This window comes from Gossypium raimondii, chromosome 8 (assembly GCF_025698545.1).
Source record: "Gossypium raimondii isolate GPD5lz chromosome 8, ASM2569854v1, whole genome shotgun sequence".
NCBI lineage: Eukaryota > Viridiplantae > Streptophyta > Magnoliopsida > Malvales > Malvaceae > Gossypium > Gossypium raimondii.
The window spans coordinates 27,657,914-27,730,002 of record NC_068572.1 but is presented as its reverse complement, the minus strand read 5'-3'; the positions used below and the strand labels follow the sequence as shown (position 1 = coordinate 27,730,002).

At 31.2% G+C, this 72,089-nt stretch overlaps 1 protein-coding gene and 1 long non-coding RNA gene across 8 annotated transcripts; both read right to left on the bottom strand.

Annotated features, from left to right (window-relative positions):
• Positions 1 to 19,943: 19,943 nt before the first annotated feature.
• Positions 19,944 to 25,082, bottom strand: LOC105791123 (spermine synthase). 3 transcript variants are annotated; one of them, XM_012619038.2, is made up of 11 exons: positions 24,823 to 25,080; positions 23,643 to 23,863; positions 23,511 to 23,555; positions 23,116 to 23,192; positions 22,853 to 22,975; positions 22,333 to 22,437; positions 22,165 to 22,237; positions 21,984 to 22,055; positions 21,477 to 21,672; positions 21,195 to 21,324; positions 19,944 to 20,290 (listed from the first exon to the last, which is right to left on the bottom strand). In XM_012619038.2, the coding sequence occupies exons 2-11, from the start codon at positions 23,830 to 23,832 to the stop codon at positions 20,225 to 20,227; spliced, it is 1,077 nt and encodes a 358-aa protein (XP_012474492.1). In that variant the 5' UTR covers positions 23,833 to 23,863; positions 24,823 to 25,080; the 3' UTR covers positions 19,944 to 20,224. The 3 variants fall into 3 exon arrangements, with proteins under 3 accessions (XP_012474492.1, XP_012474493.1, XP_052491100.1); XM_012619039.2 differs by lacking the exon at positions 24,823 to 25,080 and adding an exon at positions 24,459 to 24,481; XM_052635140.1 differs by lacking the exon at positions 21,984 to 22,055 and having other exon boundaries at positions 24,823 to 25,082.
• A 2,097-nt stretch (positions 25,083 to 27,179) lies between these two features.
• Positions 27,180 to 31,103, bottom strand: LOC105791122 (uncharacterized). Of its 5 annotated transcripts, XR_008198379.1 has the most exons (10): positions 30,690 to 31,103; positions 30,381 to 30,483; positions 29,856 to 29,971; positions 29,713 to 29,777; positions 29,445 to 29,535; positions 29,097 to 29,194; positions 28,804 to 28,873; positions 28,197 to 28,254; positions 27,802 to 27,916; positions 27,180 to 27,407 (listed from the first exon to the last, which is right to left on the bottom strand). It is a non-coding gene; the product is annotated as an uncharacterized LOC105791122 (long non-coding RNA). The 5 variants fall into 5 exon arrangements; XR_008198378.1 differs by lacking the exon at positions 29,445 to 29,535 and having other exon boundaries at positions 29,713 to 29,786; XR_008198375.1 differs by lacking the exon at positions 29,445 to 29,535.
• Between the last annotated feature and the right edge of the window lie 40,986 nt (positions 31,104 to 72,089).

The window sequence follows — 72,089 nt, the reverse complement described above, 5'->3', positions numbered from 1 at the left end:
TGAGCTTCCTGATATGGCTCGCTTGAACTTCCTAATATATGGCTATCTGGAGCTTCCCGCTAATGGCTCTTCGGAGCTACCCGTTATTGGCTCGCTTGAGCTACCTGAATATGGCTCTTATGAGCTTCCTGTGTCAGCCCAGATAAGCTTCCCGTTTATGTGCTTTTATAAGCACTTCCGAATATGAGTTGACGGATTTACCGTATTGTACACTTTGTGTGTAGTGCCTATGTATCCATTGATATTTTAAATAATTCAACGGGTAACATTCCTGTAAGGGATAATATGAATTCAAGATTAATACTATGAGAATACTTGTTATGCAAAAATATGATATGCATATGTTCCTTGGAAACTTGAAATGATAAATACATGTATGTGGAAATGAGACTTTGATGAGCTCATCTATATTTCTTGGTATTAATATAAATTGTGTAACTAACATGCTTGATGAGGATGTTTGTGTGTCTAGGTTATTGATTACATTTAATTGAATGTATTATCTATGTTACTTTAAATGAATATGAATGGTAAGTTATATTTTGTTATACGAACTTACTAAGCATTAAAAGCTTACTCGATTTTTCTTTCCTCTGTTTTATAGTAAACGGAAGCTCGTGAAGGTTGGAACTTGGTCGGAGACACATCACACTATCCCTCAGACTTCTCAGTATATAAAGCAAACTAACTTTGGTATAATGGCATGTATAAGCTAAGTTAGGCATAATGATGAAATATTTTTGTTGTAACTAGCCATTGGGATAGCTAGTGTAAGGCATATTTTGATGTAATTAAATAAGGTTCTATCAAGTTTGATGTGTGATAAAATGGTGATATGATGGGAAGTATACCAACCTATTGTTGAATGGTTTTCAATTAGTATAATTGATAAAGTATACCTATAAGCATAAATGTGTTTTTGATAAGTTTAAACACTTGCACTTATGAGATAATATGTCATGCATAAAACTTGGTATTGTCATTAATTTGAGGGTTATGAATTGACTTGTGAATGTGTTTGGATGATGTTGTAGGTGAAAGGCAAATTGGGTGAGATAAGTGGCCTGAAAATTGCCTATTTTTCGTCCACACTGGCAGAGACACGAGCGTGTGTCTCAGTCGTGTGTGACACACAGCCATGCGCATAGCCGTGTGGTTTGGCCGTGTGTCCCCTGCACTTAATTTTCAAAAATTAAATTGTCCACACGGGCATGTGGTTGGCCGTGTGACCTAAGTCAAAGAATTACAAGGGTATGGACACGGGCTAAGACATGGCCTGGCCCTCACATCGAATGCCTACACGGCTAGGACACGGGTGTGTCACTTGACCGTGTCAGTCACACGAGCTGACCACACGGGCGTGTGTCCCCTGCACATAAGAAAATTTTTGAAATTTCGCAAAAAATTCTCTGAGTTCCCGATCTAGTCTCGACTTGTTTCTAATGCATAAATTGGGTCTCGAGGGCCCATATAAGGGATATTATGATTGAATAGATTAGATTTTGGATATGAATAGTAAATGATACGATTTAATTATATTTGATGTGTAAACTCCGGTAATACTCTGTAACTCTGTTCTGGCGACATATATGGGTTAGGGGTGTTACATTTGTTTGTATCAGAGCTACGGTGTAATACCCCAAAAATTTACTACAGTAAGAAAGTAGGTATCCTTGATATAGTAAAATAAGGAAATAAAGTGACAAAAAAGGAAATTTTGAGTTATGGCAACATTGGAAGTATATTATGACATATTAATTCAAGAAAGGATTAAATCGTAAAAGTGAGAAAAGTTTTGTTGACCAAGAGTAAATACTCAAAAATTGAGGGGGTAGAGTGTAAATATGAAAAAGTCAAAGGACCGATAGTGCAAATATTTTAAGGGTGGAATAATCTAGAAACTAAGGAAAATGGATGAATTAGGACCAAATTGAAAATGTGAAGAATTTTGAGGGACTAAATTATAATTTTACAAAATTAAGTGATGACTCAAGGATGGAATTTTAAAAGATTATAAAGGGAAAAATAGTCAATTAGAGAGAGAATTCTAGAAGGTAATGATGATGTTGGTGATATTTTTAATTAATTAATTAGATAAATGTTATTTAATTAATATTTTATTAAGATTTTTACTATTATTTTATTATTAAATGATTAATATAAAAGGGAGGAAAGATGAAGAGAATTCATCATCTTTCCATGCATTTCACGTTAGAAGAGAAGACAAGAAAGAAAGTTTTGCTTTCTTTACAATTTGGTCCTTTTACCAAAAATTCACTATTTTCACTTAGAAATCAAAAGACTTTCCATAGCTTCCAAGAGAGAAAAATAATAAGGAGACTATGGGGAGCTAGAATATCAAGTTCGATTTAAGAAATAGAAGCTGGAGGAGAGAGAAAACCAAGTTAAAGATTTGAAATCAATGGCACAAGGTAAGAACATCAAGATTTCAATATATTTTTGAGTTTGATATTATTGAAAAAGTATGAAATTGATGTTAATGTAGGGTTTTATTATATAAGGTTCTATGTTCTTGATATGTTAGTGAAGGAAATAAGAGGAAGTGATGGAAAATATTGAAGAGAAAGAAAATGAAGGTGTTATAAATTTAGTTATCAACATTTACACTAAAATAGTTTTGAGACAAAGAAGAAGAGTCTGAATTTGAAAATTCACCAAAAATCGTAGAAATTGAATTATAGGATGAAAAAATATGGAATTAAATATTATTGAGTCTAGTTTCTCATAGAATAAACAGTGTAAGTAATGGAATTGTAAATAATGAGATATAATAAATTTTGTGAGACAAAGCCAGAATAAATTCAGGTTCCCTATTCTGAATTTGGAAAATCATTAAAATTGTATAAAAATAATTGTGGGTTATAATTTATATGTTTAAAATTATTAATAAGTCTATTTTCAATAGAAACAAATAGAAATATCATCCGAATCCTGTACGAGGAGATAATTAATTTTAGTGAAGAAGGGTCAAAACTGTCAGACGGAAGAACAGGATGACTTTAAAGAATAAAATGTATTTATTGGATAAACCATAAATTCTAAAAATTTTATGGTAAGAAGATATGTGAGTCTAGTTTCATTGGAATTTATCTGATCTTAATTCATAGTTTCGTATCTCAAGATATAAATAACTTAGTGACTATGACTCAAGTGGATGACTTTGAATAAATTTATAAGTAAATAGTGAAATCATAGATAATGTTATTTATAAGCATGTTATATAAATTAATGATGTGGAATGGAGAGAAGGAGGAGGAAAATAAATATATAAATATTCTGTTAGCATGGATTTGCATTAAAAATGCTTAATTTGCATGATTTGGGCTCAAGGACTAAATTGAATAAAAACTAAAACTTTAGGGGCAATTTTGTAAAAATTTCAAAAATGATCAAATAGCTTGAAATGAGTTGTTTTATTATTTAAATTAATAAATTGAATGAAATATTAATTTAGATCAAGATTGGGTGAAAATTTGAGGAAAATAGAAAATTACCAAAATGTCCCTGAATTATGGTATTTCGCAATTTAGCCTCGTAAGTTCGTATAAACTATATTCTATACAATTTTGATTAAAGTTAATGTTATTTGGTGATGAATAATATATATGTATATGTGTTAGTATTGAACTGAACTTAGTAAATTGAATTGAATAAGAAATATATGTTCAAGAAATGAAAATTTATGATTGGGTATTGAAATTGAGACTGATACTGAACTAAATTATGGAATATTGAATATTTTTATGTGTACTGCATTGAACTGTGAAATTACTGAAGTAATGAATTATTGTAATACTGTGAAACTAATCAAAATAAGGAATTAAATACCCTATTAACTAGTCGGGCTAGTTATATATAGTTGGCATGTCATAAGATATGGAAGAGTACGGGTTTTTGCCGGCTTACTAATCAGGCATTTATATGCCGACTCATCGTTATCGTTATTATTATCGATTCGCACTCTGTGTCGAATCATCGTTATCGTTATTATTATCGATTCGACACTTTGTGTGTCGAATACTGTTACTGTTACCGATTCGGCACTTTGTGTGTCGAATACTGTTACCATTATTGTTACAGATTCATCACTTTGTGTGTTGAATATCATTCTATCTTTATCGCTATTCTATCGATTCATGTTTAGGTACTATGTACCGTTTTAGGCATAATGTGCCGTATTGGTGTGTTTGGTTGGATCCGTGTATCCCCAAAGCCCGAGTCTGTTAATAGGGGTAATTAAATGAAAAGTTAAATCAAAAATGAAACAGTTGAGCCATTGAAAAGAAACGTGATTGTAGAATTGAATATGAAAATGTGAATAGAAAGCATGAACTAATTGTTCATGAGATAAATAAAGGCTCAACGTAATAGTATATGTTGTTAACAAATGAAAACCAAATTGAATTATAAATATTGAGAAATGAATTAATATTGGAAATATATTATCGAATTTAATACTCAATTTGGATTAAACGCGGGATTGAGTACAATCGTTCTGTGGTCGAGGATGAATTGACAGATAAGTCCATAACTGGGTTATGGCACTATGAACGTAAGACCATGGTCGGACCATGGCAGTGTTTACTGTTTATATGTGCAAGACCATAGTTGGACTATGGCACCAAAGAACGATGTACTCATATCCGTAAGTCGTTCTTCGATTCAAAAAGAAATGGTAAAAGACTTATATGATTGAATTGAAAGATTTATAGATTATTATTGGTATTGATCTAAACTAAATGTAACCATTGATATTTAAATAATATAACGGGTAAAGTTCTGAAGTGAGAAAATATGAGTTTGAAATGAACTATTACTGGTATGTACGTAAAATTCATGAAAATGATGGTACATGAAATATCGAAATAATGAAATGAATGATATATGCCTATGAAGAAACGGAAAGAGAACAATGACATGTAAATGAATGGTTATCTTTAATATGTTGATACAAGAAAATTATGCATGATGAGTTTATATGTAATGTGTGCAAGTACACTAACTAGTGTTGTTGCTTGATGCTTAGGCAAGTGCCAAGCTATTGGTTGAATGGTATTATGATTATTTATATAATACATTGAATTGGAAAGTATTTAAGTCAAAACATGTTAGTGCTCACTAAAAAGTGGTAAAGTTTAGATTATGCAATTTCTTATGAAATGACTTATCATGTGATCAATTCAAAAAAGACTTTGGTTAAATGCATTAGCTTGTAACTGTGGTTGAATGATATTTTAGGACTTGTGTATATGGAATAAGCATGGAAAGTAAAGAAATGCAAATGAAAATAAAGAAACTATGAAGAGTTAAAGTTACATAAAATCCTACTAAGCTTGGGATAATATGTTTAAGTGATAGTGTGGATTTATTCACCTTGTGAGTTGATGAATATAGCTTCATGAGTATTATGGTATTAATATTGGATTATTCTTGATATGTATAGATTTCATATTTTAAATGAACTAATATGATTAAAGACTACACGAGCTTACTAAGCATTCATTTCTTACGTATTTGTTTATTTTTATTTACCCTATAGATTATCGGAACCTTGATTGGGTTGGAAGCTTGTTAGAGATATATCACACTATCCATTGGTTCTATCGGTAATTTTGGATGATTTGATTCTGGTTATATTGGCATGTATAAATTAATTTGGCCAACATTGGCTCATTAATGTTTTAATTTTGATTGGTTTTAAATATGAATGCTAGATGAAATGAAATGTCTGATAATTAATTTGAAAACTCTGGTAATGCTCTGTAACCCTGTTTCGGTGACGGATTCGGGTTAGGAGTGTTACATACGGTTTAGCTGATTCTCAGACTAATGTAGCAAGTACGAGTTTAGCTATACATGCCATTATATAAATTTGTGATAGTGTGATATCTCCTAACCAAGTTTAACATGTTTTTCAAATAGTAATGTCGTCCAACCAAGCAAAATCTGAGGAAGCTGAGAGCAATGCTCAAGTTTTAGTTCAAAGAGCTGCATCAAGTAGTAGAAGGCCCATATCTGAGGGTCAAGGTGAGGAGGCTAAAGAAGTCTTCTTTCAAATGATGAATGAATAGTTTACTGAATATTTGAGAACAAATCCCGCTGTACAACAACCTTCCCCTCCTGCTCCTCAACCGGTTCCTTATATGCCACATGGTGCTGAATCTGTTAGAATTGGTAAGCCTCCAGTAGATAAAATTCAAAAATATGGCGCAAAAGAATTTAGGGCTACTGCCAAAGATGATCTAGAAAGGGTTGAATTTTGGTTAGAAAATACTATTAGGGTTCTGGATGAATTGTCTTGCACACTTGACGAATGTTTGAAATGTGTTGTATCTTTGCTAAAAGACTCAACCTACTAGTGGTGGAATACCCTAACTTCTGTTGTATCGAGGGAGAATGTTGCATGGGGATTTTTCCAAACAGAATTTAAAAAGAAATATATTAACTAGAGATTCCTTGATCTGAAAAGGAATGGATTTTTAGAGCTCAAACATGAGAATATAACTGTATCTGAGTACGAACGAGAATTTGTTTGGTTAAGTAAATATGTCAGAGAATGTATTACGACTGAAGTTGCTATGTGTAAACGTTTTGAAGAGGGATTGAATGAAGACATCAAGCTATTGGTTGGGATTTTGGAACTAAAAGAATTTATGGTACTAGTTGGTCAGGCACATAAAGCCGAAGAATTAAGTAAAGAAAAGAGACAGGAAAAGATAGAAGCCCGGATTCCTAGTAAAATATTTATGGGAAACTCACAATCGTCAGCTTCAAAGAAATCAAAGAAATATCATGATCGTTCTACCACATCTGTGGGGTATTCTGGGAGAGACCGAGGCACTCAACGTTCTAATTCGAAATCTTTAGCCCCATCCGTAGCAAGTGCAGAAAGTGTTAGAAACCCCAAACCTAGATGTAAACATTGTAATAATTAAATTGCATTTCGGGGAGTGTCGTATGAGAAGTGGAGCCTGCTTTAAATGTGGTTCTCTTGACCATTATCTCAGAGACTGCCTAGAAAAGCCTGAAAAGGAAATTGTTCAGACTTTAAAGCCGAGTAATCCTGCCTCGAGAGGTAGACCACCCCTTCATCCTGACAATGTCAGTAGTAGCCGAGGTATGACAAAAGATTCAACTATTAAATCTAAAGCACGAGCACCGAAAAAGGAGATATGCTATTCGTGCACATGAAGATGCCTCTGCACCCGACGTAATTACTGGTACTTTTTTTCTTCTTGATACTGATATTACTACTTTGATTGATCTTGGTTCAACACATTCATATATATGCACGAATTTAGTATCTATTAAAAATTTACCTATCAAATCCACTAAATTCGTGGTTAAATTTTTGAACCCCTTGGGCCAGTATGTGATGGTAAATAAAATTTGTAAAAATTTTCTATTAATGGTATGGCATTATTGCTTCTCGGCTGATTTGATGTTACTGCCATTTGATGAATTTGATGTGATTCTGGGTATGGAATAGCTAACTCATCATGATGCAGTGGTAAATTGTAAACATAAATATATTGTGTTAAAATGTCAGAATGGTGAATTGCTCCGTATTGAATCTGATAAACTGGATGGGTTGTCTAATGTGATATCAGTCGTGTCAGCACAGAAATATATCAGGAAAGGGTATGATGCTTATCTTACATAATTATTGGACAATAAAGTATCTGAATCGAAGATTAAGTCAGTGCCAGTTGTTTGTGAATTTCCTGACATGTTTCCAGAGGAATTACCCAGGTTACCACCGGTTAAAGAGGTGGAATTTTCCATAGATCTTGTCCCGGGGACAACACCAATATTTATAGCACCCTACAAAATAGCTCCGACGGAATTAAAAGAATTGAAAGTACAGTTACAAGAATTGACTGATAGAGGTTTTGCTCGACCTAGTTCTTCACCTTGGGGTGCTGGTTCTGTTTGTTAAAAAGAAAGATGGATCTTTGAGACTATGTATTGATAACTCAACAAAGTTACAATAAAGAACAAGTACCCATTGCCTTGTCTTGATGACTTGTTTGATCAGTTAAAAGGTGTCACTGTATTTTCAAATATTGATCTCCATTCATGTTACTATTAGCCACGGGTGAAAGAGTCAGATGTTCCAAAGATAGCCTTCAGAACCAGGTATGGGCACTATGAGTTTCTTGTGATGTCGTTCAGTTTGACGAATGCACCTACGGTATTTATGGATTTAATGAATATAATTTTTAGACCATATCTGGATAGATTTGTTGTGGTGTTTACTGATAATATTCTGGTATACTCCCAAGATGAAAATGAACATGTTGATCATTTGAGAATTGTGATGTAAACTCTACGTGAGAAACAACTGTATGCCAAATTCAGTAAATGTGAATTTTGGCTTCAGGAAGTTGGATTCCTTGGACATATAGTATATCTGGATAGATTTGTTGTGGTGTTTACTGATAATATTCTGGTATACTCCCAAGATGAAAATGAACATGTTGATCATTTGAGAATTGTGATGTAAACTCTACGTGAGAAACAACTGTATGCCAAATTCAGTAAATGTGAATTTTGGCTTCAGGAAGTTGGATTCCTTGGACATATAGTATATGCTGAAGGCATCAAATTGAACCCGAATAAAATTTCAGCAATTGTTAACTGGAAACCACCGAAAAATGTGTCTGTAGTTAGAAGTTTTTTGGGACTAGCTAGATGTTATCAGAGATTTATAAAAGGATTTTCTATGATAGCTTCTTCGATGACTCATTTGTTGCAGAAAGATGTGAACTTTGAATGGACAGATAAATGTCAGCAGAGTTTTGACAGATTGAAAGCTTTATTGACTAAAGCACCCATACTAGTTCAGCCTGAATCAGGTAAAGAATATGTAATTTACAATGATACATCATTGAATGGTTTGGGCTGTGTTTTGATGCAAGAAGGTAAAGTAATAGTCTATGCTTCTAGACAGCTAAAACCACATGAAAGGAATTACCCAATACATGATTTAGAATTGGCAGCGATTGTGTTTGCGTTAAAAATTTGGTGACATTACTTGTTCGATGAAAGGTGTCATATATTCACTGATCATAAGAGTTTAAAGTATCTGATATCACAAAAATATTTGAACTTGAGACAATACAGGTGGCTTGAATTATTGAAAGATTATGATCTGGTTATCAATTATCATCCGGGAAAAGCCAATGTGGTTGTAGACGCTCTGAGTAGAAAGTCTCTGTTTGTTTTGCGAGCAATGAATACCTAATTGTTGCTGTCTGATGATGGTTCAATTCTAGCTGAGTTAAAAGTCAAACTGACATTTCTGCAGCAGATTTGTGAAACTCAAAAAATGATGATGAATTACAAGCTAAACAGGTACAATGTGAGTCAAATTCCAAATCAAAATTTCAGGATGGTTGTCGTTATTCAGAGGAAAAATATGTGTATCGAAGAATTCAGAACTTGTACGAAAGATTTTAAACAAAGCTCATTATGGTACTATGACTGTTCATCCGAGGAGTAACAAAATGTACAATAATTTGAAAAAAAATGTACTGGTGGCTGGGAATGAAAGGGGATATTTTTGAATTTGTATCTAAATGCTTCATATGTCAGCAAGTTAAAGCTGAACATTAGGTGCCTTCGGGATTATTGCAGTCGGTTACGATACCGGAATGGAAATGGGCAAGAATTACTATGGACTTTGTGTCAGGGTTACCTCTATCTTCGAAGAAGAAAGATGTCATTTGGGTAATCGTTGACTGTTTAACAAAGTTCGCACACTTTATTCCAGTACGTATAGATTTCTCCCTGGACTGATTGGTTGAATTATATGTTTCTAAGATTGTCAGACTGCATGAGTGCCGGTATGCATTATTTCAGACAGAGATCCTCAGTTTATATATCGATTCTGGAATAAGTTGCAAGAAACTTTAGGTACACAATTACATTTCAGTACCGCATGCCATCCTCAGACTGATGGTCAATCTGAAAGTGTAATACAGATTTTAGAAGATATGCTTCGGTGTTGTATTTTGGAATTTGAAGGTAACTGGGAAAAGCATCTGCCTTTAGTGGTAAGATTTTTGAGGAAACAATGAGAAAGCAATATCCAAACCTCTTTACTGGTAAGATTTTCGAGGATGAAAATTCTTTAAGGGGGAGTTGTAATAGCCCGTTTTCAGTGAAATCAGAATAGTGGTTTCAGGATCACAAATCCGAGTTAGAAATAAAATTTATTTTAATATTATTTCATGGTCTGCATTAGGATAGGAAAGTCATATGAAAATTTTGATAAGAAAATTTTACCAATTTCATGTTTAATTGTTAATAAGAATTGCATGAAATGCAAATGTTGAATTCTAGTAGCTAGATGGATTAAATAGCTATGGAATTCAAATTTTGAGGTCCTTATAAGGCAAATAGACCATTAAGAGAAGTTAGTAGATATTTATGATTATTCATCCATAGAAATTTAAGAAAAGAAAAGCACTAAATTGGAAAGTGGAAAAATAAAAGATGATAATTAAATTAAAAGACAATATCATTTTACATCATCATCTCCCCCAAAATTTTCTATGGAAACCCTAGCTAAGAGAGAGAACTTCAAGCAAGCTTAATTGGGTAAGTAATCATGTCCCGTTTTTAGTAATTTTTACATTTTCGAGCTCGTAAAAACCTAATTTATCTATTTTGGGGATCAATTTGCAAATTTATCAAAGTATTAAAATTTTGCCATGGATATGTATGCTGAAATTTTGAAATTTATGGTAGAAAATGAAAGGTTGTTGATAGATAAACAACTTTTGTAAAAGAAATTTTCATGAAATTGTGATTTAAGCACTAAATTGAAAAGATGTAAAATTCATGAAAATTTTTATTTTTTGAAATACATGGACTGTTATTGTTATATGAAAATTTTAGCTAGGCTTGGAATAAGGATTAAATTGCATAAATTTCATTTTTCCGAGCATAAAGATGAAATTGGAATTAATTAGAAGTATAGGGGCAAAATGGTACTTTAGCCTAAAGTGTGAATTTGATTGAATTGAATATGAATTTCATTAAATTGAGATAAATTTACTTGTATAAATTCGAATAGGCCTAGTACGGAATTGGATTGAGAAAAACAAAAAGTATCGGTTTAGTAGATTCTTGTATACGAACAAGTGTCGAGGTAAGTTCATGTAACTAAATTGTGTAAATTTACATGCTTGAATGAAATGTTGTATATGTGAGTTGTACGATTGATATGTTATGAAATTAATTATAAATCCAATAATGTCTGGTAAATATGAAATCCCGTTGGAATACATGAAAATCGATTGGATACAGGGCTCCCATATTGATTGTGGTCTTACATATGTGTCAGACACACCATAACTCGAAAGAGAGTCCCGTTATTAGATCTTGTGAGCTTCCCGTTATATGGTTCTTGTGAGCTTCCTGTTAAAACTTTTTAGAGCATCCGATAGGTTATGATCCTACATGTGTTGTGGACACACCTTAGCTCTTATTAGCTTCCTGATCATAGGCTCTGTGTGAGCTTCTCGTTAATTGACTCTTTGTGAGCTTCCCGATATGGCTCGTTTGAACTTCCCGATATATGGCTATCCGGAGCTTCCTGTTAATGGCTCTTCGGAGCTACCCGTTATTGTCTCGCTTGAGCTTCCTGAATATGGCTCTTCTGAGCTTTTTGTTTCAGCCCAGATAAGCTTCTCATTTATGTGCTTTTATAAGCACTCCTGAGTATGAGTTGACGAATTTACTATATTGTACACTTTGTGTGTTGTGCCCATGTATCCATCGATATTTTAAATAATTCAACGAGTAACGTTCCGGTAATGGATAATATGAATTCAAGATTAAATACTATGAGAATACTTGTTATGCAAAAATATGATATGTACATGTTCCTTGGAAAATTGAAATGATAAATACATGTATGTGGAAATGAGACTTTGATAAGCTCATCTATATTTCTTGGTACTAATATGAATTATGTAACTAACATGTTTGATGAGGATGTTTGTGTGTCTAGGTTATTGATTACATTGAATTGGATGTATTATCTATGTTACTTTAAAAGAATATGAATGGTAAGTTAAATTTCGTTATATGAACTTACAAAGCATTAAATGCTTACTCGATTTTTCTTTCTTTTTTTTTATAGTACACAGAAGCTTATGATGGTTGGCACTTGGTCAGAGATACATCTCATTATCCCTCAGACTTCTCGGTATATAAAGCAAACTACATTATCCCTCAAACTTCTCGGTATATAAAGCAAACTAACTTTTGGTATAATGGCATGTATAAGCTAAGTTAGGCATAATGATGAAATATTTTGGTTGTAACTAGCCATTGGAATGGCTAATGTAAGGCATATTTTGATGTAATTATATAAGGTTCTATCAAGTTTGATGTGTGATAAAATGATGATATGATGGGAAGTATACCAACCTATTGATGAATGGTTTTCAATTAGCATAATTGATAAAGTATGCATATAAGCATAAATGTGTTTTTGATAAGTTTAAACACTTGCACATATTAGATAACATGTCATGCATAAAACTTGGAATTAACATTGAATTGAGGGTTTTGAATTGGATTGTGAAAGTGTTTGGATGATGTTGTAGGTGAAAGGAAAATTGGGTGAGGTAAGTGGCCTGAAAATAACTTATTTTTCATCCACACGGGCAAAGACACGGGCATGTGTCTCAGCCGTGTATGACACACGGCCATGCACATAGGCGTGTGGTTTGGTCGTGTGGCCTAGCACACCGGCATGTGGCTGGCCATATGACCCAATTCAGAGAGTTACACGGGTATGGACACGGGCTGGGACACGGTCGTGTGCCTCACATCGAATGCCCACACAGCCTAGGACATGGGTGTGTCACTTAGCCGTGTGAGCCACATGAGCTGACCATACAGGAATGTGTCCCCTGCACATAAGAAAAATTTTGAAATTTCGCGAAAAATTCTCTTAGTTTTTGATCTAGTCTCGACTTGTTTCTAATGCATAAATTGGGGCTCGAGGGCCCATATAATGCATATATGTGCAAGATTGTGTATAGTCCAAATGTGAAATCTCCTATTCTCAAGTCATTTGTATTAGATTCAATGCAGTCGAACAAGATGACTTGTTCTCCAAGATGCACAAGTAGATATGCAATGGTGTCATTAAAGATAATGTACCAAATACAAGTTGAGGCAATTTATGCGATGTCAATACTGCGCAAATAAGATTGGTAATCCATGAAGTATAAGCTTACCGGCATTATGCTAATATAAGATATGGATAACTCACTAGGTTCATTCAAACTTACCTGTGTTTTATTATGAATTGTAGGTAAAAAGGGCAATTTAAGGATTCGAGGAGGGACCAGGCCAGAATTTTCCATTTTCAAGCATACCTACTTTTCAGTTGTAATATGCATACAGTGGGGCAACTTATAGGCAAAGCCTTAGGGTCAGAGTTGAATTTTAATTAAGTATGGTCACAGAATATTATTTCCAAGACTAAGTGAATATGTTAATATAGTAACCTTGTAAAATTTTTATAGCTTAAATTAAGGGTATATATAATTGTATTAAATTCATTGGAGAAGTCAATTAGCTAACGATGTTATAAATAATATATGTATTACGCTATTTTGATATGCGAAATGTATTAATGGATGTTTTAGTTAAATTTGATCATGGAACGTAGCAGCTTGTAGTTCAGATTTAGCGATGGGGACAGGTATGGGGTGTTACAAAACCCTAGAATTAACAACTCTAGGTAATAATTTAGGTAGATGAGACCGAAAGGGTTTTCTACTTAGAATCAATTCGATTTAACCCAGTTTAGATCCATTCCGTTGAAAAATAAGTGGAATAAGTTGATTAGTTGAGGTAATTATAGGCGAAAGGTATTAATTAGGTCAATTAATAGTTAATCAGTAAAATCCCTAATTCAAGGTTAGTTACAACCATGGATATTAATCAAGCTCTTGTTTTTCATTTTCGACTGTTAATATGTTAGTTTTCATATTTAAGCAATTTATTCCTCTTTGTACTTAAATTCACATTCATAATTAATAGTTAGTCGTACTATATTTAGTAGACTAGTAACTATTTAGACTTAGACTATCATGTCTGTTATTACTGTTTAACTCAATTTAGTCATACCTCCCTTACGTACCGATCCTCGAAATACCCCCAATATTTCATTGTAAATCATTCTATATTACAATTTGATGTGTTCATTTGCAGACTATAGCGCCCCGAAATTAGGGTCAAAATTATTCAGGTTAGTTGGTCGGGTCAGTGGTTCGGTGGGACTATTAAGTTGATTTTCGCGTTTTAATGTCAGAATGTGCCTTTTGGTTTTGTGGCTAAGTCTGTGGTAGCATAGCCTTTGGTTTGGAGTTCGAGTCCACACGTGTGCAATGTGGGAATCATTCTTTTTAAGCATTATTATTTGTTTTTAATTCTTAAAATATGTTTGTTAAAAGATTGAAGGGTTTTTGATAAATTGGTTATTAATTAATTTGTGTTGGAATTTATTTTTATTTTATAAGATAATAAGAATAATAAAATAAATAAAAACTTCCTAAAATTTCTCTCATGTTGGTTAGTTTTGGTTTTTACCCTAATTTTAGATTTAACCTCTTTTGGCTTCCATACTCCTCTGTTTCAACATTTTTTTTCTTTGTGTTTTACTTCTAATCTTTCCTTTCTCTTTTGTTCCTTAATTTTTGTTTTTTTTTATTTCAAAATTGTCGTCATTAGTTATTTTTTTCCAAATTCATTCCTTGTTCAATTGCTAAGTGTGGAAACGGGTAAGTATTAGTATTGTTTTATTACTTCCTATTAGTTATGGTTAATTGTTTTAGGTCTTTTGTTAGTACCAATTTAGGTGAATGCTTATAGGTTGTTATGTTGGTTAATGAGTTTTTAGAAACAGTGGAATTGAGACGTTTTGATTGTTCGTTGGTGCTTGGAACCGCAATTTTAGGTGTGTTTCTGAAATTAAAATGGTTATGGGGTTGATTTGATGGTGAAATTCACGATTTTCATTAATTTTGGTGTGGTTTTGTGACCACACGAGTAGCCACACGGGCGTGTGCCGCACACGAGCAGTCCACACGACCGTGTACCGCTGTGGAATTAGGGTATTCTTAAGTCACACAGCCTGGGGTGTGCCACACGGGTTGGCCACACGGCCGTGTGATCACTATTTGGGGATTTTGTCATTTTTCACACGAGCATGTGCCTTAGACACGCGATCGTGTTTCTCAACCACACGAGTGTGTGAGTTTGCCACATGGCCGTGTCTACTCTGCTTCTTAATTTTGCTAATTTTTGAACATTTGCACAGTGAGTTACACGGGCTACTCACACGGCCATGTAACTCTATCACACGGGCATGTGTCTCCGCCACATGGTCGTGTGCCTCTTTCACATAGGCGTGCCCCTCTTTCACACGGTCATGTAGACTCTTCACATGGCCTAGACTCTCCCCACAGCCGTGTGGGCTCGATTTCGCAGATTTTTTGTTCTATGCTGTAAACTGACTCGTTTTAATTCCTGTGTAGTCCAACGTTCGTTGAGGCCTCTATAAATGTGTTTGGGACTCTGTTTTAGCCTAGACTCGTGTGTGTATTTGCAATTATAGGATTAAAGCTAATTGTTTGTTTAAGCGTTTATGTGACGTGATAAATGAATTTGTGATATTACCTAGTAATGTAGTACAAGTAAAATTGATTCTAAAATTGACCGACTGAATATGAGTTATTGTTTCTATGAGCCTGTTAGCGAATGGTGTGCATTCATACATTTGCATAAAATCGGGGTTTTTGGTTGCAAAGAGAAGGAAGACTAGTTTGGTAGTTTAACTGCAATATTTCTGTACAGCGGATTACCGTATAATTTAAACATATGACAACTCAACTGCATATTATTATTCGAGTGGCTTAGTTCCACATTTGTGGTGTGTAGGGTGGATGGACTATAGCCCAATTGTGGTGTGTAGGGTGGTCGGAGTGGCGTTTTGTTGGTTGGGCGGGATTTTAACTTGTTGCATTTGGTTTACATTAATGATTATGTGTTTGATTAAGTAATTTTCAAATTGGTTGCGAATTGAACAATATTTTGGTGTGTAAGTGCTTCTGTGTGTATGGAATGATGTATGTGTTACTTTGAATGGCTTATGGTAACGTATTCGTACTTTTGATTGTTGGTTCAAGATTTTCTTGCATTAATTGTGTACTCTTATTTGGGATATTTTCTTTGAAACCTCGTCATTTGATATCATTTTTTATTTCGGACTCACACTGAGCTCGCGTAGCTCACCCTCTCTTAGTTTCTTTTCTTTCAGGTAATGGTCATGGTTAAGCTCTGGATTCAGCACATCGGAAGTCTCAGGAAGTTTTGATGATAGTCGGGTTAATTAAAATTTTCATAAGTTTAATATGGTTGGTTTAAAAATTATTTGTAAGGGGATTATACAAATTGTGGTATGGGTTTGGGTTTGGACTTTTTGTTAAACTACGTGTTTCTGATTTTAAACAAGTTTTCTGAAAAATTTCGCACATTGTTTTTAACTAGTCTTTTTGTAACTATTTTAAAGTTCACACGATTTTTGAGAAATGACATGTAGTCTTATATTAAAAGGTAAACAACATATTTTTTGTTGTATTACTAGTTTTGAATTTTGGGTTAAGATTGTCGAATTTCACGCATTTTGAAACTGTTCAAACAACACCAAATTGGTTTATTCTTGACTTAATTATTAACGTCAATCAAACATTTTTACAAAGCATAGGTTTAGTTTTGTTAAACAAACAAAGAGGTTGACTTTTGAAGAGAAATTTGGAATTCAATGATGTGACCTCTGAAATTCGGTCAAGACTTCTGGGTCGGGTTTTGGGGTGTTAAATAAACACCACACTTTATATATATAATTACATTATATTAACCCTCTGTGCACGTACACCTAGGCGTGGTCACCATCATAGGATATCCTTAATCTCTTTGGGATAAATTCGTTCTCCCAGTATGATCCTATTTATCTCATGGTAACCATTACATCTTCCTTTATAAAAAGTCAATTATTATCAAATAGTAATCAAGTCATTTATCACAAAGGCAAACGACCCCTGACCACGTTTACTTTTCATCTATCATGTAATATCGATGAGAGGATATTATTTACCCTTTAGTCGAGCAATGAATTCCACTATTGTGAATAATGCTACATATTGTAGAAGTTGTATACCCAATGCACCAGCTTACGGTTCCTTATTCATTTGAACTCAGGTTTTTACTTACATCAAAGTATACAAGTCATGCATACATAGTCCATCATCTACTCAGGATTTAGGTATGCCACACTATGAACATCAAAAGTGAATAAATTCATAAACGAATCTAGGATATATTCTAATTGGGTCTTATCTGATGTACTGTCAGTCCAGTCAGTCACATTTATGTCTCTATCTTCTGGGAGTCATCCGCTCCAATGCTCAAGCATCTTTCCAATTAGACTTGATAGACGGCATATTAGTCTTTCAATCGATTTGCTCATTTCCAATTACACTAAGGACATGTCTAAGTTCATCTACTAATACAAGTTGTGTTTCCATATTACAATCTAACCACGTAATACCACTTAGTATTAGTTAAACGTTAGATAACCAGTGAACAAATATTTGCTTCCATTTTGCTTTGTGTGCAAAAACATTAAGGAAAATATACAAAGGATATTAATGTAATTAATGGATGTTTTATTAAACAAATTTGTTCGAAAAATATAAATATACAAAACAAATATATTACACTTAGGGCACCAAATCCAACAGTTCAAAGTTCAAACCAAGGTGGGTCCTATGAGTGAGCAACCCTTAGCCACCAGGCCAATCAAATAAGTTCAACCTTTAACAATTAAAACTATGCTTTAACCATCAAGGATAGTCTTCAACTTTAATTAAAGTTTACATAAACTAATAAATAACATATAAATATCAATATTTTTCTAAAATTAAATATTTTAATTAATGTTAAAATTAAATATAATATATTTAAATATATTTTAAAATTATCATAAAATATATCTTATTTAACATCTTATTCTCTTAAATCTCTTGTAGCGTCTCTTAGACATTATTCTTTTGTATCCGTAAACCTAATCGAAAAATAAAATGAAATCTTTGAATTTCTAGATGTGTGATTATCCCTTTTATTATTTGATCCGGTCAACTATATTTATATAGTTAAAATAAATATTATAATATAAATTTATTTTATAATGTGACATAATTATCTTTAGTACATATTATATTATAAAAATTGTATACATACACATTTAAGGACATATAATATATCAATTGTTATATAAATAATTGTGAATGTATAATAACTATTGTAATATTATTATATTACAATGTGCATTCTTCTATTAATGATGTGCAACCTAAACCTTGAACATGTAACTAGTTTTATCATATACTATAATATATATACAATTAGTACATATTATAATAACATAATTATATATAGGGTTACATATCAAATTTCATTTGGCATGTTGGTTGGAAATAACATCGTCATACGTTGAATTTTACCGGATTGGCCAAAAAGCTTTTTCGAGGATCCACTTCACTAATAAAGAAGGCAATAAAAGAGAAACAAACGAGGAAGAGTGATTTGTTTGACATTAAGATTGGTCGGTAAAAGAGCTCTTTTCTTTGAGAGTGAGTCTAGTTAATGTAACAGAGGAGCCTAACCTATATACAATTAATTACATATTTAAGATTTAGGTTGCATATCATTAATATATTAATTATATAACAATTAATATATTATGCCATTAAACATGTATGTATACTATTTTATTTAATATAATATAATATAATATGCACTAAATATAATTATGTCACATTATAAATTAAATTGATATTGTTAAGATATCACAACCAAAACATATCTATACTGAATTAATCTTTCATTCATCAAAACTTATCAGTACAATCTTCTATTTACTTATTTATAGAATCAAATAAGTAAATTGATCTAACAGCTTTCAACTAACACATTAACTGCTTTCAACTGATACGTTTAACAGTTAGCTAACCAGCTAAATAACTAACTGCCTATCAATTACTTTAACACATATCATAATATTTATTTTAATTATATAAATATTAACTAGTTTTTGGTTTAAAAAATTAACTAGTTGATTTATCAAATCTGTCTAGAAATCAGCTGCCATTCCTAATTAAGAGTAAGGGAAATTAAGCCTAACTCCTCTCCAAAATCGCTTGTTCCAACCCAAATGCGTAAATTAACAACCATAAGCCTATGCAAACAGAGGAGAAAATTAATTTTTGAAAACTGAATATCAACCATCTTTGAATGATTTTACATAAATATTTTCTATTATTTGACCATTTTAAAATCATTGTTTAAAACTATTTTAATGAAATAAACACATAATAATCAATGCCTAATTAAATCGAAAATAAAAAATACAACACATTATATATTGTTTTCGATGACAAATTAGGGCTAAAATGAAGCTAGATAGAATTTAAACTCGTACTATTACTGATAAAAATATTTATATTATTATAATATTCATATTTGTATTATAACTTTTATTATTAAATATTTACAAAAATAATATATTTATTAAAATATTTTAATAAAATATTATGAATACTATTTGATATTAATATTGTAATTAGATCAATATTGTAATATTTTAAAATAACAAAGTATTATTAATATAATAATATTTAACTCAATTCAAATTAATTTTTTTAACAAAAATCATGTAAGTCATTTTTCCCAAAATTATCTCAATAACTATGGCAAGGAAAACAATTTCCAAAAGTAAAATATTTTGGCTGCTCAATAAATCATTTTACATAAAACAAAACACAATAAAATACTAAAAAGCATTTCCCATAAACAAACAAAACTACATCAAGAAAACAAACCACACTGTAATATCATTTTTATGCTACCAATAATATGAGCTGAAGACATGAAACACATGTATGTCATCAAGCAAACACACTGCTGCATATCAATAACAGAATACAACAAAGCCCTGCACTAAGTTTTCATTGTAATAAAACAAATCGCAGGCAAAACATTTTATTTACTCTACTGCCAAATGGGAGTTATCACTACATATTTTCTTAGGACTAGGAGACGCAGATTCCTGCTAGTCGCAAAGTAGCCTCACCTCCCTCTTCAGGAATGAAGGCAACGAAAAAGCAGCCTTATGCATCTGTCAGTACAACACAATAATTACATTTCTACATCATAATTCATAACGCTATCACACTACTAAAGTACTAATACATATCTCCATCTCACAACATAACTACATCATGTGCATTTATAGAAGAAACATTCACGCATTATCCCTACATCTGTTCTAATTTGTTAATAAATGAAAAACAATACATGAAGCTTCAATAAAAAGGCCTACTCTAAACCAGCAGAAGTAGGAATAGTAGTTGCAACTTTGGTTTTCAGAGAAAAGAATCATTGAAAAAACAATCCAGCAGACCAAGATGTTAATTCATCAAGAAATGAAGCAACGCCTAATCAGTATACCTGTCAATTGTGTGGATCGAATTGGTTTTGGATCAAATCAATTCAGATCATGTTCGGGTTTTAAAATTTTTGAATTATTTCAGGTTCAAATCATTTGAGTTTTCATCTGTTGCAGGATTAGGCTGTTTTGGGTTCGGGCCATTTCAGGTTCAAGTCATTTTGGGTTCAAATAATTCGAGTTTTCCTGTTGGGTTTTTCGAATTTGATCATCTCAAGTTCAGATCACCCCGGGTTGCTTGTTCAATTTATTTTGAGTTCAAGTCATTTCGGGTTCAAGTCTGCCACGTTTGGACAATTTCAAGTTTGAGTGATTTTGGGTCTGGGTCATTTCCGGTTTGGATCATTTTCAGGTTTGGGCTTGTTGCCTTTTTATGATCATATCAGATTTGGATTTGAGTTAATCAGGTTGCATTTTCGGGTTCAGGTCAAAATTGACAGTCTACTCATTAGTTTAGGTTCATTTGAGCACAACGAGCAGATTATATTGTTTAAGGATTTAATGTCCCAGAACAAACATAACTTAGCACCCTGCTAAAATGAATGAAAATGGGAACTTTAAGATGAGTTCTCACCTGAGAGTTGTAATATCTAAGTTCTCTCTTATGCTGATGAGCTCCTTCTAACTTTTCAATAGGGTTAATGGGATTCAGAAAATCAACTGCTGGCCCCTCTGTCGAGCATATCAGAAAACCAATCACACCACTGCATTAAAAAAAGAAACCAGAAGTCAGAAATGAGATACATTTGACGCCTTACCAATTGGTAAATCATAACAGATAAATTTGCCACCAAAAAATGCATCATATAATTATCTAAAAGAGAAATAAGGTGAAAACATAGCATAATTAAAATACCTTGGATATGTTGGAACACTCGCCCATGCATAATGAACAGAACCTTTGAATATTTCGCGGCAAATAGAGATCATATCATCAATTAGATGTGTATGAAGCCACATACTCTCTGCCATGTTACATAGGACACCACCAGGCCTTAAAGCTCTAGCTAACGTATCAAAAAATGGTTTCTCTACAAGCTCTTGAGCAGGACCTACATTGCAGGAAAAAAAGAAAATTTAAAGCTCGAATATTGTCCAGCCTTGAAACAAAAATCAATTTGCAAATACCATTGTTGTAAAATCCCCTAGAGCCCTTGAAAACTAAAAGAGATCCATAACAAAGCATCTAAGCAAAGAGCACCACAAATATTCTTTAAGACACGGTGAAAGCATTTTCAAACTTCTAACTCTAATGTTCCATTTTTTTTCTCATGTTGGAAGAAACGATAGATTTTTCTACTGGTATATGCAGACCTCGTCAAATTAGAAAATAAAATTATAATGGACCAAAATTACAACATACCTACAGGATCTGATGAATCAACAATGATTACATCATACTTCCCTTCTGGAACATTACGAAGAAACTCAACAGCTGTTAAGATTATGCAAGAAAAATTATCGGCTCGGGAATTATAGCTATGCTGACCACCCACAGTAAAAAATTAATATAAATAAAATGAATAAATATTGTTTTAGCCTACCATCACCAACATGAAGACAAACACGGGGGTCTTCAAATCCAGCAGCCAGTTCTGGAAAGAACTTCTTAGAAACCTAGAATAAGAGAATGTGGTAAATGTCTACTAAGTTGCATTTTTAGATATAAATTAAAATGAAAATAAAACAAGAAGAGATGCTAAATAAAATACCTCTATAACCATCCTATCTATTTCACATATATCAATGTGCTCAACAGAGCTGTGCCGAGAAATCTCTGCAAGAACCCCACCATCACCACCTCCCACAACCAGAACCTGTATTCAGTATCTAGGTAAAGTTAACACAAAACCACTTTGAAGCTAAAGTAAAATCTTTCTAGAAGTCTGGAACTAAGGTCAGATAAATAAGGTTTTTGATAAAAGCGGAAATTTGTCGCCTAATCAGGGTTCAAGCACTTTAAATGAGCCAAATAGCTTAGGGGATGTATCTCATGATTTTCTTGACAGAAAAGACTATAACCATCTAACTGCCTTTCTAGCACAAAACTTCATACAGATTGCATGATTATGCAGTACTAAAGAAAAAAATTCAAATCGCAACTTAGAAATTGAAGAAAAGAAAAGTTCGATAAGTCCAACAATATAAATGGTATTAGCAAAGATAAAAGGGAAACTACCGACTTCCACATGGAGTGAAAAACAAATCTATGCTTAGATAAGATGAGATTACGGTTTTGGGAGATGGAATTGAGCAAAGGGGAAGATGAGTTATCATCTCCTGATATGCACATTCATCCTTCTCAGTCAGCTGAACTATACCATCAAGAACAAGCACTTTCCCGTAGCTTGATGACTGCAGAGGAAGTATCATCATTAGCAAGAATGTGCATAACAAGCAGTCAGGCAAAAAATAAATAAAGCAAAGGGAACAGAAAGACAGGAACTAGAGGTAAAAAATTACAGAAATCATAAAGTAGAGTTAAAATAACAAACCTCAAAAACAAGAACCTCTTGATAGTCTGAACTTGCTTTGTACAAAATGCTTTCAACTTTCAGAGAATGTGCTTCTCCTGCAACAAAAATTTGGAAGATTGTCAGTATCAGTAAAGGATATGATATGATCTAATGAATGAAAGGCTGCCCCTAGTTCAACTCGAGGCTCCTAACTAAGCTCTCATTTCAAAGAATAAGTTAACTTGATAAAGTTATCAAAAGTCCAGTGGAACTCTAGCATTGTGAGAAAGTTAAGAATCACTAATTACCTTTTATCAGAGTTCTTCTGTTATGATTTAATATATATTAAATCAATTATTACATGGCATCGAGAAGATAAAAGATATTTTTAAAATCAAAACATAAATAAATTAAAGAGGAACCTTAAAGCTCACCGGGCCACATAGGATTGTTGAAGTAAACCATTTTACCGGCCTTATCTACAAGTGAGGATAAATGAATCAAACCATGAAATTCTGGCAAATAGTGAAAAAGAACAGGAAAGAAAAGAATTCAAAGATGATGACCAGAAGAAGACTGAGATTCTGAGAACCACCCAGAAACAACGGTAGAATGGCATTTAGCCTCAAGCTCAGGGGCTGAAGCCCTAGCCTTCAAGCAACAAGAAGGGATAGCCTTCTGTGAACTATTCCCATTATTCCCCTTCCCATCCATAATCTTCTGGCATTCCAAACCTCTTCCTGCGTCTTCCCCCATAGATTATCTTTTTCCTCTTCGGCTCCAGCCTCTACATGTCAAAACCAATTCATAAGTTCCCTACTTATAGAAACAGAACTAACATATGCATGCATGAGCAGATTAAATCTTGTTTTCAAAAAAAGAAAAAACATTTAAAAAGTTTTTTTTTCACTGAAAGAAAGTTTGTTGTAGAATGTTCAAGATGAAAAAAGCACCAGCTTTCTTGTACATCTAGCAGTAGGTTCATACATTATTTATCATTTTTTTAAAAATATAACAAGCCTCAAAGAGGAAAAAGATTAATAAAAGAAAAAGCAGAGGAAAGGAGTGTGAAATAGCAGAAGACTTTTGAAGTAGAATTTCCTGGCCAATAACGCTTTTTATTATAACAATTCAAAGCTATCATCAACATTGAAAGCTGTATAAAATTTATCACAGAGGATTTTTATATTGATTATGATGAGAAAATTATATTATACAATTCAAAGCTATGATCAATATTGAAAGCTGTATAAATAAAAGGAATATGAACAAACATAAATGCCGCTTCTAGAAGATCAAAGTAAGAAGAAGAAAAAAACAAGCTACTTTCCACTAAGTTAGGTAATAGAAATGAAAATTTCAAATCCAACTTAGAAACTTACAGTTAGCAATAAACTTTCTTTAAATAACAATTACAGCAACTTTAACCTCAGGTTTTTCGCTTTTATTACAGAAATAAACGGATTTTTTGAAATATATATAAAGGGAAAAACCAACGCAAAGCTCCAATTCTTTCCCGTGAAATTTTTTGAGTAGAAGAATTAGGGTTTAGAAAAGCGAATTCAAAAGCAACGACTCTCCTAAAACCGATAATAAACGTCTTCTTTTTGAATGAAATGAAATAAATAAACAAAAATAAAAAGCAAAATGACAGAACTAACACAACGGCAGTGATAATAGTAAACAATAAAAAAGCAAGCCAATGAAAAATAAAGAAAAATATTAAAAGGAAGAAGAAAATCATGCCTGGTGTTAATGTAACTCTGAACAATCTGGAAAGTCTCAAATATCGAGCGTGAATGGGAAAGAAGAAGAAGGGAAAAAAAGATATATTGAAAATCTATTTGTGGCAGCTTTGTTTTGATGAAAATGGCATTTCCGAGCCCTTGTTTATATAACCACGCGCAGCGCAAGATTAACGAAATCTTTGAACTTGCCTACTTTATTCAAAAACAGTATTACTTTTTTCTTCAATGACTGCTACACCCTTATAGAGAATATTAGAACGGGTCGAAAATAAATAAAAAAAATAGGAAAGCAATTGCCATAAATAAGATTCTTTTTCTAAAGGAGGCACAGCGTGGAGTAGGAAAAGAATATTGCATATCTTATATTCCAACTTCGTATACCAAAAATTTTGGTATACCACTAATGGTATAAATTAAGTAAACTAAATTAGAAGTTCGTATATCAAGATTTGTTTGGATAGTGAATAGAGTTTTGGTCTACCATGTTTGGATAGTGAATAGAGTTTTGGTCTACCATTTATATGCTATGGATTTAAACTTTGTAAACCAATATTATATTGATAAAATGAAAACAAATAAATAGCAAGTTCAAAATAATTTTGATTAATAAAACTAAAATTATAATAACAACCACAAAATAAAATGGTTTATTTATATTATATATAAAGTTTATGGCTGAATTTGATATCCATTAGATTGCAGGTTCAATTAATTAAAAAGTTGAGAAAAATAAAATTATTATAAAAATTTCAACTAGACAAATTCAGTTTTGATGATACTATTTATAAAACCTTACGTCTGATTTGGAAGACAATTGAATGCACGATGCTACATTAATATCAAGACAATTCGACTAAACTCACTTGCATACAATGCAATTAAATCACGTTTACAAAAATGTCATGTGTCATTAATAATTAAACAAAGTCTCAATAAAAATAGTCTTTAGAACAAAATTCGAGCTCAAAACATCAAAAACAAAAGATAAGTGCTGAAACCTAGTTTTTATGTACCGATACATGTATCAGAAATTCAAAACAATTTTGGTTCCAGAGTCCATGTATTGATACAAAGACACAATGTACCAATATATGCATACATGGATCAATACTTAAAGCCATGTACTGATATTTAGGTATAAAGTCCCGATACCTAAACTTATAAGCCTAAAAATATGTAGAAGTTTGACAATTTAAGGCTCCGTTTGTTTGCCAGTAAAATGTTTTCTGGAAAATGATTTCTAGAAAATGATTTACTTTTCTGGTGTTTGGATGAACCTGTGTAAAATATTTTTTGTTATTTGGCAGATTTCCTGAAAATATTTTCCAGAAAAGCTGTTTTTAAATATATTAATAAATTTATATTTTAAATTGTTTTACATATATTGCAATGATTTATTTATAAATAAATAGATAAAATTAAATATATAATAATGCTCAATTATTAAGCTAGAATATTAACCGTCATAAATTGAAAACAGCCAAAGTCAAATAAATTATTTGTAATTGTGTTATAAAAAATAAAAAACAGGGATTGAATAATTATAAATTAGCTTCCAAACCACAATTAATACTAGAAATTAATAATATTATCCAAATGCATAATTAGTAGTACACCACATAATAACAACAACATTCACTACACCAAAACACGCCGCTAAAGGCCTAAAAAAGCGCCGCAAAAAATGCCGCTAATGACAACGTCGCTAACTTTAGCGGCGTTTTTTGAAATAAACGCCGCTAAAGGTCAGGGTCTTTAGCGGCGTTTTTGGAAAAGCGACGCTAAAGACCATGACCTATAGCGGGGCTTCTCTAACAAACGCCACTAAAGACATTGACCTTTAGCGGCGCTTTCCCAAAAACGCTGCTATATCTCGAGACCTTTAGCGGCGCTTTTCCCACAAACGCCACTATAGCTCAAGACATTTAGCGGCGCTTTTCTCACAAACGCCGCTATAGCTCAAGAGCTTTAGCGGCGCTTTTCCCACAAATGCCGCTATAGGTCACGACCTTTAGCGGCGCTTTTTCCACAAACGTCGCTATAGCTCGATACCTTTAGCGGCGCTTTTTCCACAAACGCCGCTATAACTCGATACCTTTAGCGGTGCTTCTCACAAAAACCCCGCTAAAAATATAACATTTAAAAAAATTATTTTAATCAAATAATATTTATTTTTATGATAAATATTATATTATGTTTTATTTTTAAAATGAACTTTAAATATACTTTAAGGATAAAAATATTATTTAAATTAAATTTTCTATGAATTTTAACTTTAAAACTAAATATAAAAATTAATGAATTTAGTTTTAGAATTTAAAATAATAAATTAATAACACAATTAAAATCCAAAAGTTAGAAAAGTTGTCGTAAATATTAAAGTAAAAATAAAAATTTAGAATCAAAACTAAAATAAATAATACATATGAGAAATAGACTGACTAGTTGAACTTGCCTATGACTATACACATTGCAAGGTAATAAAAAATACAATGCATTTTCTTAATCAAGTAAATCTTGGTAATAAAAAATACAATGCAAACTACATCTGCTACATTCCTGGTTATCCAATCTTCATGTACCCTGCAGAATTGGGAAAATAATTATAGTGCATTAAAACAAAAATTGATATTGACAAGTTAAATATGAATGGGAAATAACATGAATGCAAAAATTAATACTTGAGGAAATTGACAACTTAGCTATCTCAACCATGGAAATGAATTAGATATTGAATAAGAGAGATTACAGCAATGAAACTAATGAATTCCTAGTTTACATATGTATGTGCCACTGGACTTGTTAAGTGAAGAATGAGAACCAAATTTTTTTCAATGACTACAGGACATAAGACCAAGAGCATCAAGAGTTTCCAAACATGAAACAACTAATCTATTAAGGAAGTCAGAAAATCAACGAGCTTATTGTTTTAGCTAATAGTGGAACAAAGAGACAATTGAGATCAATTGAGACTAACCTCGGCTGAGATGCAGAAGTTTCACGACAATCAGAAAAGATCACCTTGATATACTTATAATCTTCGCACCATAAATAATCAAAGTAATAATCATCGATATTATTCACCTTGTTGCCTAACCTCACATAATAATCAAAATAAATTTTGAAACCGCTCAGAAATTTTAAATAGATTACATCAACATATATTGAGCATAGCAACCTTCTAAAGAGAAAATCGAACAAATCAACTAAACGAACATAGAAAAATTAATGCTTCAAACCAAAACACCAGATATTAATAGACATTAGCATTAGTCTGCAAATCCATCAAGTAAAGACATTAGCACAATTTAATAGAACTTTAATCTAAAAAGCAAGAACATTAAGATTCTCTAGTCTTATTTCATAATATACCCAAATATAACAGCATTCCAAAGCATAATGTTGTTATCTTGAGGTGCACCACTAATTCCTGCACAAAATAAATGATAAAAAAGGCCACAGTTCTTTAGCATAAACAACAAACAAATTAGATGAAATACAAGAATGCTTAGATGGCAAATTACAGAGACTATAGCACATTTATTTATTTAATCTCACAAATAATTTTATTTAATTGACGGATTTGAAAGGTAATTTTTCGGGGAAATAGTTAGTACAATTTTAAACTTGAAATTAGTACAATTTTAAACTCATGGAAATACAAGAATGCTTAGACGTAACATAAAGAATAGTTAGTACAATTTTAAACTTGAAATTAGAAAGATGAATAAAACTCCTGTAAAAATAAGACCTCTTCAAAATAAGCAAATATTTTTCCTTCTCTTTGCTAAAATAAGTCATGGGCATGGTTAAATATTACCAATTGAATTAGTTTATTGCTAATTTATATACTAAAACATGCATAAAAAATAATCCTCCCACCAAATGTAGCATAAATATTTTAATTTTATCTTCATAACTTCCTTGATAAAATAATTCCATTTCCAAATTATTTGAGTTTGATGATTTAAATTCTTACCAGCAGCGCCAAATGCCTCGTGAATCTCCAAGTGCAAGAAATGAACGATATCTACAAGCTTCTCCATGACCTATGAATACAAGGCATAAAACTTCCACTGATATATATCAACTAACTTCAAAATCAAGCAGCAAAAGACACTTGTAACATTACGTACAAAAGCTCGCATACCTTTAGACTTGGAGTTCACCGCAAAAGATAAAAAGAACACCACATTTTTTTTTTGGAGTTCATCATAAGTATATGAAAAATGATTTAACAAAAAAGAAAATTTCATAGAGCTTTACTAGTACCTCTTCCAAAATTCTAGACCAAAGAGATTTTTTCTTCAAATTTTTCACATGCTTATTTTGACTCTTTAACTCTGCTCTCAATATTGCAAGGCTGTCTCCTACATGACAAAATCAAAACAATCTCAATAGGAAGGGCTTAGATGACATCAACTATATTACATATAAATTCAAAGGAAACAACAATGGGATACACAGAAAACTTCACAGCAACTTTGCAAACAAAATGTCATCAGAATGAGCATTAACATGCCTAAGAAGGGCCATGATAAAGCTTACAAGTTCCTTATAACCAAAATGGAATTGGCCACAGAGGGTTTTGACTAGAAACACATAAAAACTAGTTATTACTTCTACATATCAGCAGGTTTGGAGGAGATAGGAATATATTCCCCAGTCCATCAGAGCCATGAACAAAGTCGGCAACAATCGGCCTCCCATCCTTTTCCATACAAATCAACTACAATTAGGCTATGGTAAATAAAAGATATAGTAACCCCCCCCAAAAAAAAGAAGAATATCAAGGCACAATAAAGCAAGTTAACAATTGCAGCGAGGTCCATTAGTATTCCCATGGGATTACATTGTAATTTAGGAAAGGGAAAACTGAAGCATTTACCGTAAGCGGCTCGGGGCTGCTTTGTGCTACAGGAACATCAAGACGCCCTGCGATTTCACAATATCCTTTTGCACCTCGAAAAGAGGATAAAATCATGAACGTATTCCAAATGCATATGAAAACCAGAAATGAGAAGCACGTACCAGAAGTAAGGCATTACGAGTGGCATCTTCGGTTTGGACATTGCCAAATATGGTGGTCAAACCTAAGATCTCATATTCTGGATTTTGAAATGCCATAAAGATCGCCATGCTATCATCTGTTAATCAAATGACAAACGCATTCATACATTGCTCAGGGTCAAACTCAAACAAAATCTCTACATATCTAATCCTGCCAATCAATCAATCCACTCCATATTGTTTCACATCCTTGTATAATTTAATAAAAATTTTCTGGTTTCATTATATATATATCAAAACCCGAAACTTTCCTATATAGATCTCATCAGACGCCCCTAGAATAAAACTTTTCTATATAGATAGAGAGAGTCAACGTAGCTTTTTAAATCAAACTTTATGGCTTATCCCAAAATAAAACTCCCAGGACAAATATAAATTGAAAAGGTAAAATTGTTTCCTATTTCATTATAATTCTAATTTATGCAACTAAATTGGTAGCCAACTAGAGAAAAAGTAAATAAATAAATAAAAAGGAGCGAAACTGACCAATCCCGGGATCGGTATCGATAATGAGCTTGTTGCTGTTGGCATGTGAGAGTGAAAGGCCATCACTTCCGCCATTAACGACAATTCCATCGTGACAATCTTTCTTTAATTCACAATCCATATTCAACGCAATTAGAAAAACACAAAGTGGTAATAATCTAATCTAAGATTTTAATGAATATGGATGTGAATAAAAAAATAAATATACATTTTGAGTAAGATGTAGCCTATTATCTATTCAACTTGCCAAACATTAGTTTGGCCTGCAATGAAATATTGTATTCATCAAAAGGAAAAATTATATACTACCTGCTGCTGAAGATCTGGAACAAAATCCGACTTAGCATCTCTTGTCAGACATTTTCAAAGAGGGTACAGACTACTGACATTTTCAATCTCGCTTGATGTTATCAAAGTCCCAGTGAGCGGGAAGACCAGAGGATTGATACCCAGAAGACAAAACTAGGATTTCAACAAACCCTTCTATCAGTTTCATCATTTCTTCTAGCGATATGTCTAGGTGATTCCATCCCATCTTCTGGTTTTCTCCCTTGAAGTCTGTTGTTGGAAATGGGAAATTTGGGGGATTTCAGCTGAAGAAAAACAAACTTTTATTTGGGGGATTTAAGGCGCACGACGGAGATGAGAAGAAGATGGAGTAATGAGCGGGTAACCAAAAATTTTTTTGGGAGTGAGCGGGATTTTGATTACCTTTTATTTGCTTCCATATTTGCGTCATTTTAAAGAAAAACGCCACTACTTAAGTTGAAATAACACCGTATTGAGAAATTGCAATACATATTTGCGGCATTTTTTATCAAAACACCGGTAATGTCTACCCTTTGCGGCGTTTTTCCTGAAAACGCCACCAAGAAATTTAAATTTTTCTATTGAAACGGCGCCGTTTTGGGAAATTTTAATATATAGTAGTGGCGTTTTTTGCTAAAAATGCCGCTAAACCTTGCATATTTTTTTATATTCAATTATTGTATTTTTCATATAAATTTTACATAAAGAATTATTAAAATTTTAAGTAATGTTTAAAAGAATTAGAAAATTTATAAATTTTAGTTTTTTATTTCATTTTATTTTTGTATTTTATTTTTTCTTATAATTTGGTTCTATCCAAATTAAGTAATTACCTATATATCCATATCAAATATATCAAATGGTTTAGATTAAATATTTTTAATATAAAAGCATTAATTAATTGCATAAATTTGTATCATTTAATAAATCTCAAATAAACCTTAAACCCTAAATTAACCATTCAATATACATAAAGTCTATCTATTATATATCTCTTAAATAATATAAACTATACTCATAATTTCAATATATTAAATTTATTATTATATCATTTACAATTATATAAGAACATATTTAATATATAAATTAAAAAAACTAATTAATCTAAACCCTAAACCTTAACTCGACCCTTGAAACCTTAAATCCCTAACTCTTAACCCCTAACCCCTAACTCCTAACCCCTAAACCTTAAATCCCAACCCTTAAACCATAATCCCTAAATCCATATATAATCCCCAAACCTTAAAATAGTAACTCCTAAATTGGCCTTAAATCTTAAATTAACCATATACCGTAAACCATATAAACCTAAACTATAATGATAATTAATTAAATATTTTAAAATTAATTCTATCTTATCTTTTTCAATTATATATGAAATTATTTAATATGTAAATTAAAAAACATATTTAAAATATAAATTAAAAAAATAATTAATCTAAACCCAAAACCCTAACCCGACCCATGAATCCTTAAACCATAAATCTCTAACTCTTAACCCCTAAACCCTTAAACCCTTAACCCCTAACCCCTAAACCTTAAATCCCAACCCTTAAACCATAATCCCTAATTCATAATCCCTAAATCCATACTCCCTAAACCTTAAAATAGAAACTCCTAAACCGGTCTTAAATCTTAAATAAATCATATACCTTAAACCAAAAATCATAAACTATAGTGATAATTAATTCAATATTTTAAAATTAATACTATCTCTTTTACGAGTATATAAAAAAATTTAATATATAAATTAAAAAATAATCAGTAATCATGTACCCAAAAAACTTTAAAATTATTTTAAATAATAGTATTTTAAATTTTCCATGTGTTTTATTTCAAATTATTTCCACATGTTATTATTTTTTTCTGAAGATTTTAAATATTCAATTAGAAATAAACTGAATTTTATTTAATTAATATAAATAAACCAATTAAGATAAAATGTTTTTAGCGGCGCTTTTTCAAAAACGCCGCTAGAGCCCCAAGCATTAGCGGCGCTTTCCCAAAAACGCCGCTAATGCCCCAGCATTAGCGGCGCTTTTTCAAAAACGCCGCTAAAGCCCCCAGCATTAATGTCACTTTTTCAAAAACGCCGCTAAAGCACCGAGCATTAGCGACGCTTTTTCAAAAACGCCGCTAAAGCACCGAGCATTAGCGGCGTTTTTTTAGAAACGCCGCTAAAGCACCGAGCATTAGAGGCGCTTTTTCAAAAACGCCGCTAAAGCCCCAAATTTGTTAGAAAACGACGCAGTTGGGCTTTGGTTTTTTGCGGCGTTTTTTGAAAAACGCCGCTAATGCTAGATCTTTAGTGGCGATTTCCATAAAGCGCCGCTAATGCTCGATTTTTACCGACGTTTTTTGTCCAAACGCCACTAAAAGTGCCGCTAAAAGCCTGTTTTGGTGTAGTGATTGTCCAAGTGCATAACTAATATTACACCACATTAAAAGTATCAATATTTTCAACCTTGAGAAAATTTTTGAAGCTAAATTTTTTTATGCTTCTTACTTTAAACTAAAAAAGCTTTGGCCTTGGATTCATGACTCACTAGATAATCAAACACAAAACATAGGAAGTCATCACCAAATCCTTCTTCCTCCATCGACTTCACTTCTTTGTAAAGATGTGGTGTCTTATTCGCAGTAAATTGTTCCAAAGCATTAGCAATTTTGCCAAGTTGTTCACCCACAAATTTAATTTGTTCATCAACGACACTTTCTTGAACATTTTTCTTTTACGTTTGGATGTGCCAGATGAAGATACTTTTGTTCTTACCTCTTCAGTCTCTTCATTGTCGCAGTCTATAGGCACTAAATCTTGGTTACCATCATCCAAATCTATGTCAGCAAATGTTCTGGAAAAACTCCCTGTTGCCATATCTTTGGCAACAACCAAAGCCATTTCATCATAATGATCAATGCTTTTATTCAAAAATAGTTCATACTTCTTGTGTGCTTGTTGGATATTATACACAATTAGAATAACAAGTAAAAAACAATTGAAATATACTTAACATATATATACATATATTACCATTATGCTGCATCATATGTCGCTCTATCACATGTGATTATTTTCATGTTATCATCTCATCCAAAACCACTTTCACCCCGAATTGTGCATATAACCTGCCACTAGTTTTTTACAATTCTCAAATGATTTTCCACATGCTTCGCATCGCATTGGACTTGAAATCTTTCAGAAATAGCTTTGGCAACTCGATTAATAGAAACTGCTTTAAAAGTATTAGAAGGCTTATTTCCTCTCTAGGCCTCCTCTGCTAGAATTTCAAGAAAAATATGTTCCATAGGTTTTGTCCACCTAAATTGCTTGGAGGTTCCTTCTTTGTTGCCCTTACCCATTCTACATTAATAATTGTCATTATCAATCATTTCAATATCTAACAAGCTTAAAACATAATCAATATCTAACAAATTCAAGACATAATAATTTCAAAATCCAACAAACTAAAATTTCAATATCATTATCCAACCAACATTAAAAAAAACAATTTTAATACTAAAACATATATAACATAGAAACAATAACCCTAAGCCTTAAACCTACCTAATATTTCTAACCATATAATTAGTCCACAAAGTTTGTTCAATTTCGTCTCTCTTAGCAGACCATTCTCTTGCTTCTTCTCTTTTTTCTCGCTCAGTAAGAGTTGGTATTATCAAATCAAACTCAGGCTCCTTGTATAATCTTTGACTAAGTAAATCACAAGGATCAACTCCCATTATATGATTATGAATGATACAACAAGCCAAAACTATATCTACTTGAGTTTGAAAATTCCAAAATGGTTCAGCATCTAATACATGAAACCGTTTCTTCAAAATCCCAAAAACACGTTCAATAGTGATTCGTAATGATGAATGACGAAGATTAAAGAGTTCCTTTGCATTTTCAGGCCCCCTGAGCACTAAACTCTTTTAAATGATATCGGATACCACGATATGGGTTAATATATCCATTTCGGATGCCATTCCAGCATCAGCAAGATAATATTTACCTACAATTTTACAAAATACAATTAGTACTAATAAATTATGAGCTTACTAGAACTATTTTGTATTTAATGATAATTATTACCTTCCGAAATTCTTAATCCTCCTGGGCGTGAAAGTGCATCACTTAAAATACGAGAATCATGTGCACTACTTTCCCAACCAGCTAGAACATAGGAAAATTTCAAATCAAATGTAATGGCAGCCAATACATTTTGTGTCGTCCCCCCTTTATAGCTACGAAATCTTCCTTAAATGCTAAGTGGAACTGATGCACGAACATGAGTTCTATCTAATGCTTCAATACAATCTTTAAAATAAGGATAAAATCTTGGATTGTTTCTGGTTTCACTAGGAGTTGACTGATCAGGTAATCTAATAACTAGTTTATACAATTTCAAAATAGCTCTCAATACAACTCTAAAGTAACGGTGAACTGTCTCAGTTGATCTATAATATCTAGATCCAATCACTCGAAACGTTACATTATGACCAATTATATGTAAAAATATAACTACTTGCTCCCTAATATTCACAGATTTAGTTGATTGTAACAAATTACTCCTACTAAGAATATCACACAAATTAAAAAATGCGATCGATCTCATCCTTATCACATCAATACAATGCAGGTCACCACTATATAAAATACTATTAATATAATTTTCTCTTTCATAATCTCAATTCACAAGAGGGTGAGAAGCAATTTCCTTCCTAGTTTTTAATTTTTGAATCCAAAGAGCCCCAAAAGCTAAAATTGAAGCCACGACTCCGACAATTGCATTTTGATCTTGATTACGATCCATCTACACAAAATAATGCCACACAAACATTTGATCACTACAAAAAAGATGCAAGATTTTCATAAGATCACATATATGACTAAAAGTTACCATGACTAAAGTGCATACATACATATCAAGCTAATTATAATTGCATTACTAATTTTTTGAGAAATTAAGCTACTTTCTTTGTACCAATACTTCAATAAATATTAATATATACAATATTTTAGATCGATTTAAAATTTTACATGCATGACAAGTACAAGTATATTGATGAATTCAATGGTTAGTTCGTTAAAATATTAATCATATCAAGATTAGTTTTAAATATATTATTTTAATTATTTTCGGTATCACGTAATCAAAATTTTTTAATTAAAGATTGCATATTCTTGGGCATATATACTTAGTGTCAAAACGGAACCCAATGGAACTGATTATAAAGTATATTTTTATTAAAAGTTAGATACATAAAAAGCAGAGGTATGCAGAGGTCATCAAGTATTTTTGCCTCCCTCACAAATAGAAAAAAATAATTATTCTTTAATTTATAAAAATTTGAAAGCTATAAAAGTAGTACAATAATAAAATTATATTATAATATTTGCAAAATTTTATAACTCAATTTTGGTCCCTCCATAAAAATTAAATAAGGTTTTTCTTTCTTGATTTCATAGTCGAAAATTCATCAAAAATATATTTTTTAGTAGATAAACATCCTACAAAACATTTCAGATAAATATTCATTAATAAAAATAACCCCTATGCAACGTTACTAGAGCTTATGGATATTCATGAGGCATGGTTAGATTCTTTTCAAAACATTGAATAGTCAATTTTTCAATTTTTTATGTTGTATTCATCTATAACGGCTAGCAAGTGGCACATGTATACAATCAACTAGAAATTCTAAGCAATACCCAATGCTCTGAATCACACAATAACTTCACTAACTCAATAATCAAAAGCTACAGAGAACTAAGATCAATTAGATATTTACCCTCACACTCAGTAAATAATTCACGACAAACTAATATAACAAAAAATGCCTTGAATATAAATAGGGAACAAGTAAAAGGTCCCCAAAGGACACGCTTCAATGTTATCATATTAACTTTCAAAAAATATGTTATCATATTACGTAATATTTTCTCCAATGCATCGGAATTCATTTCATTAATAGTCAACTACTAGATTTAAAATAAATAATCCATTATCATAGTTTACTTAAGGCACTTGCCAGTAAAACCCATATGAATGTAAAATCATGATTGAACCACCAATTCAATTTACCTTTTATTTAAATAAGTTTCTAAACTGTATAACTCCTTTATGTAAATCACCTCTCATGCATCAAAACAAAAATTGCTACTAAGGTTGTTTGCCCATCTCTACAGCACAAATTTAATAAAACAAACATATCAGAATCAGAATCATGAATCAGAGATTGATAAAGTTAGAAATCAGGGTTTATGTGTGGAAAAACCTTTTACAACCATATCATTAACACATTATGACTTATGATAGAATCATAGTTCAAAAAAGTTAGCCCAACAAATAAATTTCAGCAAAATAACCAAACTCGAGCAGAAGAACACTGCCATTTATTTTACTATACCTCCAGCTGAGCAACAGACTAAAAAGATATATAATATATATCAATAAATTAAATATCAATCTCAGTGAGATTATAACTTAAGATAACCAAGACTACTTAACTGGCTGAACTCAATGTGATCTCAAATGGAGGATACTTATGGATCATAGTAGTCGGTAAGAAAGCATTCCCATTTGAATTATTCCCTAATCGTTGCTCTTGTATTCCTAGCATTTTTTACCATGGCACAAGGATACGAATAATTGCCTTCAACTTCACTTTCCTTACTTCAATTATCATGTCTATTATATTTGGAACATATGTCCCAACTCCTAACAGTATATACATACATATACATGGCTCATATTATTACTGTAATAAAAAATTGAAAAACATATATGTGAATGTATGTATGTATGTATGTATGTATGTATGTATGTATGTATGTATGTATGTATGTATGTATGCTGCCCTTACACCACATAATATTCCCATCAGTCTCATCCACAGTAACTTTCAAAATATTTCCCAATTTAACCTTGCTTTAAAGTTTGGCCACTTGTTTTTCTTAGATTCTTCAAGACTATCTCCAAAAGTAAATCCATGCACTCTCTCAAGGCCTAAACACAGAGATTGGAAATAGTACAATTAATATGCATAATATATATAATTAAAGCACTTCACGTCAAACTCATGCAATGAGGAAACAAGGTAGTGATAGTTGCCCAAGAACATCAAATAAAAAAATGTGGAAGCAAATAGAGGGAACTTGGTTGAATAACCTAGGAATGAAGCAAAAGTTTTAGCCAAATGAAGATGCGGAGGTCTACGCTGTACATAGTAGCAAACTAGCCTCACTCTGCTCTAGAAATATAAAGCATCGCTTGTAAGATAGAGCCATTATAGGGTGAAAGGCTCAAACTTAGTAAATAAAGGTGGATGTGGACTATAAACAACAGAATCAGTAAGCAAACGAAATTTAGTCTCACTCTCTTCTGGAACACCTAAACGAGGTTGTGAAGAGAACCATTTGAGGGTGAAGTGTTCAAACTTAGCAAACAATGGAGGAAAAAAAACTATAAATAATAGAATCTCATCGACGTAACAAAGCTCAATTACATATCTCTGTTTCAACAAAACATAAACATGTCTGAAATCGTATCACAAGGTCTTATAACACAATTTAGCTACTTGTAACATATTTTATTATCCAATTGACTGAAGTTAAATTTGTAAACGGATATGCAGATATCAACTAATTATCCGATATAATGGTGCATAAGCACATAATTAGGTACATAATAATGAATCGCCAATGGGTGTTTAACATGACTTAATCCAACCAATTCCAAGGTTGCACAAAACAACACAAAAACAAATCTCTAATAGCACAATAATAACCTATAACATAAGAACTCAAATCGTATTCTATGACGTGTCAACTACACCTAAAAACTATTCAAAATTGTTTAATAGGCTAATTAACCTATTTAATATGTGTTAACATCAAGAATAAAGTAAACAACATTGCTTCAAAGATAACTTTGGCATTCAAGCACATGCATACTTCACATTCAACTAGCATAACCGTGCATCATTTTATATTAATATAACTTTTAGTATTTAATTTTATTAGTAAATATTTTAAATATGTTAATCATGATGCTTGTATATAATTTTTTAATATAATTAAATTAACCAAAAATAACAAAAAACTTGATATTTGCCAAAAAAATAATTTTCTTTAAATCAATCTCTAAGAAATAAATGGATCCCGAGTTGAAATTTTGAACTAAAATCTAAAACGTATTAGTGATTTAAATTATTCAATTTTAATTTAAGTATTTAGATATTATCATTCAATTTGTAGTTAAAACAAAAGTTTAAATTATTATTTTCATCCAAACTTATTTAATTTTTTATTATAATATTGTAATTATCAAATAATTAAAATATTTTACCTATTTGGAGAGCATTCGTGATAATTTAAATTATTTAGAATATATATATTAACATTATTTAATGAACTAAAACAAATACTTAAAAACATGTTAATAACTAGTATCTATAAAAACACAAGTTTAAAAAACTTTTGAATTAATAAAATACCTTTTATGATTTATTATATTAGTACATTAACATTTAAATGATATTTTATTTTTATTATTAAATTTTAAACATTATAAAAATATCTGCTAAGTATAAAAGTACACTTTCCCTATATTTACCCATAAGCTCTCCAAACTCTAAAATTGAAGGATCAATGCATTTCGCATTTCGATTATCATTTCTATCGAGCATTGTGAGATATGAACCCACACTAAAACCTTTCAAACACAGTGTTCATTATCTCTCCGGTTTATGAGATAGTCACAATCGTCTCTTAAAGTTAATTCAATTTCAATTCAAAAAAGTGCGCGTTGGGTTAGAGTTGTTTGGCATACAGTTGAGAAAACGAGTCGGTCATCTGCGGAGTTCAAGTTCTCACGAACAAATTTACGTGTCCAGGTGGGTAAGGGCTAGTTGGACCTCCGTCAAGGGAGATAGTGATTGGATTTAAACGATCCATACGGTTGAGGCCGTTAATTTGAGTTGGGCTTTTCTAGATCGCAAGGCTGTCGAGATCTTAAATGGCAGAAGTGTGTTATGTAGTTAGATAATCAGTACGGGTTGGTTTGCAGGTCGTACCGGAACCAACTACACAAGGAAAAGTTGGCAGTTGGGACGTCTTTGATCACTATAACTAACTTATCGTTTAGAAAGGAAAATCTAATTTCAAGGATCGATTCGATTTCGAAGTGTACTAGGGTTGAGGCTAAGCATTAATATATTTGATTCACCAATTTAATTTAATTTCCTTAATTTTATTTCGCAATCATAATTCTGTTGTTATTTTATTTTATTTTATATTTGTTTGTTTGTTTATTTTCTTTATCAACTAAAATTCCTCTTTTAATTTTTTTCCAACTCTGCAACACATAGGTTGTGGGCACGACAACTACCTAGACTTAGGAATCTAGTTACGTAAACAGGAAAATTAAGAGTTACAGTCCTTGTGGGATCGACCCTACTACTTTATACTACTATTCAATTAAGTTAGAGAGTAGAAAATTATATTTGGTGGTTTCGACGCCCATCAAATTTTGGCGTTATTTTTGGGGATTGAAAATAATTCTAATTTTCATTTATTTTACTTATGACCAGGTTAGAATCGAGAACCTTAGAATTTGAATTGAAAATTAAGAAATTAGCTCGAACACTACGAAGAGAAGCTATTCGACGCAGAAAACAACTACAAGTGAGAGAATCTGAATAAGAAACAGTGTCTTACACAGAAGACATTTACGATACATTCAGTAAACTAGAAGAAATGGTGAATCAAATCATTTGACAGCTTGCTGCAGCACCGGATAAGCAACAACCGTTGTGCATAACTTATCCGATTAAAATCGAGATTAATTCATTTATTGCCCACGTTTTGCAGTTTGCAAAATGGAACCCCCAGACTTATCTTAATGTGTTCCACATGGTTTACTTAAGCATTAAACCTTAGGGAGTAACCGAAGATCAAATTAAACTTCGAGCTTTTCCTTTCTCGTTAGCCGACTTTGCTAGAGAATGACTATTTTATTTACCTCCAAGACCTGTTAATACATGGTCTGATATGTCTTGCTTGTTTCTTGATAAGTTCTTTCCAGCAGCTCGAGCAGCCGAATTAAGGAGAGATATTTTCAAAATATGACAAAATGAGACAAAGTCACTTTTTGACAATTGGGAATGATACAAGATGTTGTGTGCAAGTTTCCCACAACATGGCCTAACTAACTAATCACTTCTTTAATATTTTTATGAGGGGTTACTCCCTATGGAAATGAAGATGATTGACGCCACTAGTAGAGGGACACTTGTTAAATGACTCTTCAAAGGGTAAGGGAATTAATTTCGACCATGACTGTGAATTCTTAATAATTACTACCAACTACAGAACCCACAAGATGGGTTCAGTGGTTAAGTAATCCATCCTTAGAAGATAAAATCGATAAGCTCATTAATGTAGTTCAAAATTTGCTTATAAGAAAAATGAACCTAGTTCAGTTATACAGGATTTGTGCCATGCTTGATCATCCGACAGATTCGTGTCCAATCTTACACAATGACACAACAACATAAATAGATGTCATTAGGAACTTCCCATGGCCAACTCAAAGTCGTTATGATCCACATTCGAATACTTACAATGTAGGATGGAGGGATCACCCAAATCTGAGCTATGGATCAAACCCCTGATACAATCAACTGTATCAGCCAAGGCCACGTCCGTCTTAAAAATTTCAACCCCTAAAGTCATCTCTTGAAACCATAGTGGAGAGTTTAGCCGTTAGCACCGAAACGTTCCAACAAAAAATTGAAGCGCACCTACAAGAAACAGATCATCAAACAAGTAAGCTTTCACTTACGATCAATCGATTGGAGTCCCAAGGGAAATTTTCATCTTAAACTGAGCCAAATCCACGACAAAATGTAAGTGCTATGAACTTAAATAATGGAAAAGTTTTTGGGCCATCACCTAGCACGAATCGTGACCACGAAACTAGATGGGAAAAACAAAAACATGATCCAACAGCTACTACGAAATCAGCACCACAGAAACCATTTGTGGTACTATCCCCATTCCCTAGAAGCTCGTCTAATGTAGAAAAGAATGAGAAGAGAGAGAAATCCTAGAGACATTCTAAAAAGTTAAAATTAACATACCCCTACTCGATACAAAAAAGTAAGTTCCACGTTATGCTAAATTTTTAAAAGAATTATGCACTAGCAAGAAGAAGCTCATGGGTAAGGAAATAGCAGGTGTAGGAGAAAACATCTTTTCGGTTTTATGAAGAAAAATTCTACTTAAGTGTAAGGACCAAGATATGTTTGCTATATCTTACAAAATAGGTAATGTTGGCATTAAAAAGGCCATGTGTGATTTAGGTGCATCTATTGACATTATGCCTTTATCTATTTTTAAATTACTAAATATGGGTCTTTTGAAAGAAATAGGGTGATCATCCAATTAGCAGATTGGTTAATTGTGTATCCGAAAGGGGTGTTGGAAAATGTTCTTGTCAAGGTAAATGAACTAATATTTCTTACAGATTTTTACATCGTTGACATGGAGGATGACAAATTGAAAAATTCTTCTGATATTTTACTCGAGAGACCATTGTTAAGCACCGCGCGAACGAAAATTGATGTTCAGAGTGGAACATTCACTATGGAATTCGATGGTGAAGTGGTTAAGTTTAATGTTTATGAGGACATGGGCCGCCCCTATGCAAGGACGAGTGTCTCTAGTATTCATATAGTGCCTAAGAAAATCGATGTGATTGTAATTAAAAAATTTGGAAGTGAATATCAGAAATTACACATTCAAGAGTTCAAGGAAATTCGGCATAATGTGTATGAAAATGCTCGAATTTATAAAGACAAAATCAAAAACATTTCATGATCAGAAGATATCCTTAAAAAATTTCCAATAGGACAAAAGGTGCTGATTTATGATCCCACACTAAGGATCTTTCTAGGTAAATTTCGAACCAAATGGCTAGGTCTTTTCGTTATTACTTAATTGTTTCCTCATGGTGCCGTCGAAATTAAGAGCGAGGAATCCAGAAAGTGCTTCAAGGTCCATGGGCAAAGGTTAGATCCTTTTTACAAGAACTTCCAGCTGCACATGGTGGAAGAATTAATTCTCAATGAACCAAACGAATAACACTCAGGTCATCGAGCTAACAACGTTAAACAAAAGCGCTTTTTGTGAGGCAACCCATAAATATTTATTTCAATTTATTTAATTTTGAGTTCGATTTAGTTTATGTTGAAAATAAAAAAATAGTAATAAGATTATTATTTAATTTATTTTAATGTGCTACTTTCTAGGAATAATGATGGAAGCTCAAATTTCAAATATCCTCGCTATATTGCAAAGCTGTCATTTCCACCTCCATTTGCTAAATTTAACATACACGGGGAGTACAATTTACCCTTCTCTTTCGCTATTCTTTTAATTTGCACATTGAAGGCAATGTGGGCTAAGTCGGGGGACATGTCATGTTATTTCTTCTTTACATGCATTAATTCGTATATTAAGATTATTCCTTAATTCGTTTCAAAAATGAACCTCTAATTCATATGCTTGGTTTATTTAAATAATTGGGTAATTTGTTACTTACTTTGATCAACAAGTATTTTGTAGAGTTAAAAATGTTATGGCTAAGTCAACATTTCATAAAAATTGTTGGCTCTTTAAACTTGTCTAATAAAAGTACTCAGTCTCATTTAAGTAAAAAAAAAAGAGTAAAAAAAATTCGTTAATGGCTTAGTTAAGAGTGAAGATTTCAGAAATGTGACCAAATTGAGTAATCGAGATAAGGTGTTTGGGTTGTCATCTCATTTTTCATATAAAAATTTGAGTGACGAACGGAAACTTGTAACACTCCGCTAACCGAGCTACCTTGAGTAAGGAGAAATAAACTAATTGGAGACGTGTCAAATTGAGTAACCGAAGTGAGGTGCTTGGGTTTTCATTTCATTTTGTGTAAAAAGATTCGACTACGTCTCAAATTTGTGGAAAATTTTATTGAGTATGATTGTCTCGCAAGTTTGATTAAACCTAAATTTAGTGAATAAGTTGAATTTTGCATAATGTTAGAGATTTTATAAAATGCTTATTGGTTAAACCTAGAAATTACTTATTTTTTGATTCACCTAATTGTTTGCATTACGCTTAGCTATGGAAGGAGATTTGATTTCGAAAAAGTTGACGAATGATTTCTAGTATAAGAATACACATCATGCTTGAGGACAAGCATCAGCTAAGTAGGGGGAATTTGATAGCAAGTTAATTTTGTGCTTTTAATGTATTTATTTTTGGCTAATTTTTTAATAGAATACTACTGAACTTATGATTTCTTGCTTAAATCTTATCAGGGATGAATTGGAGTGCCAAAATTCAAAATCAAGCAAAATGGGCTAAATTGGAACGATAAGCAAGAAAAGGGGCCGAATTAAAAACATTGTAGATTTAGTAGTTGATTAAATCAGATTTTTGAAGTTGTCAAATTCTATAAATAGAAAAAAAATATAATTTTTAGTTGATATATTCCTAGGATGAATCATGTTAAATTTAGCATGTGGAAAGTATATAAATACATTGTATTGAGTGCATGAACAGAACACACCTAAATGGAATTAAATACAATTGCTTTCTTTTATTTCATCCAACGGTTGTAGCTTTTTAGCTTACTGTTGATTTATTTCTTTTTTCTTTCTTTTGGGTTCAATTGCTTTGTAAGCCCTTTCTCCTTTTCACCTATCACCATTACACTCAATCCACTTTTAAAGCCCAATTGAGTATGATTAATTTCATGCTCAACTAAAAACCTCATTTAGCCTTAGTCTGGTTATCATTCCTATCGAGAATCATGAGATATGAACCCACGCTAGTTTGGTTATCATTCCTATCGAGAATCATAAGATATGAACCCATGCTAAAACCTTTCAAACACGGTGTTCATTATCTATTCGGTATATGAGATAGTCACAATCGTCCCTTAAAGTTAATTCAATTTCATTTCAGAAAACGTGCATTAGGTTGGAGTTGTTTGGCGTATAGTTGGGAAAATGAGTCGGTAGTCTGCCGAGTTCGAGTTCCTGCGAACAAATTGGCGTGTCCAGGTGGGTAAGGGCTAGTTGGACCTCTGTCAAGGGAGATAGTGATCGGATTTAAACGATCCACGTGGTTGAGGCCATTAGTTCAAGTTGGACTTTTCTAGATCGCAAGGCTGTCGAGGTCTTAAATTGCAGACGTGTGTTACGTGGTAAGATAAATGGTAATGGTTGGTTTGCAGGTTGTACTAGAACCAACCACACAAGGAAAAGTAGGTGGTTGGGGCGACTTTGATCGCTATAACTAGCTTATCGTTTAGAAAGGAAAATCTACTTTTAAGGATCGATTCGATTTCGAAGTGTACTGAGGTTGAGGCTAAGAATTAATATATTTGATTCACTGATTTAATTTAATTTCCTTAATTTTATTTTTCAATCATAATTATTCTATTATTTTGTTTTATTTTATATTATTTTGTTTGTTTATTTTCTTTATCAACTAAAATCCTCCCTTTATTTTTTTTCAACTTTGCAACACACAGGTCATTAGCATGATAGTTGCCTAGACTTAGGAATCTAGTTACGTAAACAGGAAAATTAGGAGTTCCAGTCCCTGTGGGATCAACCCTACTACTTTATACTACTATTCAATTAAGTTAGAGCATAGGAAATTATATTTGGTGGTTTCGATGCCCATAAATGTATATAGTAATACAATCAAAAATTTTTATAAAATTTGTATTTTAAAAGCATTTTAGTAAAAATTGAATAAATCTTTATATCAAAATTTTCATATTTTAAAATACATCAATTTTTAGTACCTTACCAATGTTACTGGCAAAATGTTTATTTGACTCGGCTCTCTATTTAATGTCTAGTGTAAGCTTCTCTCATCCATCATTGTGGACATGTTCTTTTTATTTTGTACCAATATTCTTTAAAATGGTCAAACATGACAATAGTTCTTAAGATATTGGTTTAAAGACAAATAATTTATCTTAGGATAGCAAAAGTATTTGAAATAATTAAAAATACTATTTAATGAAATAATATTATTTTCATTATTTAAATAATTTGAAAAAAATCTAAATTCATCACATAAAAAGATCTACTAATTGTAAATTATGATTGAGTGAATTATAAAATAATTATCATAAGTGATATCATCATGTTCAAGCTCTAGTTAATATGATTTATAAAATTTTAAAAATATTAAAATTTCAAATATATATTTTAAAATTTTTAGTAAATTTTAACTTTTATATAGTTTTGAATTTTATAATTTTTCTATTTTAATAATTTTGTAAAATTTTAAGGGTTTTCAAATGAAAATGTCACTGTGAAGTCATTGCATGACATATGTCAACATATGATTGAATGGATATTTCAACTATTATATTTTAAGGTTTAAAGAACTAAGCTAAAAAGTTTGATAATGTTAAGGATTAAAGTGAAAAAGAAAAACTTTAAAGATGGAAGGGTAAAACAGTATACTTCAAAAGTGTACATTAAGCTCATCTAATATCCTTTTAACATAATGTTTGGATAAAAGAAATTAGAAAGAAAGAGCAATTAATAAAAGAAAAATATACTCATATATTTAATTTAAATAGTTAATATTAATAAAATAATAAATAAATTTTCATTACCTTTATTTAGTGAAAATGAAAGGAAATCATTCATTAATATAATGACTTTTGCCGTTATATCATTTTAAAAATAAATTAAATAAAAATTAAAAGGATAAAAAAACTATTTCACATTTTAGAAAAATATTTTCCTTTCATTAGCTTAAGTGAAAATTGATTGTTGTAAGGGAAATAAGGAACATTCGACTCCTCCATTTTCTTTTGCTTAAATAAAATAATAATAATCCAAACAAGAAACTGTTATTACTTTTCTTTTCTTTAGTTCAATTTAAATATGAAGTTTAGATAGATTTAAATATTCAATTTTAAATAAAATTATATAAATTAGATATCCATTTTACGATTCAAATTAATCTTGTTCAAGCTAAGAGTAGATGGATATAAAACTCTCTCAACAATATGACTCTAAATTTCGAACTTAGTTCAAATGCTTATGTAATAAGTTCTCTTCTATTTCTTCCAACCACTTGTTGGTAGGTAAGTGTTTCTTTGTAAATTAAATTACGCATAACCTTCAAATTTTAACGTGGAGAATATTAAATGTTCAAACCTATGCCTTTAAATTGTTGTACTAATAAAATGTCTATCATACTAAAATTCATTCAACAAATTTAAGTAAGTATACAAAATATATATAATACTAGATTATGATACATTTATACAGTGAATGAAGAAAATTTTATGTATACCATATATTTATAAAAAACAATGTGAGAAACAAATATGGCTTTATTGAAAAGATAGAATTAAAACTTTAAAATTTATGATTTTATATGTCGTTTTTAAAAACTTTACATAAAATATAATAATAACTGAAACGAACTTAAATAAAAGTTTGCATATAACATAGATAGGTATCTAAAGTCGTATTTGTGATGATAAAATAGAAGTTTAAATTTGGAACAAATTAAAGTTGAAGGGTGGGCCATAAATAAGCTTAACGTAAGACACGTTACGTATTCTTATTCCCACGTTTATTGATGATTCACGTTGTTGCCCTTATTTAAATATCCCACTAACAAATCCATTATTGCAAATAATGATTAGCTTTCAAAGATTAGGCAATTCAATTAATGATTAACTATGTCATTATTTTATAATCATTATTTTGCTTTTTATATCAACTTTCAAAGATTAGGCAATTCAATTAATGATTAACTATGTCATTATTTTATAATCATTAGGTTATTAGAAAATAATGAAATATTATATAAGTTACCACATACGATTTGTCATTTTCACGTGATCATATCATCTATGTTCTTTGAAGCCTCATTTAGATTAGATTATTAGAAATATTTTATTCTCCTTATTTAAATTCATTATGAGATGAAAAAATATGTACTTATTAAAATTTTAATAAAAAATTATTTAAAATGATAAAGTGAAAGATTTAAAATTATAATACTTTAAGTTTAAATTTCATCACGATTTTATATAAAATATAAAAAAATGTTATCAAATAAGGAACAAATAAAGTAAAAGAACAAGAGATATGAGAATAAAGAAAGGAGGATATATTATTTACTCATCAAGATTTTTACAATGTTTTTCCATAATAACTATTAATGAAAATTAGAGTTCTAAAGTATATTAAATTTTTTGTCTTAATAGCCGATTAAATCTTAGTTCGATTGGCATTGACATTGTTACTAGTGCAAGAGGATATGGATTCGAGTGTGTTAAAATACATTATTCTCCTGTTTAAGGGTTGAATGAAAAATTATACACATATTTAATACGCACAACACGCTACCTCATTAAAAACCTTACTAGAAAACTAATGAGACAAAACCATATTTGGGGGGGGGGGGGAAGAGTAGGCCTTATCCACACAAGTAATGAAGAGCATACAAAAGCTTTAGAGCAAATACGCTAGTAAATAAACACGCTAGTAAATAAAATACTAGAAAAAAATAGGCTTTCTACATATTGCATTGTCCAAAAAACAATTTTTATCAATTGTAATAAAAAAATCATGACAACATTACATAATATTCCAAATTCTATGCATTTGAATCTTGAACATTAGCTTTACCAATGATCACCTAAATGAAACTAGTAAACGTTTATACCACCATTCTTTGATGATAATGAGTGGGAAATTTTTTGGGAAAATATATTTGATAACATGTTAAATGATGTTCCCTAACATCAAAGGCGAAAACAAGGGAGGAGTGTAGGGGCCTTCACCTTCATAGTAAAATCACACTTTGGTCCTTAAAAATAAAAATATTTTTTATTTAACCCCTTCAAAAATAATGAAATCATAAATTAATACATGATAAAATCATATTTTAATCTCTTAAAATTTTATAATTCAATTTTAGCCCCCTAAAAGAATTTTTGTATTCACACATCCTTGACATGATGACATTTTAATGTGTTATAGAAAAATAATAATCTGAGCTAGAAAACAATTGGGGTGCATTTAATATTTTTAATCACATGTATTTACCTTTTAAATTTTATAATCACAATTTAAACATATAAAAACAACTTAAACTAATTTGGTTTATGTGTTTCATTATTTATTAGATGTTATTTTTAAATGTATACTTATGTTCTAAATATATGGTTTCCGCACAAATATAAGTTTTGTATAACTTCTTTTCATATTTAAAATATATGTGTTTTAAATAATCAGAAACGTAATTTAATTTCAAGTTGAAATTAATTTTTAAAGATATGCATGCATGTGAAAATTAAAATAATAAATAAAATAAAACACTATGGTTTAATTCTAATAGAAGTATGCCGTATGCACATGTCTAAAATTAGAATAAAATAAATTAGCTTAAATTGTGAGTTGAAAGAATTTATATTTATTATAAAGCATTTGACTGAGTTGTTACAAATACAAATTTTACGACTCCACCAACTATCATTATTGAATAAAATTTTAATGTTTTTTTAATCCGGATCGTGGGTGTGATGTAATCTAATATTGATAATGTCATTTATTGAGTTACAAGTTAGCTTGATATTAACTCAAGAAAATGACAATACCATGATAAATAATTGAAGTGCATTTAATATTCTTAATCGATTTATTTACCTATTTAAATTTCCTTTTAATAACAATTTAAATTATTTTTCATTTTAATTTTGTACATATTGCATATGTGTTATTATTAGTTTCATATGTTTTATTATTTATTGTATGTTATTTTTAAACACATATATATTGTAAATAAATGATTTCCACACACATACGTGTATGATAAAATTTCTAATACTATTTATAGTTTTCACAAATATATATCTAATATAAAAGTAATCTTTAATTTCTTTGTTTAGATTTTTTATAATATATATTTTAAAATTTTAGATTTTTTGTATTTTTATTTGAATTTTAAATTTTAACAATAGAGTTTTATAATTTTATTAGAATCAAAATTAGATTAAAATAATGTATAAATGTTGAGGATTTCTTTATAATAACGAAAAAATTGATAAAATGTGTAAATTTTTAGAGCTAAATTTATTATTATATTATTAAAAATGAATTTATTATTATATCAATCTTAAAAGTGCGACATCGTCTCTTTATCTCGAAATTAACAATAGTTAACAAAATTGAATCAAAAGGAAAATATGACTTTTTTACCCAATAATATAAAAAATTTTATTATCTCAAATGGTATGCACATGAGATCATTTATCAAAATGGTGTGTTTGCAATAGTTACCATAGGTGGTGCCTTACAAGTTGGCACCACCACTTTTTTTTCTCGCAATCGTCAGGCCATCATGAGATCATAATAGGGTTTAAAAATAATTTTTTATTGGTGGTGCTGACCTATACGGCGACACCAATATTACTTGCCAAAATATGGGTTGGAGGGGTGGAGGAAACTTGACAAGAACCACCCAAGTGGAGGGACGCTGTCAGGTGGCACCGGACCCTATTTAAACAAAGCCTTCTTGAACGGTTTAATAATTAACTGATAAGAAGAAAGAAAATTGTTTTTGTAGAATATGAGAAAATAAAGAAGAAAACAAAGAAGAATTTGTAAAGTTAGTACAATATTAATTTTATTTTATTATATTTTTTTACAATAGAATCTTGTTTTTCAAATAATTATTGGGAAATTTAATTTTTTTACAGATTTAGTATTGAAGATGGATCATCAATTCTTCGTATGTGTTTATTTCGATGGAGTAATTTTACGAACAACAATTGGTTGCATTTTTTAATCTTGCCAACAAATAGTAATGAGATTATATAGAAATGTGTCAGTTGATGATATGAAAGAAAGGACCAGTGCAAAAATTGTTAGACGTTGTGAGAGGAGGATGTCGAAACTATTTTACAAATTCCTAGTTTCGTTAAATCTCATCAAATTTACTGGGATGAAACTTTTAGACGATGAAGACATGGAGACAATGGTCACTCTTTATTGTCGGGTTGGGAGTGTCAACACTGAACAGATTTAGTTGTTTACTGAGTTAGTTGATGTGGAGCCAGCTGAAGATCTCACTCCATTAAGTGAAGAATATGGAGTTTAGAATTCGTGTACGAAGGTTCCGAGAGCGTCTGTTGATAGGCGATCATCTGTATGCGGTTTTGACATAGATCTTAATGCTTCACTCGCATCTGAGAACCTTAACTCGGGTCCCCATTTACAAATACATCCGGTGTTGTTAGAGGTCAATGCGGATGGTGAAGATGAATACGATAATAATGGTCCTTCTAATCACGAGGTTGAAGATTATAGTGATCCTGATTTAGATGAGGTCTCAGATGATATCAATGATGAAGGCGCGAATGACGATAGAAATTTTTACGCGTTTTTAGTCAGGAACCTAACTCGAGGCATTCTCATACGCAATGATCTTAGGTACCACATGTCGATTGTAGATCCCGATACGGTGCATGCATTCGAGTTCCCTGAGTACCCCGATATACTATCTACTTGTTGATTGGCTGCAGATCCCGAACGTGAAGAGTTGTTCATGGGGAAAAAATCGCGACCAAGAAAGACTGCATATTTGCCATTAAACGGTATAGGATAAATATGTCGATTGACTACAAAGTCGTTGTGTCCAAACTGACAATATATATTGGAGAGTGTTGGAGGTCGGTAAAAGGGTGCAATTGGTGGGTACAAGCTGCATTTATCCAAAGATCACAAACGTGGGAGATCAAAAACTTTGTTGAGCCTTATACATGCACTTCTACACTTTTGACAGAATATTATCGCAAACTTGATGTGAAAACTATCTACAATTGATTATACCAATGGTGAAGGACATGCCGACCATTCCCATATCGATACTGATTGCCACAATACAAGAATGATTTGTAACACCTCTAACCCGTATCCGTCGTCAGACTAGGGTTAAGAGGCATTACCGAACAATTCACATCATTATACAAACATTTCATATACATTGATCATGTATCATCATATCACATTCATTCATAATCACATTGTCCCTTAAATAGGTCTACGAGATCCAAAACATGCTTTTAAGAAGGTTGGGACTAAACTGGTTACACATAAAAATTTTCGAAGCTTTAAGAATTTTCTAAGTAATAGACGTCACACGGCCATGTAAACAGCTGTGTGGATGAATACAGGCCTTTTGCAAGGCCAATTCGCCACCCATAAGGGTCAACCCTACACAAGCACATAATATACCATTTTTTACACAATAGGCAGCTTAAACATTGTGAATTCATGCATCAATAACTTTACTAAAGCTTACCACATAACCGCAATCACATACCAATTATAAGGCCATCTACAGATCAAACCTCACATTATAAACAAGCCAAATCTCATGGCTCTATACATTTCAAACATATAGGCACCAATAGCCAAAATCACTTATACACTTAATAAACCAATTAGCCTATACATGCCACATAACCAAAATTACAAATCTTTTAAGTACTGAAACCATAGCTGGATAGTGTGATGGGATCTCCGACGACTTCCAACCCGAGCGAGCCTTCGAAATACTATAAACATAGAAAAAAATAACACAAAGTAAGTTATAAAGCTTAGTAAGTTCGTATGGCTAATAAATTCATATTAGCAACTAAACATATTTTAAGTAATTACATAAATATAACTCAATTCATATGATCTCACAATTCAATCACATAATCACTCATATAGTTATCCTTAGCTTTCACAAGTTTAATCAATTTAATTCTCATATAACATTCAATTTATACTTCCATATAGCCAAATGAGCACATTTTGGTATACAACATATCTAAACACATATCTTTCTCATTTCATATACATGGTACGGTATGAACTCACCAATTCACTTTCATTCGATTCTCACATAGGTTCTGTACGTACCTGTTTTGCTTAACTCGATCATACTTTCATTCTTAACTTTCACTTACTTGTTGATTTCTGTCACGAATACCTTGCTTTCGTTGTACCATCACTTATAACCATGTTTCATCCACTTTTCCTGTTGAACCATTTAGAATACTAAAGGATACTCGGGGATCTCATACACATAGTACCGTAACAATGCCATATCCCAAATATGGTCTTATATGTAATCTCGTATCGATGCCAATAGCCCAACCATGATCTTACACGAAATCACATATCGATGCCAATGTCCCAGACATGGTCTTACACGAAGTCTCATATCGATGCCATATCCTAGATAGGGTCTTACACGTAATCTCGGTAACCATATGTCATGACATTTGTATCCTATTTATTCCTAAGGTTCAACCGGGACTTTTACTTTGTCGAATCTCCGTTGAACATTTCCAAAGCATTGTAATCACAATTGAATTCAATATTTAAGCATTCACCATAATTATCTCAATTAAGCATTTAAACATGTATAATTTAATGCTTATTAAACATACAAACTTACCTCGTTCGTTGTAATGACGAATTAGGTCAACTAATTCGATATTTTATTTTCCCCCGTTCTAAATCCAAATCTCGTTTATCTTAATCTATATAATATCAAAATTTACTTATTTAATCATCATTTCATTCAATTTAGCACAATTTACACATTTTGGAAAAATTACATTTTGCCCTTATTATTTCACATTTTGCAATTTAGTCTTTATTAAAATCACAAATTAATGAAATTCCCAATAGACCCATGCTAACTAAATTACCATAATGCCCCTAGCAGCCCATAATTTTTATTTATTTTACATTTTAACCACTAACTTTACACTTTTATCAATTTAATCCCTATTTTGCATTTTTACTAAAAATCACTTTATAAAACTTGTATAATTCATAACAAACTTTCATAATCTATCATCAAACATCAAAAATCATATGTATTCAACAATGGCAACATTCAAATACTTTAACAGTTTTGAAATCAGAGATACGGGCTAGCTAGATTAAGCTGCAACGATATCAAAAACGTAGAAATTATTAAAAACCGAGTCAAAAATGAACTTACAATTAAAACATGAGATGGTCGGAATATTAAAGCTCCCATGGTTGTTTTTATTTAGCAAATTTTGGCTAGAAAAGATGAATGGAGAAGAAATTATTTTGTTTTATTTTATTTAGCCTTTATTTACCAATTTACAAAATTAACCTTTAATAACTTTTAATAACTACTCCAAATGCCATGCTACTAACTTCCACTACCTTATTAATGGACTAATTACCACTTAAGGGTCCTTAATTTAATAATCCATAGCTATTAGACACCTTTTTCTAATAGAATGCGAGTTTTACACTTTACGCGATTTAGTCTTTTTTACCGAATTAAGCCTTTAAACAGTAAAATTTCTTTACGAAAATTTCACACAATAATTATATCATGTTGTAAACCATAATAAAGTAATAAAATAAATATTTTGACTTCAGATTTGTGGTCCCAAAACCACTATTCTGATTAACCCTAAAAACGGGTTGTTACACGATTCTAGTACCAAGTGCATACCGAAAAGCATGAATAGCTAAACAGGTGGTCTTGGAGTAGTTGTAAGGAGATTAATATGCATCATACAATGAACTATAGGGATGGATAGCCGCCATATGAGAGTACGTGCCAGAGACTACTGTTGAGTTGCAGGCATGACCTTATTACGGCTCGGACGACCAACTACAATAGGGAAGAAGAATTTTCCATTGAATGTTTTGGACATTTGATCCATGCAAGCAGGTCTTTCCCCACTGCAAGCTTCTTGTACAGGTTGATAGAACCTGATTATACAGAAAATAAATGCAGATTCTACTTTTGCAATTGCTTAAAACGAGAATCAGAACTTGCTCTCAGTAGCGTTTGCCATTGTGGAGTCGAAAAACATGGAATCATGGGAATTCTTCCTAACAAACTTGTGGACATATGTTGTTAGAGAAGCAAATATTTGCATCATATCTGATAGATCAAAAAGATTAATTGCTGCGATTAGGCATTCTGGTGTTCTATGAAGATATGTTTACTGCATCTGCCACATCACCGCCAACTTTCACCAAGACTACAAGAATGTAGATTGGTGCAAACAAGTAGTGAACATGGGTAAATTTTAGTTTCAACATATTTTTTAAATATTCTTAATACTTTCACAAATTAATTCGAAAAGGTAACGTGTTTTTTTTGGAATACATACATAGAGTATGAGCTGGAACAACACCGTTTCAAGCAAAGGTTGACTAGGCTTGAGGGAAATATGCACTATGAAATGAATACTCATTTCCAAGAGTGGTTGGGTATCATGGAGCTATAGCAATGGGCTCAAAATTTTGATGACGGGTCTCGATATGGCCATTTAACCACCAACCTAGTAAAGGCGATTAAATTTGTCTTGAAGCGAACATGGCATCTTTCAATTCCATATGTTTTCTCAACTACGTTCTATAGGCTAGCAACCTTGATGCCAAGAATGGGGTTGAAACAAGTAAACAAAATGGAGACGGGACACGTGTTTGTCGAGGAGGTCAAAAAGGCAATGGATGCAAAAATCCAGAGAGCGAGGTCGATAAATGTAGAAATATATTCTTGATAGTTAGAAACTTTTCAATTTATGGATTCCATCAGTCGTCGACATGGTATCCCACCTAAGTCCTACGAAGTTGATTTCCGAAACCGACGGTGCGACTGCGGGAAGTTTCAGACACTTCGTTACCTTTGTACACACATCGTTGCAGCTTGTGCTCACGCCTCAGTTTATGTTGAACAATATGTCGCTGAGGTGTACACTCTAGAATGCACATTGCGTATTTAGGGAAACGAGTTCCCCATCTTACATGATGTGTTAACATGAGAAGTACCACCGTCGACTTTTGAGCTTGTCTTAGACAATGGGTTACATAAGAAGCTGAAAGTTCACTTGCACGTCACCAGGATTCATGGTGAAATAGACTTGAAGGAGAAAATCGACCCTAAATGTAACAACCTATTTTTAGTAAAATCAGAATAGTGGTTTTGGGACCACAAATCTGACGAGTAAATATTTATTTTATTATTATTTTAGTTTCTACGGGATATTACTAAGGTCGTATAAATTTTTTCTTAAGAAATTTTGACGTTTGCATGCTTAATTTAGTAAAAATGACTAAATCATAAAAGATGAAAAAGTAGAGTTCTAGTAGCTAAAGGTATCAAATAGCTATGAACTTCAAATTAAGAGAACTTAGATGGCAAATAAACCAATTTATGTGGCAGTGGGCATTTATGGGTTTGGTTTTATTGAAATTATAAATAATTTTAAAGGACAAAATGGTAAATAAGTAATTAAAGTTCAAATAATATAAACAAAATGTGTCCATCTTCTTCATTTTGACATTCCTCAATGAAAATTATCAAAGAAGTCATAGCTAGGGTTCGTTCAAGCTAAGTTCAATTGCATGTAAGTAGTTTTGATATCGTTTTTAATGATTTTTTATGTTTTTAAAGTCGTTGTAGCTTAATCTAGCTAGCCCACAGACTAATTTGGAAAATTTTTAAAGTTTTAGGGTTTTTCCATGAATGTTCTTGCATGGTTTTTGAAGTTGATGAAAGATTATGAGTCTTTGTTGTTAAATAAACAATTTTTGTAAAGTGATTTTTGATGAAATTATCATTTAGGGACTTAGTTGTAAAAGTAGTAAATATCGTGATAAGTTTGTGAAATGTTGAGTTGTATGAGGTTGTATAAGTCCCTAAGTAATTCCGCTAGCATGAAATGTGGATGAAATTGCATAAATTTCCATTTACGTGATTAATGACTAAATTGTAAAGAAGTTAAAACATTAAGGGAAAAAATGTAAATTTACAAAAATATGAATTTTGGACTAAATTGAATAGCATGTGCATTAAATTAATTGAATTTTCTTATTTAGGTCAAGATAAACCTCGTACAGATCTAGATCGAGGAAAAGCTAAAGCATCAGATTAGTGATCATATTTTGACATCCTTAAAATCGAGGTAAGTTTGTATGTTTAAATGACATTTTAATGTTATTTGATATATGCATGCTTGTGTTATTTATCATGTCATGAAATGATAGAGATCCAACGACATACGACATTTATAGGTCCCTGTTTGAACCTTAGGAATATATAGGATACAACTGACATGTCATTAGGGATACCATGTGTCGGGTGCTGGTCCTAAATGTCCTACCGATGGCTGAGTTTCAGCATTTGTTATGAATACTCATTAGCTTGTGTGAGCGGCCTCGTGTAGCTATATTTTGACCATCAGCTTGTGTGAGCAGACCCATTTATGGCTCGAGTGAGCAATGATGTAAAGGAAAAAGAAAAGGAATGGTTTCGACCATATGTTTAACACACTTTGTGTAAGCTTTCCGCGTATTCGATATTATTCTAAATGGTTCAACGGACATGAAAAGGGAAGGAATGATAAGTGTTTCTGGTCAACTATATTATGAACCTATGGAAAGGTATGAAATGTCAATGATCAATGTATGTATATTCATGATTATGGAAAGTATGAATTCAATGGTGATATGTTCATGTAAATTTACCTTACCATATGATAATTCAAGTGAATTATGTGTTAATGTACTAACAATTGTTGTTGACGATGCTTAGGCCTGTGCCAAGCTATTTGTTGGATTGTATCATGTTTAAATTTAAGGTTATGCATTTGAAATGGTAAGTTATGTTCATGTTATACGAACTTACTAAGCATTATGTGCTTGCGTAGTTTTCTTTCCTATGTCTTATAGATTATCGGAAGCTTGATTGGTTTGGAAGCTCGTCGGAGACCTATCACACTATCCAGCAATTAGATCGGTAGAATTTGATGTTTTGGTCAATGTTATAATGACATGTATAGGTGGACTTGTGCTTAATGATCTAGTTATTATGTTTGACATGTATATGTTATTATAGTTGATGTATTTATGGTACTTGGATGCCTTGATGGTTGATGTTATTATGGTTAAGTTGATGCATGTTTTCAATAACCAATTTGGTATGTGATGGTGTAGTTCACTATGGTCAATTATGGTATAATTTGCTATGGAATTGAGCTAGACATGTATGGATGAGTTATGGCCAAATATGTATAAGATTAGGTATATGTGCTTGTTTTTCATTGAGGTGCCCATATGACATATTGGTTGGATGGAATAATGACTTATTGAATTGGTCATATTATGCATGTTTTGGTATGTTTTGATGAATTGGTTAAAGGTGCAAGTGGCTTGTAGGTGTATACTTTGAATGGGTGAAGGAAATGACTTGATTTTGGCAAATTTCTTGTCCACACGGCCTAAGACACGGGTGTGTGTCTCAGCCATGTATAACACATGGCCATACGACACGACCATGTGTCCCCTGTAGGTTTGAAAGGTTAGAAGTTAGATTGTTACACGGCCTAGCACAAGGGTGTGTGAGGCCAACTCGAAAGTTACACGGGCGTGTGACTTAGCCGTGTGACCTAAGACAGAGAGTTACATGGGCATGGACACGGGCTGAGATATGACCCTGTGTCCCTATTTCGATTGTTACACGGCCTGAGACACAGGCGTGTGTCTTAGCCGTGTGACCCCTGTAGTTTTATTTTTTTCTAACTTTTTCCTCTATGTTTCAAATGTTTCTCATTTGGTCTCGAATTGTTTCTAAAGTGTTTCTAAGGCCTCGAGGGCTCAATTAAGGGACAATATTCATGTTTATGAACGAATTATGCTATGTGTATATCAATGTTTGGTAATGTATGTTTTATGTTATGGTTTTGCAGTAATGCTCTGTAACCCTATTCCGACAACAGATACGGGTTAGGGGTGTTACACTAAACGCTGTGGTGTGTACAGAACAGTTGGTCATAATTGGGAGAAATGCTTGATCGAACCTACCATCTCGGACAATCGTCTCAATTGAGTGGAATATGAGTTAATGTACTCCACGTTCAAATGAATGTAAAATGTTGTTATCAATTGAAGTAATATTTCATTTTACGTCCTGATTTGTGTATACTTTTAGTTTTATTAAAATTTATTTGATTATGATGGAATTTTGATATTGTTTAAACATGTTCAACTATAAAATAAAAAGATTGCACTTCAGTGAATATTGCACTGAAATATAGAGAAAATGTCTAAACTATATAAATTATACAAACTTTAAAATTTGAATTACAATTATAAAATACATGCAATAAAGATAATGAGTGGTTCCTGACAAGTCTCCTCCACCCTTCCAACTCGATTCAAACCCGTATTTTAGCAGATAATACTGGTGCCGCCGTACGTCGTATAGGTTGGCACCACCAATAAAAAATGATTTTTTAAAATCCTATTATGCCCTCATGATGGCTTGATAATTGTGGAAAAAAAGTGGTGGTGCCAACTTGTAAGGCACCACCCATGGTAACTATTGCAAACATACCATTTTAGTAAAAGAATTTCATTTGCATACCATTCCAGATAACAATTTTTGTATTATTAAGATAAAAAATCCCAAAAATAGGATTAATTGGGCAATGAAAAAGTTAAACATAGTGGGGTTCATCTAAAGTATATTTATCCTAAAAAGTACTTGTAACAATAACTTTATTTTATAAAAAAACTGGTTTTCTAACGCCTGAATAAAGCCTCAATTTTCATGTGGTCTGGGTTTATGATGCACTTATATTTTGGCTTGTTTCCCTCTTGAATGTTTTGTACATGTCTTTTTCAGCAATGAAAGTTCCTACATCTCAAATTCACTAGGTTTCCAGCATTAAAAAAAAAAAATCTTATAATGGTCTCAATAAGCTTTCCCTCCGTGTCTTCTTATCTTTCGCACAGCTAAACATGACACAGCTCCTTCAAATCATCTAACAACAATTTTGTAAACAATTTGGTCCTTTTATGCAATGTAGTAGGGACATAGTTAGGGTTAAAGGTCTTAGCCCTCGGGTTAAATAAAAAAGTAGCACTTTTAATTCTTTAAAAAATTAATAATTTAATTTCATTCCTTTTAGTATTTTAGTTAAATAAAAAGCGACTCTTTAAAAATTAATAATTCAATTTAAATCATTTTAGTACTTGCATTAAATGAATAATTTGCATATTTGATCTCTTCTAAAAATTATTAAATCAATTTAAATTAATTTAATACAAACTTTTTAACTATGATTTAGTTGATGTGTGAGATCAAGGAGGAGACACAAATGAGGATGTGGTGGTTTTGATGAAAACCAGTTCACCCTGTCTAGGCTGAGAATCAAAAGTAAAGAAATGGTGGAGATGGTGGACGTGCTTGCTGGGAGTAGATTGGCAGAGTGTAGGCAAGTGTGTTGGAGAGTCAATCCTTTCTTCATCGTGTTAGGGGCTATTTTTAGGTGAAGTCCCATGTTGGGTTGTGTTAACGTATCAAATCTGCAATCAGGTCATCATTATGGGACGTGTAGGGCAGATGCCTTCGATGGGACAATGATATATATGATGGGACGTGTTATGTCATTCTTTCTAATCTAAGGTACGTAGCAGTTGAACTTACGTAGAGTTTGGTGACTAAAAGGATCACGTTCTTAACAAAAGCAACTATCTTTTGCTTGACCAAGAGGAACAAGTGAGAGTTTCATTTTGGAAAGCTTGCTTGAGCAACTACCTTTCGCTTGACTAGATGGTTGAACTGAAAAGTGAAACTACCGATGACCTCTCAGTTTGTAGTGGATGAAGTATTGATTTCTTATACAATTAGGGTGATGTTTATAAGCAATATTAAAAACTAAAAGTGTTTTTTTTTATGTAATGTTATTTTTAAAAACTATAATTTTAAATGTTTTTATTGTATTTTACTAATACATGTATTATAATAAAATTTTTAAACTCCACTAATAATTTATGGAATAGATTTTGTAATGAAATCAATCTAGCCGTCGATCCAATAACAAAAACATATTAAATTCTGTTCTTTCAACTTGATGTGAAAAAAAAAAGAAAAAAAGAAGAAGAGAGAATTCCAATGGATGAAAGTGAAGACAAGCCACAATGGCTACCGTAACACATTTTTAAGCACTTTTCTTTTTCATGGAGCCCACCAAAATGTAATTGATTGGCTCGAAAGCCTATCTACCTACATCAACACGCGCACCAGGCGTCACCCCCTCAATATGTAAAGGGTTAATATCACAATTAATCCTTGAACTTTTATCTGATATGCAATGTGATACTTATACAAAGAAGATGTCCAATTTATACATGTACTACTCTACCATGTATCAATGTACCCCAAAGCTTTAATATTGTTTAATTTACAACAACAATGAATAAATGAATACCATGTGTTAGATATTAGTTTTGGATTTTAAATATGATTTTTATAAGTTGATTAAATTTTTTGATATTTTCATTTTATTTCTATTTTAAGCAATAAAAAATTAAAACTTATCCATTAAAAATTGGATAGCAAAAATATGTTTAAAATCCAAAACCAATCATATAACAACACGTGACATTTATTTATTTATTACTACCAAATCAATGTGTAAACTAAATGATGTTAAAATTTTAGGGTCAAATACCAAATTAGACATTTTCTTTATATAAGTACTTATTGATATAGTGTACAATAAGGGAGGGGATGAGGAGCATGTGGTGATGTTAAGGAGGCCAATTCACTTAAAGAGGTAGAGAGTCGAAAATGGACAAGAGGATAGAGTAATTGCTGGAAGAGAGAGTAATTGCTTAGTGTATACCTAAGACTTAAGAGGTGGATCCTTTCTTCATCGTTGGAAAGGTATTTATAGGAGAGGCCGTCTTGTTCGTTAGTGTAACGTGACGAATTGTTACGAAGAAGGCTGTCATCATGCAATACAAAAAGGACATGCACAGTAGGATCCATTTTGTTATTCACTTGATCAGTACGAGATTGTTATGCTAGGTGGGTCTCAGTGACCTTGAAGGTGTGTATACACTTGAGGAATGTTTACACTTAATAAGTAGGAGCTTATCCCATTTTCTAGAAGTGGAGGGATTGGTTAGGAGGCTTATCAAGCGGCTGATTATGAGAATGGGAGGTCTGTACTCCCTTAGCTAGGGTGGGTGGCTAGGTATGTCGTACTTCCAAGCGATATCAAAGAGAAGGCCAAAGCCTTCTATTATGCCGACACGTGTACAAGTTGGGAAGGGATATAATAGTACTATATTACATATGAATGAAAGTTTAAGGGTTAAAAGCCACATTAACCCATTTGTAATATATGCTAAAAAGAACTCATCCTTTTAAATAAAAATTAATTCGTTTGATGAAAGTTCCTACAAAAGGAGTGGAGACGTTTCAAGACAACAAAATCTTGTAAGATGTAAAATGCTAGATTCTCTTGTTCTAACTTTAAAAAATAAAACAAGTCGCGTGTTTTTCTAAAATGGTTTTATTATCTAGGTATTATTTTTCACAATTAAATATTATAATAAAATCTATAGCCTGCTATAAAATGTGTCATTAAATTTTATAGGGATTATTTTAGATATATTATGTTGTATAATATATAATACTAACTAATTTTTATACTAGTATGATATATATATTATAAATAAACTTATTATTCATAACAAACTAATAAACTTACTATTCAAGTATTTCTTTAAAATAATTTAGAATTTATATTTTAATATGTACATTTTATTATTTTCAGATAGGAATATTAATTACTAATAAAATAAATCATTATATATATGATCAATAGTAAAGATCTTAAATTTTATAGATAAATAAAGCAGTAATAAAAAACAATTGAAATAGGGAAGTAATAAAGATATTTTGAAAAATAATATTAACTATTAATACAATAAATCAATATATGATAAATAGTGAACATCTAAAATTTTATAGATAAATAAAGCAGTAATAAAAATAATTGAAATAGGAAAGTAATAAAATATTTTGAAAAATAATATTAACTATTAATAGAATAAATATATGATAAATAGTGAAGATATTAAAATTTATAAATAAACAAAGCAATAATAAAAGTTAATTGAAATAGGAAAATATAGCCCTTTTTTTTATAAAACTAATATTAAAAATTAATTAATTACAAAAATAGGGTGGGGAATAAATTAATTACGAAAATGAAGTGTTTGCTACAGTAGCTTTGGGTACCGTTTGACACATTGGTGGTATTGGTGAAATTAAAAAAAAAAGTCTGATAGGAAAAAAAAGGCTGAAAATTGAAAAAAAAAAGTTGGTTTGTGATTCCAACACCACAATAGCATTTTCTTTGCATTTAATGCCTTTTTCCTACATTTAATCCCTAAAACCACATTTTTTTTATTCAAGAGGTGCCGCATGACACATTTGTAACACCCCTATACCCAACTCGATCGCCAAGTTAAGATATCGGGATGCTACATTTGTTGTCGAAGCAATGACAGTCAAATTCGTTTCATTTTGAGTACTTATTTAATCACTTTGATTAATTTAAGCTTTTAATATGCCTTAGTATCATTTTTGAGTCTTATATGAGTTTATTACAACCTTTAAAATAATCTAAAGAGGAGTAGGGACTAGAGTGAAAGGTTTTCAAAATTTAGGAGTGATGTTGCGACATCGGGGATTCCTTGTCACGATGTCACAAATTGACTTATATCATCGCGACGTGGTTCCTTCGTCATTGCGTCAAGAATCTATTTCCCATGTTTTACTATATTTCAAGTTTTTAACATCCAAGTCCTTTTTTAGAGCTCAAAATTCAATCAGTTCAACTCATTTCACATAGCAAAATCATTCTCATTTAAGTATTTATAGTTTCAAGTCCACATAATATAACATGATATTCAATCAGAGATAGCAAGGATTATAAAATTGACATAATTATCAAATTTTTACAAATAAGTCCATTAGAGGACTCACACTTGCAAATACAATTTACTTTTTCTACATAGCATAACTAATGCCAATATATATACCTATTAATTTATCAATTAAGACTTCTTGAATTCATTTTGACAATCACTTACTTAGTACCTCAACAAAGTATTTGAATTTCTTTTATCTATTTTCAAGTTCATTATTTGCAACAAATCCTTACCATTATCACTCTTCCATTATTTTGTCTCCTCCTCCTCCCCATTCTCGCATCCTTAATATTTTTATATATATGTAAATCTTTTATCTTAACATATCATGCCTACATGTGACATTAATTAAGGTTTTTCTAATTACACAATACTTTTATCAAGACTTTCCATTTGAGTGACAGTCACTAAATTATTTATATCTCGCCTAAAAAATTTGAAATTAGGATCCACCTTTTGTTCTTGAAACCAGACTCGATGAAATTTTACCATGAAAATTTTAGAATTTTTACTTAGTCCAATTAATACAATAAATTCTTTAAATTCTTCCATGTCCTGCTGCTAGACAGCTTTGACCCTTTTTCACTAAAAATTAAATATCTTTTAGTAAAATTCTCGCTTTATGTTACCATTTTCTTCCCTTGAAAAAAATAGGCTCATTAATATTTTAGGAATACAAACTTTATCACCTAAACATTTTTTTTAAAATTTATAATAATTTTTCAAAGTCATAACAGGGGAACTCGAAATCAGTCTGACCTTGTCTCACAATAAATTCATATATCTCATAATATATATTTTTTCTTATACCATTTCTTCTATATAAAACTAAACTGAATAGGCTTTAATTTAATACTTTAGTTAACCTCTAATTCAATTTTTACAATTTTTGATGAATTTTCAAAACCAGACTATTGTTGCTGTCCAAAACCGTTTTAGTGCAAAATGTTGATAACCAAGTTTGTAAACACCCTACTTTCCTTTCTCTACAATATTTCCCATCACTTCCTCTTATTTCACTTCACTAATATATTAAGAACATATCACTTTATGTAAGAAAACTCTACTTTAACGTCATTTACATACTTTTTCAATAATATCAAACTTTAAAATATATTGAAATCTTGATGTTCTTATCTTCTCCTATTGATTTCAAACTTTAACTTGATTTTCTCTCCACTCCAACTTCTATTTTCTTGAATCCAAGGTAATATTCTTATTCTCCATAGTCTCCTTATCATTTTTCTCTCTTGGTGGTTATGGAAATTCTTTAAAATTCTAGGTGAAAATGGTGGATTTTTTGTGGAAGGACCAAATTATAAAGAAATCAAAATTTTCTTCTTCTCTCCCCCTCACTCACATTGGAAAGATGGGAGAATGATCCATTTTTTTTTCATCTTCCTCTCCTTTTATACTAGCAATTTATAATAAAATATTAATAAAATATCTTATTAAAATTTTATTAAAATTTATCTAATTAAATAATTATAAAATATCATCAAATATCTCCAACGACATTATTGTCTTTTAGAATTCTCTCTCTTGCTAATTGACTATTTTGAGCATAATTACAATTTAATCCCTTCCTTAATTTAGTACATCATGCTTCTTGATTTAACTTTTTTGATATATTACAACTTTCACTTTCTTTGATCTTATACCTTATTTACTAAAATTTTATATCATATTATTTACGACCAAGGGGTTTTGAGGATGTTATAACATTGGCGGCATCAATTATTATTTTTCACTTTTTTCAGCTTTTTTCCTGTCAAACTGAAAAAAAAAAGTTTACCGGCGTCGCCAATGTGTCGGACGACATCTAAAGTTATTGTAGTAAACACCCCATTTTTTTAATTAATTTGTTATACACCCTATTTTTGTAAATAGTTAAAATTTTAATATTATTTTTATAAAGAACTGGAAATATATTAAAATTTATATATATATATATATAATAGCAAGAATAAAAACATAATATTTAATTCGAATCCCATGTGATGGCCTGATGGTTAAGGGTATTCACCACTGTAAATGTGGCTTGAATTTGAGTCGCACTAATTATCTTTATTGTTTGGACTTTGCCTTATTATTGTAATTCACCGAAAAATAAAAATATTTAATACATGTCAAAAGAAGCAACATGAAAATAATATAATTTTCTTTTGAAAAATAACACATTACAAAAAGTATATAAAGTCGAACACATGACCAAACAAACCACACACAAACGCTCATAACCTAAAAAACTGCGGTTTATTTGTTGACCAACCCAAAACACTCTTGCACAGTATTGATGTTGAAAATAATTTTGTAAAGATTTGTAATTTATAAATAGTTAGTTTATTAACATTAATTTTTTTAAAATTGATTATAATTTATGTTTCCAAAATTCAAATAAACAAGTAAACTATGGAATGCAATAACAATAACGAGATGCAGTTGATATGTAATACCCAATTTATACATAACCTAAGTCAAAGGTTGAATAAATATGTTAAAAAATGAATAAAAATACAAAATGGCAAATGAATAAAAATATGCAATATAGAAGAACCTGATTAGAAACATTATGTGTTAGAAACAAATTATGTAAGGTTATATTTTTATGGAAAAAGTTAATTTGGAAAAAAATGTAACTTATAAGGGTTAATATCATAATATTATTATAAACTATCAAAAATTATAAAATACCAAAAATATGGGAAAATAGAAAATTTATAGAAAGGCCATACACACAAATTTCGAATCGAAAATTGACCCACAAATTCAGAGTCAAACTTAATTAATAACTTGAAAGAAAATTACAATTTATGAAAATTTCTACAAAGAAAATTCCTTTGATTCTTCTTTTTGGTTTGATTTCGATCTAAGGGCCGTTTGACTTGATCTTGGATAGACGTAGATTGCTTCAAGTGTCGTTTTAACTTGCTCTTGAAACATGTTTGAATCTCCTTTCTTTGGTTGATTTGGATCGAAAGGCGGCTTTCTTCAAAAAATAGATTTTGGCTTGCTCTCCACAGTTGAATTGAATCGGAAGACGATTTTTCTTCAAAATTAATACGGTATTCTTTAGAATTTCAAGTTCTTCGACTTTTTTAGAGATTTTTCTGGGCTTCTTAAACTTGTGAATGTGGAATGACTTAGGATAACCCCTTTTTATAACGCCAATTACTTGAATAAAAAAGAGTTATTGTAGAATTTAATTGCTTCATTTGACTAGATTTGTTCATGAGCTGGGCTATCTGCTTAAGCCCGAAGGCCCGTCCGAATTTTAGGAGGGTCTGAAAAAAAATATTAGGCTCGAAAAATGGGCTTGGACAAAAAAGTAGGCTTTTTTAAAATAAGGGCTAGGCTCGGGCTTGAACATTTAAGGTCCGAGCTCAGCTCGACCTGACCTGATCCATTTTTAAGTTACTAATGTTTTATGTTATGTTATTTTTATATATTATGTACTTTGTAACACATAAAAAATTAAATCTATAGTACTTTATAATACTACTACCATGATGTAAACATTAAAAATTGTTAAAGTGACTATATATAAAATTTTAATAAATAAAAATATATAAAATTCTTAAAAATTAAATTAAAAATAATATAAAAATATACTTTTAAAAAATAATATGAGTAGGCCTAAAATGAGCTTGGGTTAGTCATTTACCTATTCGGATGGGCTAGGGCAACATTTTAGGCCCATATTCTGGGCCGAGCCGAGCTTGAGGAAATATAAAGTGTATTAATATCATGCATAGGCCCGGTCCGAACCCGATCCATGAACACCTTTCTATTTGACAGTTCTACAATAATTCAAACTCGTTTATTTATTATTTAATCTTTTTAATTTAATTAATTTAGAGATAAAATAAACATACAATATTATCACTTAATTATTTTTATTTTTAATTAGTGATAATGTAAAATTTTAATGCTTATCTCTTAGTTAATTTAAATTAATTAGAGAAAAATAAGTTTAGCTCAACATGTGGCGCATTATAATTAATCTGAAAATTTTCTTCATTTACAAATGTCTCTTCCAGACTTGATTACATACACAAATTTTGAAGCGTAGCAAGTGAGCTAGTCTTGAAATTTAATTTTGATATCGGACTTCATCAACATTTCGAGCTTGACTTGAAATGATTTGCAAAACTTTGTTGCTTCGTCATATTTTTTTCTCTAAAAAAGAAACTATCAATTTTGATTTATTATTCATGCAAAATCAAACATAGGTAGCATTTGGTACAATGGAAAGTAGTTACTTTTCTGGAAATTTAATTAGTTAGAAAGTAATTTCAATGTTTGGTATAGAAAAACAAAATTAATCTTATTTTATATTGATTTAGGGTATTAATCTATTAATAAATGTAAAAAGAAGGAGAAGTTATTGTCTTCTTCATTTACCATACTACTTGATTTTCTCTATTACTTCAAAGGATTCTTCGCAAATATTATATATATAATTTTTTTAATTTAAGTTTATATATACATAATTTTTATGTGCATTATTATACTTAAAAAATATATAGGATAAATTGGAAATAATTTTGATTTCAATTAACATTATAAATTAAAAAATTAAACAATATCAATTAAAATTTATTATTAAATATTTAATCCAAATATTTGTTAAGAATAAAATTTATTATAAAAATTAAATACATGAATAATATCTTTTATTTAATAAGAATAAATTTATAAATTATCTTTACATTCTTGAAAAAATACTTAGTGAACCAAACAAGATAATATAAATTTTAAGAATTTTAATCAACACCTTCCAATACATACCAAATGTTGTAAAATAATTTTCTCAATAATTACATTCCACATTTCTAAAAATTACATTCCATTAAAATCATAATAGGAAAAAAAACACCATGATCCTACTCCAATGTGTCCATCATCATGGCCATATTTAGTTGGCGTATTTATCCAATGAAGATAATTTTGCCGCATGTTAATTCCACCGTGAACCCGACCCTTTTTTTTTTTTTTTTAATTCATTAGAGATAATCATCAACATAAAACTTCTAAGTGAACAAGGTTTGCTCAATCAAAATCCTTGTCTAATTAAAAATCACTCATCAAGTCGAATTAGAAAATTTTGGCGAATATGTCATTTAAAAATATTAGGGATTTAGGTTGATTTTTCCAGAATTTAAGGAAATAAGTTGTTTTTTTTGAAAAAGTGGCAAAAACGCTCCGTTGGCAAAAATGGCTAGTTCCAGATGCAACTTGATTTTTTTTCCAACGTTAACATTTTCTTTTCTCCAATGGTTACTTTTTTTTCTCTCTAGTGATTACTTTTTTTCCCTATATATAGCTTGCCTATTTTCACTATTTTTTCCATTCAATCCTATTCTCTCAATTCTTTTAATCTCAGTCAATCCTATTCTCTCAATTATTTTATTCTCAATATTTTTCATTCAATTCATCTCAAATTCTTCTTTCAATTTTTATTTTTTATTTATTTGATTTTCATAATTTTAAAAATTTTAAAATGTCAATACCTCTAATTCGTTTGGATCACAAACACATTTCCAATGTCCAATTACAAATGTTAAGAAACTATTGTTACATTTTTTATTTAATTAATATAATTATTAAGTTGTTAATAATAATAATATTTTTAATTTTTTTTATGTTTATATAATCAAATAGAATATCGAATTATTCGAGACATATATACACAATTTAAGTACAATGGCACTACGTGTTATTGAACAACACTTGAAAGAGGCAGAATTCTTACACATGTCCCATATGCTTGGCGGGACTAAATTGGAGCCCACACTTATCAACACTTTGTTGGAAAGATGGAGATTGGAGACACACACATTCCATTTTTTGTGTGGTGAGTGTATGATTACACTTGAGGATGTGGCATTACAACTCAGTTTACCGGTTGATGGCCTAGTCGTTATGGGGTAGTGTACGTTGGAGATTGGAGCGCAATTTGCTACCAACTTTTAGGCAAGGTGCTGGACAAGTTTAATGTTAGCTAGATGGTTAGAAGAAAATTCCTTACATCTCGACAACTCTTCTAGTGCAGTTGAAAGACAATAATTCGCTTGAGCATTCATACCGAGGTTGATCAAGGGTCTTCTAATGTTAGAACTCGAAGTTTGGTATATTTAAAGTAACTCTTAGAACTAATCGACTTAAAAGAAGTCGAACGACTCAATTGGGGATCAACAGTCTTGGCTACATTGTATCAAGAGATGTGTCGGGTAACTGAAGCACAGAAAATTAAAATCTGCGGTTGTATACTCTTTCTTCAGTCATGGGCTTGGTAACACTTTCCATTTTTACGTCCCCGAGTAAACTTCCCTTATCAATTCACACTTGTAATAATGTAGGATTCATTTAATAATATAGTTATCATATTATTTTTTTCATTGTTATATTTTTGAAATAACATATTATTTGAATAGGTGGAACAATGACGCGATCCATGTGGTTATATCGAACGAGCTCGAAGATATTTGGTTATTATTAGATTAATGGTCAGAAATCGAGGTTAGCTTTTCAATTTTTTAATTATATAATAATTATGTAAGGATTTGAAATTTAATATTAGGTATGTAATAAAATTTATAATGTTGTACTGTAGTTTGAATGTATGCCATACTTTGATTCGAGAATTCAAGAATGCATCCCAGTTGAATTTTTGATGAATTGTAATGTTGACATGTCAATGTGCCATTGATAGTTTTTGCAATTGTTGAGATGCATGAATCTGATCGAGTGATACAAATAGTTTTTGTTTGAGCAAAATATTCTGCCCTCACCCTAGGAGCTCTATGAACTTCACAAGATTGACTTGCGAGGGATAACTGATGAAGATTAGCTTAGATTCCATGCAAATATATCTCCATATGGGAACATAGGTATGATATCATATCTATGCGCAAACCAATTGTTCGACTAGATTTGACAACGTTTTTGGATTGCATGACATGGTTTAGACTTCACGATAAGCCATATCTATTTTCAGAGGAGGAAAAAAGTTGACACTTCATCATAGAAGGTCAACACGACCCCACATGAGGCCATGATTGGGAGTACATGCGTCGAGTTCATCATCATCAGCTCCAGCCCCAAGTTCTATATCGATGGGTGCACTACCTCTCGGTCAGTATGGTTCATATTTTTTTGGTGCTTTTACTAACCCATGTTTTTCACACAAGCACCACATTATGCACAATCGTACCATGCATCAACACATTTTACAAGAATATTTTTTACACCACCTCCATCCCAAGAGCATATTACACGTCACTGTTATCAACAACACTAATGTATTCGCAATCGTCTACAATTCAAACATTCTATGCACAATTGAGTTATTCGACACCATATACTTCTTCGGCAATAGTTTCATAAAAACCTCCATAATCATTGCTCTTTAGAGGTGGGTCAGCTTCGTAAACACCTATTAATACAATGGCGATATACAATGGGAACCTAAGATGCAAATGTAGTCTACCATGGAAGAATAAGATGAAGATGAAGATAATGTTGGAGATAAAGATGAAGATCAAGATGGAGGTGGAGGTGGAGATGGAGATGGAGGTGAAGATAAAGGGCTAGTTTGGCAATGCTTTTGAAAAGTGCTGCGGAAAAGTGCTTTTAAGAAGTGCTTTTGAAAAGTTTGGTTTAAAATTTGAGTGTTTAGCATTGCTGTAAAAAAAGTTCTTTTGAGAAATAAAATGTCCATTTTAGACATGTTATTATCAAGTAACAAATATGCATTTAAATAATATTTAAATTAGTTAATATTATTATATTTTAGTAAGAATATAAAAAATTATTATAACTTGTTGTTAATATTTTAATATATGAAATATAAATTTTAAATATTTTTAAGCAATAAATATTAATTATTTATAAAATTTAATTAGAATATATAAACTATATTTTAAATATTTAAATATAACCATTAAATATTTGTAATTAGTATTTTAAAAATATTTTTATTTTTAATTAATGATTTTAACACATTTGTAATTAAGCACCAAGAAAAAAGGAAAGTACTATGTTATTGGAGGGGTGAAAAAGTAATTAAGCACCAAAAGTGCTTTTGGGAGAGGAAAAGCTAAAATTTTTAGCTTCTCCTTTTCAGAAGTGCTTTTGAAGCTAAAAATTTCAGCTAAAAGCAGCTTATTCTGCATAGCTTTTCTTTCAAAAGTGCTTTTGGAGTCAGAAGTGCTTTTTTTAAGTCATGAAGAACTGACCCAAAGATGAAGATAAAGATGATGAGCTGAAACCCCAACCATGATGAAATCCTCCTTGTAACTGACAACAAAGATGAATTTTTTTATTTTAAATTTTTGTTATATACACCATCATTTAGTTTGTTAACTTTTAATTTGTATTGTATTCAATTTTTACATCCATAATATATTTATTTACAATTTACAAAAAATAAAAATTATTTGTATTATATTCTATGGTATTTTTACATAAATAATATACTTATTTACAATTTATCAAAAA

What these genes read in the sequence shown, in the direction of transcription:
- LOC105791123 (XM_012619038.2), bottom strand. Translation starts at nt 23,832, where the DNA reads ATGGGGGAAGACGCAGGAAGAGGTTTGGAATGCCAGAAGATTATGGAT. An exon ending in CAATTCCATCTCCCAAAACC is followed by an intron (nt 22,438 to 22,852) that starts GTAATCTCATCT and finishes TACTGAATACAG; the next exon opens with GTTCTGGTTGTGGGAGGTGG. An exon ending in TAGATAGGATGGTTATAGAG is followed by an intron (nt 22,238 to 22,332) that starts GTATTTTATTTA and finishes CTCTTATTCTAG; the next exon opens with GTTTCTAAGAAGTTCTTTCC.